Source organism: Abramis brama, assembly GCF_963993115.1.
Source record: "Abramis brama genome assembly, chromosome: 25".
NCBI lineage: Eukaryota > Metazoa > Chordata > Actinopteri > Cypriniformes > Leuciscidae > Abramis > Abramis brama.
The window spans coordinates 11,834,442-11,902,304 of NC_139987.1; the positions used below are offsets into that span (position 1 = coordinate 11,834,442).

At 37.4% G+C, this 67,863-nt stretch overlaps 4 protein-coding genes across 14 annotated transcripts; 3 read left to right on the plus strand and 1 right to left on the minus strand.

Annotated features, from left to right (window-relative positions):
* The first annotated feature begins 6,267 nt into the window (after positions 1–6,267).
* Positions 6,268–38,277, plus strand: kdm6bb (lysine (K)-specific demethylase 6B, b). 11 transcript variants are annotated; one of them, XM_084103670.1, is made up of 23 exons: positions 6,302–6,399; positions 6,531–7,462; positions 8,086–8,259; positions 22,473–22,555; positions 22,659–22,782; positions 22,918–22,998; positions 23,517–23,700; positions 23,807–24,019; positions 24,229–24,363; positions 24,582–24,938; positions 25,243–27,746; positions 28,205–28,331; positions 28,531–28,636; positions 29,800–30,005; positions 30,365–30,471; positions 30,593–30,661; positions 30,809–30,957; positions 31,572–31,686; positions 31,803–31,990; positions 32,102–32,243; positions 32,330–32,456; positions 32,548–32,718; positions 36,609–38,277. In XM_084103670.1, the coding sequence occupies exons 5-23, from the start codon at positions 22,664–22,666 to the stop codon at positions 36,630–36,632; spliced, it is 5,124 nt and encodes a 1,707-aa protein (XP_083959796.1). In that variant the 5' UTR covers positions 6,302–6,399; positions 6,531–7,462; positions 8,086–8,259; positions 22,473–22,555; positions 22,659–22,663; the 3' UTR covers positions 36,633–38,277. The 11 variants fall into 11 exon arrangements, 9 of the variants coding, with proteins under 9 accessions (XP_083959795.1, XP_083959796.1, XP_083959793.1 ...); XM_084103669.1 differs by lacking the exon at positions 6,531–7,462 and having other exon boundaries at positions 6,268–6,399; positions 8,003–8,259; XM_084103667.1 differs by lacking the exon at positions 6,302–6,399 and having other exon boundaries at positions 7,199–7,462; positions 8,003–8,259.
* Positions 38,278–41,974: 3,697 nt separating this feature from the next.
* Positions 41,975–46,911, plus strand: tmem88a (transmembrane protein 88 a). Its single transcript, XM_084105552.1, has 3 exons — positions 41,975–42,390; positions 44,786–45,186; positions 46,163–46,911. Exons 2-3 carry the CDS (start codon positions 44,806–44,808, stop codon positions 46,442–46,444), a joined length of 663 nt encoding a protein of 220 aa, XP_083961678.1. The 5' UTR covers positions 41,975–42,390; positions 44,786–44,805; the 3' UTR covers positions 46,445–46,911.
* Positions 46,912–47,745: 834 nt separating this feature from the next.
* Positions 47,746–50,687, plus strand: LOC311076874 (uncharacterized protein). Its single transcript, XM_084105390.1, has 2 exons — positions 47,746–48,050; positions 49,969–50,687. Exons 1-2 carry the CDS (start codon positions 47,810–47,812, stop codon positions 50,121–50,123), a joined length of 396 nt encoding a protein of 131 aa, XP_083961516.1. The 5' UTR covers positions 47,746–47,809; the 3' UTR covers positions 50,124–50,687.
* A 5,443-nt stretch (positions 50,688–56,130) lies between these two features.
* pcolcea (procollagen C-endopeptidase enhancer a) lies at positions 56,131–65,887 on the minus strand. Its single transcript, XM_084104068.1, has 10 exons — positions 65,841–65,887; positions 63,290–65,615; positions 60,306–60,414; positions 59,950–60,208; positions 59,022–59,146; positions 58,703–58,839; positions 58,253–58,578; positions 58,082–58,162; positions 56,721–56,891; positions 56,131–56,586 (listed from the first exon to the last, which is right to left on the minus strand). Exons 2-10 carry the CDS (start codon positions 63,376–63,378, stop codon positions 56,456–56,458), a joined length of 1,428 nt encoding a protein of 475 aa, XP_083960194.1. The 5' UTR covers positions 63,379–65,615; positions 65,841–65,887; the 3' UTR covers positions 56,131–56,455.
* Between the last annotated feature and the right edge of the window lie 1,976 nt (positions 65,888–67,863).

The window sequence follows — 67,863 nt, forward strand, 5'->3', positions numbered from 1 at the left end:
CTGTTATCGTTCATCCTTTTATTCGGTTAACCAAGATGGATGAAGCACCTGTTGACCTTTTACATCGATCGTTTTATAGACATTGAAGGTCTCTCTGCTTCTAAATATGTCAGTTTTCTTTTTATTTGTACCTGATACATAATCTCTCTCTAGGACTATTTCTTACTCTCTTTTTACTCATTCAACTTTGATTTCTTCTGTAAAAACATACAGTTGTCCAATTTATCTTTAGCATGTTAGAAGAAATAGATGCTAAATGATACAAGAGTCAAGAAACTACCACAACTATGTATTTTATTATATTATGACATTTATATTACATATTTTATTATCAAAGGTGTAAAGAGTACCTGAAAACCATACTTGAGTAAAATAACAGATACCTTACAGCAAAAAATTACTCCACTACAAGTTACAAGTCACCAATTTCAACACGACTTAAGTCTTAGAGTTTAACAGTATAAGTATTTCACTCATACTGAACGCAGGCTCAAAGATGTGCTAGTCCTCAACACTTAAAAAAACATGCCAGTGAAAAACACTCATGAGGAGAGCAATCACGTGTTTATTTTCTAAAATCAAAATAAAACTGAACACCTCAAAATTGCAATAAATCAAGGTCGACACAACAGCATCTTAAACGTCTACAAACACTCAAGTCTCAGTTAAAGGGATAGTTCACCCAAAAATGAAAATTACCCCATGATTTACTCACCCTCAAGCCTCCCTATGTGTATATGTCTTTCTTCATATATTAAAAAAGTTATATTAAAAAAATATCCTGGCTCTTCCCAGCTTTATAATGGCAGTGAATGGAGGATGAGATTTTGAAGCCCAAAAAAGCGCATCCATTCATGAAAAAAGTAATCCTTTCAGCTCCATGGGGTTAATAAAGGCCTTATGAAGCAAAGCGATGTGTTTGTGTAATATAATAGTTGTAGTTGATATCGCCAACTACAAAGTAGCCAAAAAGATACTTAAGTAGAGTAACTAATTACATTTGCTCAAATAATTTACACCACTGTTTATTATAACATTTTATATTATATTATATTATATTATATTATATTATATTATATTATGATATTAATATTACATATTATAAAAACGGTTAGTTCCAGTCCTTGATTCTGGTCAATAGCTGTTTAAGTCATGGTAAAACACGGCTATAACCGCTTCACCCAACGGTTCTATGTATCACTACATAAGTCACGTCTGAAAGGATAACAACGCCCTTCAACCGTGACTTATTCACGATAAAGCGTAGCCTCTCATACCTTATTGCTTACATATTTTACTATAAAATTTAGCTGTCATTATTTATTTAACTTCAGAATTTGAGTTCATTTCAACATCAGAGTTAATTTATTGTAGATATCACATAGCAAACATTAAGTTACTGATAAATCTTTTTATTTTTTACATTATACACTCTTTATCACTCATTATCCTCTCTCCACCTCAATATTTCTATAAAGCCCATTCCCCACAGAATAGTTCTACTTTTAGGCCTACATTATTTAGTACGATTGAAGCTGGCTGGTCCCCACAATGTAGTTGACTCCATGTTTTACTATCCATGTGGTGAAATTTGGTCCCTATAAAACCTAACCCCCACATAGACTTGGACAGATTAGCACAGTCATTTTTCCCTTTCAAGCAGGGTGGGGTGAACAGGTGCTTCGGCTGCCATATCTAAGCAAACAGGGCGAGCAGCAAATCTCTCTAAGAGATCACAGCTCAAGAAGATCTCAGATAACAAGCCACTAGAAATCAACCTCATAAGTCACGTAGTTCAGTATTCGGGCTGTATCATCGCACACTTTAGCGCGATTATACAAAAATGTTCAAATCAACGTCTCAGAATAGTTCTCCTTGCGAAACAAGCACATGTGCTAATGTGACACAGCCGAATGCGGCGAGAACATGACAGGATCTTGCAGCTGTTGGGGAGAGAAAGCTTGTCTCTACGGAATCCTATATGAAGAGTCTGACTCACTCCAAAATTTCCCAGAGTTCCCTAAGATTTTAGTCCTGAGGTGAAAATCAATACCGGTGCTGTCTGTGTGCATATCTCCCACCTCCCCTCTCTTCATCTCTCCGTGTCCATCCTCTCAGTGTTTGTTTGCTACATCTCAGCATGCCTGTCTACGAGATCATTCGAAGACAACCAGCGTCTCAGACAACACTCCTCGTCCCTCTCGTCTTCCTCTTTTCTGCGAGGGGGTTTAAATTTGCTGAGCTTTCAATAATACGGATTTGTCAGACTCCTTGAAGACAGCATTTCAAAGGCAGCGGCCACACACACATACGCTGGGATCTATCAGACATTCCCCGTGTGTAACAGGTCTTCTCTGAAATCATCAGGCCGGTATTTAAGACGGATTAAATCAGTCAGTCAGATTCAAATGGCTCCTCTCTGTGTGGAATGCAGACAAATGAGCACCTCAAATATTTGTAGAAAGAACTTAGCTTACAACCGCAGGGACAACTAGCGCTCAAACTGCTGAGCAAGATGCCAGCCGGAGACAGTAAAAGGGAGATACGGTTTTGGAGGGACAGAGAAATTGGCCGAGGGACAGTGCTGTGCGACATGCTGGGGTTATTTGGCCTCTAATGAGGAGTGATGGTTGACATATCGCTTTCTGCTTCCCTCGAGTGTGCACTTTAAAAACACAGCTCTCAAGGTTGGCGATGACCTGTGTGATGCACAAAGTGTGACATCTAATCTTTTATATACCTGTCAGTTGAATTGCTAGGCATCATTATCAATCTTTGTGCTAGCTGTCGGGCCATCGTTATTATGGGATAAAGACAGCTTTATAAGAGATCACTAGGCCCAGACAGAAACAGAATCTTAGTTTTTAGGCATTTGGCTCAATGACAGATAAGGATAAAAGATAATGAAAAGGAGAAAGAAGATTAAAAATCTAAAGTTTCAAATTCTATAACCTTTGTTTTGTGTTGGTGTTATCCCATTTTAAACAGATTTTTTTAAAGTGATGTAACATTATTAATATTTTCGATTTTTTTAATCACAATTTATTTAAAGATTGAAAAGTCATTATCCTTTATGACGCACATGTTTATTAATGTTTTAAAGCCTGACATTTGAAATAATAGTCAGAAAAATCAAGGTTTTTGAAATGGAACAGTACATTGAACCTTTAGACAAAATATTTCTTTAAAAAAAAGTTTGCATATGTGTTTTGTATCATATTTGATACACCAGGCTTTTATGACTGATATATGTTATATAAAGCTCATTCTCGAAAGAGGAAAAAACAGACCCAAACTGAGCAAAAATATGGAATTCTGATAGCTTGTAATTTTAATATAACAAGGCTTTTTTTATAACAGTACAGCAGACTAATTACATAAATATTATATAAAAATATCAGTTGTCGCTCATATGTCTTAGTAATATGTCATATTTAAATGCTTAGTTTTATGAGCAAAGCTCTGTAGTCTTGATTGCGTGGAGGAAAAATATATAATTGGAGAGCATAATGATTCAGAGATGTACAAATAAAGATTATGTACAACAGGTTTTTCAGCAAAGTGTTGATCATGTTGGTAATTTAGAAACTTTAGAAGATCATGTGTCAAATATTACACACTATATGCTTCAGGGTTAACTTAATAGATCTGAAAGGACTTTCATATCATTGACCCATCATGTGGGAAAATCTTTGGAATGGATTTAAACATGGTAAAATGTCTTAGCTGAGAGTAGGTACTCTTATTGGTAAATCAAAGCTGTATTCATTCAATTCATTTAAAATATGTAATAATCACATGGGAAACATGGAATGTGTAGAATTTTATAACTGACAGGCACTCAAATCCTGTAAGTTCTGTGGGTGCAGATACGTGTGGACCCAGCAATCACTGTCCAGTAATACTGCGGCAGAAACTGTTGGAAACAAGTGATACAGTATTGCCACATCTTGCCACATATTCCCCTCAAACCACGACCCTCGTATGTCAGTATGATGTCTCGTTTGGCTCACATCTCAGGCTCAGAAACTTTCTGTCAGCATGTTGTGGAACAAGGAGAGAGTTTGACCTCAGCCAGCTGTGTCCAGAAAGCTGATGCGAGCCATATGACCAGCAGCAGAAAAAACGCAAAGCTGATGTGCTTTCATAACGGCTTCATAATTAACAAACATATGGTGCGCCTGTCAAACATTTAGAAATAGAGCGTGTTCTGTTTTTTCATGTTCTATCATGCGACTCGGGCTCAGATTTTCAGCCATTCATTCTGACAGCCTTGTTTATTTTTATAGCGGCTAAGTGTGTTTACTGAGGTTTTAATTAGGGTAATATATTATGGTTTTAATAACAAATTGTGACAATGAAGTTCATTAAAAATTAATTAAAAAGTTAAATTCTAAACTATGCATCTATGCAGCACCATAAATATATTGTCACTGTTATATAGCTGTGATATGATATGAAACATCACAATATGGGCTGAATTTGCTTGACGATGGTAGACTTTCTAAAGTGACATACTTGCTAAAAAAAGGAATTTTGAAAAGAACGTATATCAGGTTTTAGTCACATTTCAGACATTAAGCATGATTTTTTTTTTTATTGCTAGTTGGTAATGTCACTGGTATTAGTGGGCAGGACATTCTCATTAGAGAGCATCTGATTGGATAAAAATCTGTGTAGTGTGGGATGAGTCATCAATTTTTTCCCTCAATTTTCCTGGAAGAGAAAGACTGTAAATTTTAAATGCGTATACATGCAAAATGTGACTCAGAAAGTATAAGGACTTTAAATAGCTGTTGTATAATACAGTGGCTCAGATAATCTATAATAAAGGCATTTAAAAATACATCATGCACAGTTATAAATTTCTAACAAAGCCATAATGAAACATTAATGCATGGCTATGGATGATGTCCAGTAATATAACTGTATCCTCACTGGTCTGGGCATATTTTCAGCCTTTAACTGACTTCAAATCTGATTGATGGATGACATTACACCAGGTTTAAGTGAACTATAATGATCGTGTATTTCCTGTTGATGCCGGTAATTGGTGATTTAGGGCTGGGCCGTAAAACACGAAGTGTTCTGTTGCCCTCTCAGTATGCTTTCAAACAATTTACCCCCATTTCTCTTATATTTTTAATGTACATTAATCTGAAGTTGATCATCTTAAAATATATATTTTGATGAGTCTGCATTTTGCTCTTTTGAACATTTTGAAGTAAATAAACCAAAAATAAATAAGCAATTTGCAACCGCAGCAGGGTCAGACTGAACTTGTTCAATCTGCAATTTTATTTGTATAACGGGAATTTAATGCAATTAAATGGAAAATATTGATCGACAGACTCTCACCAGCATAGAGTCGTAGCTCCCCCTAGTGATTGATATGTTAGTATGTTTACTGAGACATTTAAATTTAATTTAGGAATTCTCTGGGTGTAAATATTTCCCTTTTATAGATTTGTCAACAAATTAAAGTGTGTGTGTGTGTGTGTGTGTGTGTGTGTGTGATCGGTCTCATTGGTTCTGAAGGTCAAGAGCTTGCATGTCTTTTGGAGAGGTTCTTTCTCATTTCCTGAAGCGCTTGTACTTCTCTTGTCATGCACTACCATGACAACAACATCTCAACAAGTGAAGAAAACCAGCTACCCTTTCTCTGGTGGCCTAATTGTGGAACCCATAAATGCGGCACTGAATATTATTATTATAATTTTTTTTATAAAATTATAAAAATAGATTTTATTCTTGTAACTTATTTACAGTTGGGATCTCTTTAATTTATATTAAATTCACTGTATCAAAAAAGGTTTTTTATTTAATATAAAACAATAGTTAGCAGTGTACCAGATTTTACGTGCTGCCATGATTTTCCTTCATAACAGATGTTATTTTATTTTATTATATTTTTATTTTACACCCCAGAAGAAACATCATTTTCTATACAGCATGATGGGAAGACATAGGCTATAAATTATCTAAATTCAGTGGTAATCTGGACTTTTATACAATTCAATAAACTATAAGGGAAAGTGAGCTTACAATGTAAATTTCGAGAACAGAACTTGTCATGTCTTAAGTAGGCTACACACAAGTGATTGTATATGTTAACTTTCGCACTTACAAGTGAGCTTTCCTCCACTGCTGACTGCTCTGCCAATGTAATGTTGCCATAGTTACCTAGTGGATGGTCTGCATCCCACTTTTTCTGCTCCCTTTGGCCATAGAATCAACTATATACGTGACCGCTCTAGGCACGTCGGCGCACCCGCCATCTTGGAACGGTCATCGTGTCGTCACTCGCAGTAAGAATCAAGATGCCACAATATTACGCAGCTTCTGGTTGTAAAACCGCAAGGATTTAAGTTCCCAAAGAAATGGGTTAACCTTTCACAGGTGAGAATGTGTTGTTTTGTGTTTTTATAGGCCTTTGTATTAACTCATTATTACAGGTTTTTGACCTATTTTGAGCTATAACTTTTTACTGTCATGTTAGCTGACGCCTTCATCTTGTTGTATTGTGTTAGTTTAGCATCTGCTAAAGTCTAACTACGGCTGCAGACCGATCCAATGTGGAGGACGGCTTACGTATAGCGGTCCATAGAAACAGCTGCTAATGAGGATTCTATGTTTAAAATCTATGCCTTTGGCCGCTACACTGGATTGCACTGTATGGATAACACAAACACAAAGTGTGCATATTCACAAATTCATGTGATATTTTAGGACAAGTGCAGGAATGAATTACTGAGCAACCTCAACAACAGTATAAAACATTATTAATTTAATGTAAAACTTTAACACTGTTTACTTGACTAGAACTTTAGCCTATTCTGGCTGTTTTTTTGCTAACTTATCTTTGTCCAATATATAGAGGACAATAAAATATCCCGAAATTCGAGAAGACTTTCTTTCTCTCATCCAAATCTTTTTTTTTTTTTTTTTCTTTTTTTTTTTATGTAGAAGGCAGGCAAAATTTTAAGACAATAAATTCCAGAGAACAATTACATATCAACTATCTAATGAAAGTTGTATGTATTTTTCTGTTATATTTATTAGCTTTATTAGCTACTAAAACTGCGCTTGCAGTGGTGATAGCTTTTGCAAACTAAAAATAATCTACATTAAAAATATATATATATGTATTTAAACAAAACGTGTGATGTGTATGTAGTGCTGCACGAGCCCAAGTGACACTCCAGCGCGTGGGATGAATTGCGCTGACGTCACTCAGTGACTCAACCACCGCTCATCCTTAGTAAAAGTAACGCAGCTGTGAGTAACAAGTCCTCTAGTCTCGGCTCATCAGTAATTAAGCTCTGATGGAGGGTACATGTACAGATGGCGGCGTTACAGGTGGAGGAAGACTCTATGGGGCATTCTTGAATGAATTTAAACTGCGCAACACTTCACCAGTAGCTCACACACCCGGAAAGATCGGTTTCCAGTCATTCCGCTGGTAAGATGATGAATATATTTAAATATAGCTGGGTTATGAGAACTAGTTAGTTATGTTATTTTTTTTAGATATTATAACGAGTAAGCCAGTCCAGAGTCACACTCATAAGATTGTGTTTTAATGTTCGTCACTTGAGCGTCTCTTTTGTATTTCTAAAACACACCACTAGATGGCACTGTTTGAATATAAATGTCTAAGCTTGCATGGGTTGTTTAATATGCAATCTCCTTTTAACATACTCATTTACACCCATTTTAATAGTGTTTGTTTATTATTTGCTGATTGATGTAGACCGCCTTTCTATTGTATTAAAATTCTCAAATTTATTTTGAGATCTATCTACTATTTTGTGGTTCAGGCAATCTGACATCATGACATCTGGTCACCTTTACTGAAACAAAACATTACGAAAATTCTCATTGGTTGAATCTTTGCTTCCTAGTTTATAGAATAACGGGGGATAAATTAAGTACTATGTACACTGAATGATAATGAATTTGATGTTTAAAAGAAAGCTTTTTTATGTTTTGTGTAATAAAGGTGAACTTAAAATTCAACTCTCTCATCATCATCATCATCATCATCATCATCATCAATCATCATCATCATCATCATATGCACAGCTGTCAAGCAGCTGGGATTTTTCCTTCATCCCTGCAGTGGGATGGAAAATGGTGTCAGTGATGCCGATGCATCTGCAGCCAGTAGAAATGTGCCATTGGTACCAGTTTGTGAGGAGCTTCTTCCTGATTGAACTGAGATGAACAGCACAGAGAGCCAATCATCATGGAGAAGAGGTGGGTCTTTAAACTCTCTCCTGACCAATAATCATCATGGCTTCATCAGGGTTGAAAGATGATGACACTGAGCATCATATTTCATGTGTGTAGCATGTTCAGAGGCTGTTCCCAAGCAGAGAGCTAGTTCTCATAGGTTATGGATTTTCATCTAGTTGTTATCTAATTTTTGATTTATCCTGACACAAATTGTTAGATTGCAACAAATTTCTTATAATTAAAGAAAAAGGTGCATGAAATTGAAATTATTTTTGTAATATTGATTATTTTTGCATTGTCCCACCCAATTAAATATCTTCAATTTGATGTTTTTAGGGATCTCAACAAACCCATAACACATGAAGTTTATTTTGTGCTATAGACATGAATAGCATGACCTTAAATAGTGTAGTATGCTAATGAAAGGTGTGATTGGGCTTATGATTTTCATTTTGTTTTAATAATGCAAGCTAAAAATCTCATAGAAATACATTGTAAAAGGTCTTGAGACCAGAAGGACCTATAACACCCTAAAAATCAGTCAGAATACCATAGCAAACACATAGCAGCATGCTCAGAATGCAACTCCCTATTTTGTGACGTCAACTTTAGCACATGCAAGCTTCTTCAGATCTAGTTGGAATAATAATTCAGAACCACAGATACCACACTGCTACTCAAAACTAGATTAATCTTTTATGGCTCTGTAGCATCAGTGGAATTCCAATAAGCTATTTCATGCACCACTGTCCAGTATGAATCTGTCTTCTGTGTGTCCTTGCACTACCATGAACACATAAACAGTGTTGATTTATGACATCTTCTGGTTTCTCTCTTTGCATGGAGTCAGCGGTCACATATGGTTCATGGATGTCAGAATTCCATGTTTGACTGACTCAAGTGTGTAGTTCTGTAACCATGGTGAACATGGAATCCAGCTCAGCCAGACAGAGCGTCTGATTGGCTGGCGTGCCGACATTGGTATATCATGCAGCCGGCTCCCTCGCCCAATGGAGACTGTGCAGCACTGGAGCTGTTGCTATGGGCAGTCAGACAGGAATCTGTCTTATATCTTATGGTCTGTGTGTTTCTATGATGAACCGTCTCTGTCTGTCCATCAAATAGTGTTTGCACTCACCGTGAACACTGTCTTCTCTCCTTATTTAAAAGGATGGGGACAGGGCAGATGGGGTACGTGGGTGCTATGCACAGAAAGTCACGTAGGCAAGACCCCCTCCTTCTTTCTCCCTCTGCCTCACTGCCTCAGTCTCAGTCAGAGGCTGTGGGTCTACCCAGCTGTAACCAAATATTTTCAGGAATGCTCTGTTCTTCTATCATCTTTTATCCTCTCCTCTACTATGTCATCCCATACTATCCTATTCCTCCAGTCCTATAACTATCATATATCCTATATATATATACACCTATAACTATGTCCAATCCAAATCATCCATCATATATTTTTCTCAGCATCTATTCTCATATATCATCTATTCACCTCTCATGTTCTTCGATAGAATTCTGTCCTATCCTATCGGATCCTATCATCCCATCCCATATTCCTATTCTTTCATTCCTTATCATATCATGTCATATATTATAACATATCCTATTGCTTTTCTATCCTATCCCATTCATATTCCTATTGTTTCCTATTATTTCCTCTCCTATCATATTCTATTCTATTCTATTCTATTCTATTCTATTCTATTCTATTCTATTCTATTCTATTCTATTCTTTCCTGTCCACCCTGCCCTATCCATATTCCTGCTCTTTCCTATCCTGTCCTATTCTATTCTTTCTTATCCTTTAATATCCAGTCCTATCCTATCATATTCACACTCTTTCCTATCCTATCCTATCCTATCCACACTCTTTCCTATCCTGTTCTATCATATCATTTGCATTTCCTGTTCTTATTCCAATTGATGTTCTGTCCTGTCTCCCCTATCCCTGTTCTGGCCCATCCTTTCCTGTCATTCCTGTTCTATCCTATCCTATCCTGTTTTATCCTGTCCTGTCCTATCAAGTCCCTTGCATTTCTAATTCTTATTCATATTGCTGTTCTCATTTTTTCCTGTTCTGTCCTGCCGTATTCTTTGCATTTCATATTCTTTCATATCCTATTCCTGTTCTATCCTGTCCTATCCCTTGCTGCCTTTTGCTCCTCTCACTCATCATCTATTAGTGCCTATCATCTCCTATCACCTAATGCAATAGACTTACATTGAACAAGCAACCAAAGCCTTATTGTTGCATGGGAATAGTATATCGCAGAGGCTTGTGGTGAGCTCTCTTGATTTGGGTTGGTATGCAGTCACATTGCCCTAGCAACCACTTTTACAACCACATAGCAACAACCTGGTGATGTTATATGTATCAGTATTACGTTGATTTCAGAATTGTAAGTAAAGTATCAGTGCAGCCTTTTGGTCTATTTAAAACTCAATAGCAACTGTAGTGAGCCCATCCACCTCTACGTCTAGAAACAGTTACATCAAAATACCATCAGAGACCATTCCACGATTTCATATTTCTTTAATAAAAACAGATTTAATTGAGCATATAGATATTTTCAAGGCTTTGAAATATACCCGATTCTTTCAGAAAATGGAGTCTTTTGCCACCCTACAGTGGGGTTTAAAAATAGCACATAGTGTGTTGGCCTTGTTCCAAAACACACACATACATGGCAGACACACTCTCTCTCCCAGATTTTTTTTCCACAAATTTCCCACCTCCAGGGCTCATATTCGCTGGTATCCCTTGACTGACACAGACTGCCCTCTTCTGATTGGCTGAGATGATATGATTGACAGCTGAGTGCAGGAACAGCAAGCAGTGGCCCCGCCCCCAGGCTGTGCACGTGCATGAGTCTGCTGTGAAAATCTGAGAATCGGAGAGAGGAGAGGAAAGGAAAGGAGAGGGGAAAGAGGGAGGAGAGAAGTGGGGAACAGAGGCAACAGTATTGACTCGAGTAGGAGAGGAAGGGAGAAGAAAGGTTTTGGAATTGCTTTGAAATAAAAAGGAGGAGAAAAGGGGGAGAGAAGCGGAGGTAAGCTGAAGATTTGAAAGAAAAGACCCATTATTCAAAACATCTCATAATAGTTAGGGCTACATGCATGTTTTTTTGGGGGGGGGGGGGGAGGGGGTTTGGTGCAAATTAGTATGTGCATGCAGTTCCATATAGGTAAATGTATTGTATGGTAATGGTTGTATTACACACACATTGATCAGCACTAAAGCAGTCATTCATTATTCTGACAGCAGTGTGTGTGCATGTATGTGTATGTGGTAGCATTACAAATGCATTGCCTCACATCATCGCCGGCAACTGTAGTTACTGGTATCGCTTACATTGGCTCTCTGGTTCCGTGCAATAAAATAAATGCCATCATGATATCACAATCCAAATGGCATGCTAATTTTCATCATATAAGAAAAAAACGTTGTTTCAAAATGCACTGGTGGTTTTTACCAAACGGCATCCCCTGTCATGCATGTCAACTCATTAAGGAAGTATGGCTCTTGAAATTACTGTTTACTTAGAAACAATTCACAGTTTACTGTAAACGTTTCCAGGATAAAAAGCATTGGAAGGCTATTGTATGCACAATCCTGCAGGGGGCTTAATGGCTCACGTGCCATAGTTATCTACACATACTGACCTACATTCACCAGAGCTTTACCACAGGCAGACAACTGTGAGCTGCTGAAATATCCTTCCAAAAATAGAAGCTTAACCCGAGTCATTTGGCAGAGCTGTAATGAATGAAACCGTGATGTCAGTTAAATGAGATCAGTTGTGTCTTGTAACCTTGTACACTGAAATGAACCTAGAAAAGCGTTCAAACACAGAAACAGGAAGTGTGTAATTGCAGAATTAATTGTTTGTGAGGGCAACTTGGATACTTGAGTCAGCTGTGTTTTTGGAGACCAAGTTTGCCTGTTAAAGCACAACCAGATTTGTTTATCCTCACATAGTTACGAAGCGTCTCCTGAAGCCTTTGGAGGATTGTTACTACAAGAAGTCTTGAAGTGCATAGTCTAGTGCTAAATATAAGCAGAAACATTGCAAATATGTAATTATAACACTCTCAAAACATAAACACAAACCATCCTGTTTTAAACTTCTCATGCGCACTGTGCACCTTTTACAGCTCAGCAGTAGATTGAAACATTATGCTTGGTTCTGGTTTGGACCACGGTGGTCCAGCTGTGCGAGTCGCAGTGGTGGTGGTTATTATGGTTTGGGAGTGAAGGAAACTTGGTTTTGGAAACATCTTAAAGTTTTGCCAATCCAAGCACTTCAAGACCTCATATGGGAATCTGTGGTTCTGAGGAAACTGTCATTTCTGGACCACCATCGTTTTGGAGCTCTTCAGCTAGCTGTGTACAGTTGTTCTACCCTGTGTCGTATCTGCTTCAGGACTTCTGACAAAGACAAGAGGTACTTGCTGAGGCAGGAATGGTTTACTGTCAAGCTGCCAAGTAACTCCCAGATTAGACATTAGTCTGATCTCAGCAGCCTGAACACAAATTTACTATCTGAAACTTCTGCTTTTAACAGTCTGATCTGCAAATTTCAATTTCAACAGTCTGATCTCAAAAATCTATCTCCTGTCTAACCGTAACAGTCGGATTTCAGACTTCTGATCTCAAACCTCTGATTTTAACAATCTTATATCAAACATCTGATCTCAAACTTCTAATTTAATTCAATTCAATTCAAATATTGGTAGCTAAGGCAACAAAGTTTATTTGTATAGCGCTCTTCACAATACTTATTGTTTCAAAGCAACTTTACAGAAAATGCTTGTTTCATTGTTACAATTAGTTATGAGTCAGAGATTAATGTGTCAAAGGTCCATATGACAGTAATATGTGGTTACTTAAAGTGATTTTCAACACACTTTGTATTGTTACAATGCCAGTAGTATGTAAATAAACAATGTTTACTTTTTCTTCGTGTTACGTGGGCCGAGAAATTCACGTTTATTTATCAGCAAAAGTCCAGCAATTGACCTTTGACAGTTCCAGGGCTTTCGTGGAAACTACAGATTGTACTTCTGCATTTTTGTATCCCTGCGCAGGAACAGTCCGATTGACAGAGGGTTATTAACAAAACAGTTATTGTAAGGGTAGTTTATCACTCAAAATTGTATCGTACTTTGTCTACTCTTTAAACAGCATTATATGGAACACTATGGCAGCAGTTTTCTTACCTGTACACGACATGTTTTGGAAGGTTGGGTGTAACGGACAGAATGGCAGTTTCTTTCAGCTTTTCAACTCCATTTCACCTAAAACATTGTGTTTGTGGTCATCCAGTTTGAAATGTTGACTACAAACACACAGGTTATTCAGATTTTCCGTTGCGGTGTTCTCTTCATATTTTCGATTCATATTTGCCAATGCCTACAACGCACAGGATCCTTTACCGGAAATAATTCATGTTAGCTAAACGGTTACTCTTTGAATTTTTGCACCCGGGAACAATACAACACCATTATGACTAGACGTTTTTATTAGGAAGCATTTCCTAATAAAGCAAGGCAGTCTTTGACTCTGTGTGTGGCCATAGCAGATTGGTGGGAGGGGCCTTGGACTGCAACATACCCAGTGCATTATGGGTGTTGAAGTTTTTTTTTACCTATATGGCAAAAGGGAAGACAACAAGCATTTTTTCTGTTTTCTCTAGACAAGTAGCACCATTTTCCAAAAAATACTCGCCTTTCTACTGCATAGACAAGTTTTTTGAAGTACCCCTTTAACTTCATATATTGGGTTAAGCTAACACAATGAAAGTGTAAGACAGCAATTACAATTCATAATGATTACAATATAAGGGTGATATTACAATATTAGGATCATTTTTGAAAGTTTTGCCTGTCGTTCCGAAGTTGCCATCATCTGATATCTTTGCAATTGTCGTCATCACCTGAAAACATTGCAAAGGCTGGATCCAAACTTGAGCTGGCCAATCTGTAGCTCCAAGATGGGCCTCTCAAGGCAGAAACAGGGAAACAAAAGGAGAAGAATTAGCGTAGCTGCTGTTCAAAGTTGATCATGTGTATTTGGTAGGCTACTATTTCCTCAGATATAATTGTAGTTTATGAGAAGCTTTTATGCATCTGAAACAGGTAACATGTTCCGTAACTATGTTTCTTAGGTGGAAGAATTTTAGATCAGACTTTTATAGAGTAGGTTTTTTGAAATACAAAATGATAGTGTATTATTTCAAGCAGAACACGTGTTAGGTTCAGTGTTAATAATCCTTTGTTAGCCGTCAGTCTACAGTGATTCCTTCCGATTGGACAGAGATTTATTATTTACTCTGCTGGGTTTGCGTGTGGTACATGCTAGAGCAGGTAAGTCATCTAAACAACATGCCAATCCTCATACAGTATGCCAACATGCCATCCTCAACTGGGCAATGCAAACCAAACAGATTAATCTTATTAGTAGCCATGCAAATGGCTCAAGTGCACATAATCTCCCTTCAGGATCTCCCGTGCTGTCCATGTTTGCATGTGTTTTTTTTTTCTCAGGTGAGATCGTTGTTTTGTGCTCAGAATGTCTCCTATAATGTTAAACTGGTGTGCAATGAGCAGAGTTTATGATTGGTTGCCTTGGAAACACATACTGTACTCTTTAGCTGTAGAGAGAGAGAGAGAGAGAGAGAGAGAGAGAGAGAGAGAGAGAGAGAGAGAGAGAGAGAGAGAGAGAGAGAGAGAGAGAGAGAGAGAGAGGAAATTAGGATGGAGTGAAGGAGAGAGAGGTGATGGAGGGTGGGGGAGGGGTCGTAGAGGGAGAAGCAAAAAAAAGGAAAAGAAATGAATGCAGACTGGCTGGTAGAAGGGGGTTGGGCTATTTTCTCTCAGCACCACTCTCTCTACCTCTTTCACTGTCTCGCCCTCTATTTCTCTCTCTCTCTTTCTGCTTTCTCGTACCATTCCTTTCCTCTCTTTGTCTACTGAAGGAGAAGGCAGGAGAGGAGGGTGCAAATGTAAGAGAAAGCGAGAGAGAGTGTGTTGAGAGAGGAGACGGAATGGATCAGACACACTCGTTTTTTTGACAATAGAAGCTCACTTCCTGTCTGTCACTGGCATTTCGTGAGTAAGTCGTCTAACTCTTTTTGTGTGTGTGTGTGTGTGTGTGTGTGTGTGTGTGTGTGTGTGTGTGTGTGTGTGTGTGTGTGCTTGAGACAGAGCATGTGCACGTTTTGTCAGAAGTGTCATCCGGTGGATTTATTGGTAAAGGTTAAACATTTAAAGGGACATTACGCTCCAGCACTGGGCAAGCAGGAAGCAGTGTCCTTCTCTTCCTCTCTGACCTGCAAGGTAAGAACGCTTGTGTGTCTCAGGCGAGAAACACTCATCTCTCCTCTCCGAGCCACTTAAATACCGGCCCCATCCAGCTCACTTTCTCTGTCGTTGTACTTCATGCGGTTTCTTTTCCTTTTCTTTGTGCAGTAATGTGACTGCCTGTGAATGTTTTGCAGTAACTCCCATGCAAGCCTCTACAACTCAAATTGAATTGTGAAGTAAGCTGCAGAGGAGATCCTTCTGTACATAATGCAATTGTGTGTGTGTGTGTGTGTAATATAATAGCATGCTGGTCTCTATTGAATACTTTTATACAGGAAGTATGGTTATTATAGCCGGCGATCAAGATCTCTGCCATTACAGCTCAGCACAGATCTAATAAAAGACACCGCCTCGGTGTGTTTGTGTCTGCAGTGAACTTTCTCAGACAACCTCCCCACGAGCAGTATCACCGATAACTCTCTTTGTACAAGAGAGATTTCTTCGGTTTGTTATCTGCCAAAGAACACATGCATGCATTACGTTACCCTCCTCCGGGCCCCATGGTCACCTGTCGTCCCTATTGGCCCAATTCATTAGCAGCACCTGCAAATGAAGATGAAATGATAAAAGTGAGAAGAGAAAGAGAAACGGAGGCCGAAAGATTGGCATAAATACAGCTGTTGTATTAGTTGTGAAGGAATTGAGTTGAATGAGTAACTTTAAAGGGTTAGTTCATCCAGAAATTAAATTTCTGCCATTAATTACCCTCATTACATTCCAAACCCATAAGACTTTCGTTCATCTTTGGAACATAAATGAAGATCTTTTTGATGAAATCTGAGAGCTTTCTGTATTCTCCTTTTACACTTCAAAAAGATCTCTTTATGAACAAATGTGCTTTAGTGAGTACATTTAATGGGACAGTTCACCTGTAAAATTCTGTATTAATTCTGTGTAACAAAATTTATTTTGGAAGAATCATGTCGCTCTTTTACAAATACATTATGTTGACATGGGGATGTAAAGCTCAGAAAGTGACAAAAAGGGGTCATAAAAGTACTGTCATAAAGTGTTATGTTTGTCTAGTACATCTTCTAAAGCCATAAAGTAGCTTTGTATAATGAAGTGACTGAAATTTCAGTTAATTTTCAATGAAAATCTCACGCTGCACCAGCTCCCAAATCTCATTTGTGCTTGCACATAGTCTCATGAAGACACGTTGAGCTAGAATTTATGTAAGTGACGCCAAAAACCATTGATATGCCAAGAGTGCATGATATTTGAGAGCTACAACAGTGAATAATGACTTTGATCTGTCTCTTCGAGTTTTTTTAAAACTTATCATGTGGCTTCAAGAGAATTGTAATATAGTGCACAAACCATATGGAGAGCTTTATGATCTCGATCGAATGTCATTTGCGTTTGTATTCAAAATTGGTGCATGAAGATAAATCAAGACATCAGTGGAGCCAAACGCAATTGAATCTCTTTTCAAAACTGTAATTCTTGTTGCGACCAATTTTTGTTTTGAGGTCTGTTATTCCTTTAATAGTCAGGGGTAAAGAGTGCCTATGTGTGAGTGTGTTTCAAAAGAAGACTTCTTGGAGAGTATGTGAGTTTGTATGTCTTTTTTCTCACATGCTTCCTTTTATCAAAGGTATTATCTATCAAATTAGTTTGTTCCTAGCTGTCCTTTGGTTAATGACTTAAATCCACCCCCAAATGTGTCCGGCCTGTTACAACACACATTCCACACACTCTTGATCTGATATAAGCCTCATATGCGAGAGCTAGTCTCTGTCTCTGTTTATTTAGAGTAATACGAGATATGTGTACATGTCAATATCTGCCTCTCAGATTGGATATCAACTCGTAAACCCACCAACTGTGACCCTAACAGCTGCAATAGCACATCGAGTTTTTAAAGACTTGTCAGCATCAATGGCACTTCTACCTAAGCGTGAAAGCTGAGAATGAGAATGTGAGAATGAGACATAGAGACAGAAATCCCTTGAGAATTACTCGCAGAGAAAATGTGGCTGATCATTCGACAGCGTAGTAAAGAATCACGTTTGTGCGGTTACGACTAGGGTCCCACATCAGCGAACATTGTCTGTTTTACAAGATCGTTGTCTCCACAACAAAGTCCCGCTTGATGTGAAATACGAAAATAAAATGTTTCTTAATGTTTGTGATTTCGGTTTCATCTGAAACTGAAACTGATCAACAAAACCTCAAATCTTCTTGCATGATCTGTGCTATTTTAGACAGTTGTCTATTTTTTTGTCTGTAACACCATCTGCGCTTTGCTTTCAAAAAAGAGACACTCGACATATCTAATTCAGTTGTTTAAACAGGAAACCCCTCATAGCTAGGCCTAGCTGCTTTTGTTTACGTCTGCAGTGTGCGTGTTTTTTTCCCGCTGAATATCGAGTCTGAATTTCTCTCATATATCAGTCAGTAACACAATCTCGATGCTCCCGACAGCAGTGGCGCCCCTATCTTTTCCCTTCCCACTCTTCCTCTCTGTTTGATTCCTGCTGTTGTTCCCCTCTGCTCTCATGAGATATCTGTTTCAGATGGACAGTCGCCGTAGACTCTTTGTTTTCAACCAGATTCGTGGCTTTAGTTTTGTGAGGAATTTGAGTCAGTGTAGAGGCTATAATAGATTTCAATGTGGATTCTAGACTGTCATACTTTGTTTTGGGTTTTTTAAAGGGGTCATATCATTAATTTTTTCTTGAACTTTAAAAAAGAAAGGGGTCTGAAATGGGAATTCATTAAAATTAGGCATCCAAAAGTAAAGATTATTCCGAAACAACAGAATAAGAAATGTTAAAGAGTAAAATGTGGGAAAGTCCTTTCCAACATTAGGAAAAAGGGCAGAAGTTTATGTTTAACAAGATCCATAAACATTTCAGATTTTATCGCTAATGTGGTTCATTTCAGTTTCTGTCACCTTGTAATGTAGGCTCTTATTAAGAAATAGGAAGTGCTAACTAAATTAGAAATCATAACATATACCTGATGTTACTCATTTCATGTGCAAAAAGACAGTTTACGTAGTATTCTTAAAGGCACAGTAGCAAAAAATGGACCGTTTAATTCAGACAGAGAGTTGACCATTCACTAAACATACACAAACTGAAATTATGAGAAAATATCATGTGATCCCTGTAGAACTATGATGTAAAATCATAATTACTGTGGCTACCGATATGGACACGATTAAATTAAGGAGAGCAAGATATGGGAGGAAAAGAAACAGTGCTGGGCTGCCTTAGGTCCATTATTTTTCTAATGTAATAATCTCTCCTTAATCTAAGTGCATGTGTGTGAAGCTGGAGAGGCTCATGAAAGCTTATAGTAAGAGGAAGATTCGCGAGGGGAAGCTCTTCTGATGATTCTCCAACTGTCTGCCTGAATCGCCCCTCATTTGAATGTAATGAAAAGAAGCTGTACTCATCCATGTGTGCGATACAATGAGGCCTGATAACAGCCACAATCACAATCCACTTAAAAACATGAAGGGAAAACATTTTCATTCGTAAAAGTGAGATATTTTTCAGCAGTGTGTATATGAGGTCACAACCACAACTGCACAGCAGAGTTACGTTTTTACAGGAAGTCAGAACCACTTCCTTTCCAACGGAACAGTTTGCTGGGTTTCTATGGCTACCTACTTAAGCATTTCATAAAAACGTTGGCATACACAACCCACTCGTGCACGTCAGTCTTGCATCATCGTGTTTTGTATCCTCACTGGTGGAGGTACTGTACACTGTGACAGTTGGACTGAACAGGTGTGATATACCTTGATAGGCTTGTGTAATCTGATACAACTCAACCTGTTTGACAGTGCATTGTTGATCTGCTTTGAAATTTGATTACAATGGAATAGGACGCTTACATGAGCGTTGGCAGAACAAAGGAAATTGCTCTTTCATAGCTCTTCGTTGAAGCATCACCTTTGTCGCTGATTCGTTTCTTCTTAATTTCCTTATGACAAATAAAAATAGTAACAAATGAGACCATAGTCGGCTATAGACCTTATGTAGCCCCACCCCTTTTCAGCACTGCGCTTGTTGTCTTTTGTCTTCCGGTTTGTATTTTCCACAGCGATCTTAGTTATATTTATGAACAAACTTCTCGTTTTAAAATCTTCCTGGTCTACTGACATTTGTTAAGACATGCTTTAAACATTATGATGCTCGTGATAACTTTTGTTAACTCTACAATAAGTAAATCCACTTCAACAGCCAATTACTCTTGGAGAGTGATGCCATAGAAATATACAGAGCGACTGCAAAACCAGAAGTTAAAAGACAATTTTATAAAGATGGCTGCACGCTTATTTCTCTGGAGCATAAGGTCTATATAAAATGAATGAGGATTGAATAGCTGAGTTAATTTGATCCAAGGAGATTGATGAGAAGTTTTTGGGTTTCTATTAAAACATTTTTAATTATCAACGGTTTCCGAATTTTATTTAAAGTTGCGATGAAATGGTGGTAGCGACAGATCTTTTCTTCCATATTTAAGTACATCCAAGTGAAAAAAATTAAGGGGAAGGGACTTGGTTGAATTCATCAGAACAGTTTGCTGGGTTTCTATGGCAACCTAGATTAGCATTAGCATTTCATATTGCTGCAGATGCGAGATTGTACTTGTTCCAGCGTTGCAGGTTTCATCTTAGCATTGTTACTGATTGTACAGAGCCAGATCTGAATGCAATGTCAATTGTCTGTCGTTTCACTGGAATTTTGAGTTATGACATTTAATTAAACAATTAAACCTATGCATGGATGAATCATTCACAAGATCAATATTATGCATTTAAAAAATAAATATAGGGTACATTTTTGTCATGCTGACTTTAAGCAAAAAATCTTGAGTATCGCAAAGACAATTTGTGAATAAAGCATTTGTCATGTGACATTGATGCAGTCACATGACTTTTGATGCACATCTAAGAATTTATTCGGTAAACGTGTTTCCATCGTAGTTTATGCGCACATTTTCTTACCTCAATTGAGCGTGTTTTTATGCACGATTTGGAAATAATATTTTTTATGCAATATTGCAAAATTCGCATAAAATGATGTGGATTGAAATGCCTATTGTTTAGATCTCTTTTGAAATTTCAGAGGAGACACATTCGACATTTCTAGGCAAAATGTCTCCATGTGTTCTCCATTTAATCGGTTTGCTGATTATGGGAAACAAGAGCTCTCAATATAAAAGATGTTGTTTGTGTTTTTATGTGCTACTGCAATGTTGTGTATGTGTGTGAAAGAAACATGCAAATGTTTATATTTGATGATTAGATGATACATCAAGCAAATGTGTCAAAGTTCAAGTGTGTTTTAATTAGGTGTGTTAAATTATGAGTGCAACATCCTTTAGCCAACACAAATAGCCCGCAGTTGCTCTGTTCTGATCTGAACCAGAATGCACAACTGGAGTTATACACTACGAGAGTTGAGCTATTCACATACCAGAAAGAACACAAATGTCCTTCTTTAACCTCTTGTTATGTTCTTTCCTATGATAAAGGACAGTTGGTGTGGGTGGAGTGGAACGTGGGGGGCAGAGATAAAACGAAAACGAGCCTGTGGATTGCTGCAGATGCTTGAGGTTGAACTTGTTCCAGCGTTGCATGTTTGATCTGTTGCCTTGGTCAAATGTAGAGGAAGCGTTAGTCAGGTGCTAAACAATCTTCAGAGATATGTTAGGTGTGGGTGTTGTGAAGATCAGAATTAGATTTTTTTTTCTTTGACAGTTAAGGATGGACATTGTGTTGTGTTGAGTTATGCATGCAGCACATTATGCACGGTAGCCACTAGCATGCTATTGAGTTAGCATGCTTGTGGCTACCAGAGAGCCATGTTGTCTTTTCTCTCAGGAAACCGATATTGACCATCATTTACAAGAGCACATCCTGAAGATTTCCTTTCTACTCTCCCCTCCCTCACTTGCTTTCCGTCTGTCTTTGTTTCTAGCTTCCTGTGTACTGTACTAAGGCAAGCATTACTATTACTATTGCTCACACTAAGGGTCTGTTCATATCCCTAAACCCTAATCGTTATAATTAAACCAGTAACTTGTCCCACATTGTTTGTGCTACAAGTTGTTCTTTCATTTAGGCCAGAGAAGAACTTGCTCCCCCTCCAACTGAGCCTGGTTTCTCCTTTCTTTCTTTTTTTTATCCATTTGTAACCTGATGGAGTTTGGGTTCCTTGCCACTGTCGCCTTTGGCTTGCTGATTTGGGGTTAAAAGACACTTGATATATTTACTATTATGTTCGATTTGACTGTACTGACACCAATGGATGTGAACAAAACTTGAACTTAATTGAGCTGAATAATTACACTGTTGTCTTCTGTAGAGCTTCTTCTTTATAGCGGAATCGAATTTGTTTCAGAATTGATACATTTTGCTACGTTGACACTGTCATTGAAATCTGCATGGAACCCGACTCATATTTAATGAAGTTTGCATCAGTGATTCTGTTATTTATTACTGTTAAACTGTTTTGAAACAATCTGTATTGTATAAAGCGCTGTATAAATAAAGTGACTAGACGAGAGCAATACCTGTTGGACAATAAAACAGGCGAAAAATCAGATAGATTTACATTAAATGACGATCCGAGTCATGGATGATAATATCTACAGAGACTTGAAGGTGACTTGAAGGCTCTTTTGACCAGAGAGCATCCATCTAGCGACCATGAAGAATGCCCTAGCAACTGCTTAGCATGACTCTATGGTGGCGAGTTTTGCATGGAACATGACCACTAATTTTCCTAAAAAAATGTAGAAGATTACAAAAAACAAGGCATTACGTTTATCATGTCAAATTATGAAATGATGCTTTCAGTTTTATTCATCCTTGTTATTTTATTCTCTTTTTCATACAGAAAAGTTTGAATTGAAAGCGAGGGAAAGTGTAGTGATCTCTGTTGAGATCTGCAGTGGAGGCTTTCTCAGACTCATCAGTGTGGTGAGTATTCACAGGACGCTTTCTTCTCTCCGCAACAAGGTACAGCACAAGTGAACAACTACAGTAATTGCTTTTGTATGTGTGTGTGTTTGTCTTGCCTCAGGCTGAATGTATCACATAGCAGACCAGTATTCTGGACGTAACTCGTGGGACTCCTTCCCCTCTTCTGGGCCGAATCGAGCACCATGGGCCCCAGGCAGCAATCGGCACTGGGCTCCTCCATCCAGGTCTTCTATCCTCCACATACATTTAAAAGCATAACATCTGTTAACTGAGCACTGTTTTACTATGTATATCTTACATTTTCTTTTTTACTTATTGAGTATTACATTTTTTTAAATCCTCAGTTCTTCTATTTTCAGGTGCAGTGGAGGGAACTATCAATCCCCATCCCAAAACTACACAGCAGGAAGAAACTACCCAAACAAACCTTATAACAACAGGTCAATCCTTTTTTTCTGCTATAATAATACTGACTTGTAAGCTGAATCCCAATTTGCATAGTACGTATGTTTACCACTGATAATAGTCAACACGGTCAATGCTCTTCTGAAACTGCACCACTTGTACACTTGTTTGATGTATTTTTGCACACACATAGTTTGATGAATTCATATATTATTATTTATATATACTGTATATATATATATATATATATATATATATATATATATATATATATATATATATATAAAATAAGGTAGTAATAATAAGGGAATAATATATATATATATATATATATATATATAATTTTATGTTATATTTGATAATAAAATAATAATAAAACTATTATTTCATAGTTTTAATTTAATATTTGTAATATAAATATTTTGGATTTTCAAAATACCGTGATTTGACACACTAATCTTATATTCTAAATAGTACAGATAATATGCAAATTTTCTATTTGAACACTGCTTTGTGACATTCATGGTTCATATTCCTCTTCATTCATGGACAGACCTCAAGGTTTTAGCAGGGACAGACCCAGAGACAGAGGCATCGGAAAGGAGCAGAGGGTCCCGAGGGGCTGTGGACCAACACAGAACCAGCACCACAACCCAGAACGTTCCACCCTAAATTACAACTCAGGGTGTGGAGGACACCTCTCTAGCAGCAACAATCACGGCAGCCAGCCACACAGGGTGAGGGACTTTCATTTAAATATATAAAGTTTCAGTGCTATTAGAGATGAGCAAAACACAAAAGAACTTAATTTCCTGTCTGACTTGATGATATTTCCTGTCTTAGTATGGGGGTCCGCACCAGCAGCAGCGTTCCACTGGGCGCCCCCCACAGACCCAGGGAGAGAAGTGGACACAGTCAACTCAGTCCAGGACTTTCCATGGGCCCTCTCTCAAACGTCCAGCACCTCCTCACAATATCTCACCAACCCTCCGTGACCCATCCCCTTCACGAGAGGACTGTCCCAGCAAGAGGAGTAGAAGCATTAGCTCGTACCAGGTCAGTCATGTTCTTTTTAATGTTCATAGACAACTATTTTTTACATTTAAAATTTAGAATTTCTTAAGGTTTATGTTAGTTTTTGGTTATAGACCTACGTATATGTCAATAAAAACTTAGTAGTGGGGCAGTAGTCTTTAAGCATCATCTGCTAGTCGGAATGAGAACATCCTTAAGATGTAATGCTTCATTCCTGATAAATTCTGCAGAATTTCCACCCGAGAGATAAATATTTCATCAACCGCCCACCTCCATCACATCCACCTCGGCCCTGGAGCCCAGCATACAAAAGCTCAATGCCCGGGAGCCTGTCTGAGAAGAGGTCTTCCCCCTCTCGCTTTCAGGTAGACCAGTGGTCTCAGCTGTGTTTTTTGTGTAGTTGATTTTCTCTATATACCTGGAAGACAGCAGCTGTTTTAGGAAGGTTTATAACACACATGTGAATTAAGATTCAATTTAACTAATTAACAGCCCTAATCACAGACTCATTACTTTAAATATATAATTTGCAATTATATACTTTGTTCTGCTCATGATCGCCCTTCTTTCTTTTATCTGAAAGGAGTCCAGTCATTCAGTCATGAGAGATCACATCTACAGACCATATTCCCTTCCATCACCACCCAACATTGCCCTAAGCCAGGGGACCCACAGCAAGAAACCCACCAAACAGGGGCCACCCCATCATCCGGTCCAAGATCATCCAGGCCCCCATCCCCGTGGGGCCAAAGGGGGCTGGGATTGCCCATCACCAGCAAACCTCACCAGTGTGCCTTACTATCAGCAGCACCAGCTCCCCCCACCACAGAGGCACACTGGCCCCTCCAGCAGCCCAGTCACCTCAGTACCTCATCCCAGATTCAACACAGCACAGCCTGGCTGGAAAACACAGAGTCGCTCGGGAAAACACGGCAACAGCGTGAGTAAACAAAGGAAGAATTTTTATTTCTGTGACAACTATTCCTTTCAATGTTATGGCCCGTTTACAAAGAACTAGTCTCAGCCTCAGACAACACACCCACAGACTGTCTAAGTGGGCGTTCTTGGCCTGAAAGATTTTCTATCAATAGTCAAAAGTCTAGCAGTGTGAGTCAACCAAGTCCACATAAATTAACAGTAAAAGCAAGAGAAGATTACATTTCAAAAAGCAAATCATGTGTATTAAGGTGCTCTTTCATATAAGTTTAGACTTGTGACATGTTTGGGCATTTGTTTCTCTACAGGAGATGGGGCGTACCACCTCTAGCCTGGAATCCCAAAAGTCTGAGGGTGGGGACAGAAAACGTCCAAGTGCATCCAAACACATAAGCCGCCAACGGAGTCCCATTCAGCCGTACTGCAGTGCTGAGGGTAGAGTCAGAGATTGCACAGAATGGAGGAACCCAGAGACTGGGTTAAGGAAACATGATCAGAGAGACTCAGATTCTCCTTCTGAGCCCACCACTCAAACCTCAGACAGAGGTCTGAGGGCACAGAGGTCAGAAATTAAGAAGAGCAGACACTCTAAACACCAGACTGAATTCAAATCCACCCACAAGAGCTCCCTCAGCAAGCTGGACACTGAACTCTTGAAACACATTCAGGCCAAGAGGAGGCACAAGGAGCGTTTAAAGAGGAAGGAAAGAAAGGAAGAAGGAGAGCTGTTAGACACAAAGGAAAGGATAGAGAAAAAACTGGAGGACAGGAAAAAGAAAAAGATGAGGGAAGGAAGAAAAGGGCATGATAAGAAAAACATACATCAAAATGGGAGGAAGTTGGGACAGATGAAAAGAAGAGCAAAAGAGGAGAGAAAACAAGGAATGCATAAAGACAGGAAGAGTGAGATGCCCACTTCGAAATCAGCATCTCCCAATTTAGGAACATTGTACCCTATTGATTCTGGACCTCTCCTGGATGACCTACTGTCTGAGCCACTTCATCTCAGTCACAGAGAAGAAGAGTTCCCTCAACATACCTCAGGATTTATCCCACCCTGTAAATCTCATGTCAATAATAACCATTGTTCTCCATGCCAGTCAACCCACAAAGCCAATTCTAAAGCCTTAGAGGTTGACAACCAATCAGACTCTTCTGAGCCTGACCATGTAGACACTACCGATGATGACGGTATAGAGACCCAAGATGTTGGTGGGTCCAAACCTACTCTTCCTGATAAGCAGAAGGTTTGCAAAGAAGAACCCATTAGAAACAAGGAGGGTGTCCCAGGGTTGCATAGTGCCCCAGACCTTCTCCCGGCTCATTGCACCTATAGCGAGGAGCTCCTTAGGTTGGACCCACCAACAAGCCCACCTGTTCTGAGCTGGCAGGGCTCTCCAGTGTCGGACTTGAGTGATGATGAAGAAGGGAAAGAGGAAGATATGATTGGAGTTCTGAGAAGGCCAGTGCTACAACCTAGTCCAACACACTCATCTCCACTTAGAGACTCAGTGGAGATCAGCACTGGAGTTGACTATTGCCACAGCGATTTGGCCAAGTTGTATGGCATTTCTGAGTCCTCTAAATCCATGGACACTGAGGAAGAGGATGAAGAAAAGAGAGAAGGAGAGCAGAAAGATAGTAGTCCTAATGCATCAAGCAGCTCTGAGCCCAACAAACCGCACTTGCACCAAATGGACACGTTCAAATCAACAACCTCAGCAATGGGCAGCCATAGATACACTTACAGGGGTGGACCATTTGGTCGGCCTCCCCCAGGTTCTTTAGTTGGGGTGAAATACTCATCATCTCTGTCCTTGGGTCCCGAGATCCACCCTCCAGACCAGCATAGTCCACCTGCCACATCTCCAACAACAGATATCCCAGATCAGGTCATACCACCACAGATCCAGTCCACAGAGAAGGATAAAGAGAGTCAAACAGAGGAAGAGAGAGTGGGAAATGAAGCAAAAGAGGAAGAAATTGCAGGAGAAAAAGAGGAAACTAAGGTGCAGAAGATGTATGAACAAACAGAGACCAAAGTAGCTGAATCAGATAAAGACCCAACCTGCACATCCCTGGAGGAGAAGGAAACTCTGATGTCTCATGCCACCCTGCAGGCAAAACTAGTTCACAGCTGTGAGCTACTACTCACTCAGAACTCAAGGCCTGTGTCAAAGGCCATGAAAGACAGCGGCCCCATTTCTACTGAGAGAGAAAATGAACGAGACAGGGTCAGACACAAAAATCAAGTGAGGTCTCAAAGAAAACTTGTTAAGAGCATGAAAGGAGAAAATCGTGAAAAGAGTGAGGGAGGAGAGACTAAAAAGGAAACGGTGAAGAAAGCGATAGAGATAAAGGATTCCTCCTCTAAAGGTTCATATGAGCAACTAATGGAAATCAGGACCAAACAGGTTGTCCCAGAAAACCAACAAATTGACATGAAAGATGGAGAATCAGAACTCAAAGAAGTCAAGAGAGAAAAAGAGACAGATGTTAAAAAAGGGACTATGAAAAAAGACACAGTAAAGGTTGATACATCCTCCACAGCATCACTTACATCTGCCAGAACCAGCACACAAACCTCTGTTACTGTGAATCTCTCCGACAGACCTCCAATTCTAGACCGGGTCAATCTCCTAAATCTGCAGGAGTTGTCTAAAATACCCTTGAAAGAACTGACGATCCGTTTGGTCAAGGTTGAGAGCGGAAGTCGGCAGACTTTTATCGCCTCGGAGATCGAGCAGAAGAGCATGCCGCTCAATGCCATCAACATCAGTAATAACGCAGCTGAGGTCATTCGAGCCTGCAAGTGAGTTCATGTTTAACCTGTAGACCACAAATGATTCTGATTGACTTAATATTATTAGTGGTGCTTGCTAAGGCTAAATGGCTATAAGGCTAAAAGTCTAAATGCCTTGAACTGACTGATTGAAGGGACCTTAGCATGGATGTCTAAGAACCAGAACATAATCGGCTGTTTTGATTTGGGCCAGTAATCAACCACCTAGCAAAAACTCAAAATACTTTAGCAAAGCATACCAATGTGCTAAAAGCCACTCAGAACACCTTAGCAGCCACACATCGCTACCCTAGCAACATTCACAACATACTACCATCATAACAGCATATTTACCAAACTAATCTAATTATTATTATTATGACTTTGATGGCGAATATGAATCGTGTCTCTTACTTTAGTCTTTCTCTGTTCTTTCTTACTACTTCCTGAATTTACACATACACCTACTCTCTCTATTTCTGTGACAGAGGGGCAAATATCAACAATAAGTTTCGGGAGTCGTACCTGCTCCCAGCGTTTTCAGTGAAGCCTGTCCTGTCCAGCGAGACTCCTATTCCCAGAGAGAAACTGAACCCTCCAACGCCAAGCATTTATGTGAGTTCAGGCCAATCAGTTTTATTGATGTAATTTGTCGATAATATGCTCTGTCAGACATTAGTTTATGTTAGAGCTCTATATGAGGAAAAAAGGCAAGATTGTTGTAACAAAAAACAACAATAACTATTTAAGCTGTCTGTTTGAGTGTGTCACAGTGTGCTATTCTTACTTTGTGTGTATGTTTTTGTATTTTTAGCTGGAGAGTAAAAGGGACGCTTTCTCTCCCGTGCTGCTGCAGTTCTGCACAGACCCTAAAAATGCTGTCACTGTCATCAGAGGACTGGCTGGATCCCTCCGTCTCAGTGAGAAAACACAATCTCTCAAACACACACACTCGTTTACAGACCAAAGACAGAAGAAAACAGGAAGAACTTTAAGAGACAGCAACTTACCAGTAAAGACACTGTCACAGCAAAAAAAAAAAAAAAGTCCTGGAAACTTTAATTAATAAACTAATTAATTACAAAAGTACAAAAAGTTATTTATTTTTTTACATTTATTCATTATATAATAATGAAAACATTTTTGAAAGGCTTTTATAATCACCAAAGCGAATTTATTTTTTGGTGCTTAAGAAACATTTCTTATTGTCAGTGTTGAAACGGATCATAATGCATTTTTTTTTCAGGATTCTTTGATGAATAGAAAGTTTAAAATAAATCTTTTATAACATTATAACTGACTTTAAAGGCACAATATGTAAGATTTTTTTATTAAAATATCCAAAAACTACTAGAACAATGTTTAAATCCAGAAAAATCAGCAATTTTATCTAGTGTAATGGCCCATGTCTTTACTTCGCCAGTCAATGACGTCATACTTGCATTATAGGTGTGCCTGCGTCATACCTGCACAACAATTTTCAGTTTTACTTGCGTAGAAACTATGGAAACACCAAAGACACTATAATATATCATGTTTTATTAGACAGGTGAGCAACTGTTTGGATACATTTATCAACAGAAAACTAATCATTGTTATATAGCTCAACAACATCTCGTTTTCTTGAGGTGAAGATGACAACTGCCATGATTCCACGCTCATTCACGGTGTCATCAAGCTATTTATTTGTTTTGAATAAGCAACCTCTAGTGGCCAAACTTACATACCACGCCTTTAATATTTTCATTTAGCAAGAACGCATTAAATTGATCAAAAAACAACATTAATTTCTTTAAAAAAAACAAAAAAAAACGTATTGACCCCAAACTTTTAAACAGTAGTGGATTTACACTCATCAATAATTGGATATTGTGTAATTTTTATCAGGACCTAATTGTTGTATTGGAATAATCTAGAGATATTTTATCATATTGGAAATCATAATATTATTTAGAATATGAAAGGTCCAGTTTTTGTTTATTGTTAGCATGTTATAACAAAAATGCACATCCAATTCATGATAAAATTCTAATAGGAATCTTTTAGAATTTTTCTGACCATGACTTTCTTTTCTTTCTGGTAGACCTGGGTCTGTTCTCCACTAAATCCCTGGTGGAGGCCAACTCCGAGCATGCAGTGGAGGTGAGGACTCAGGTGCAGCAGCCGGCGGACGAGAACTGGAACCATTCAGGATCCGCTCAGACCTGGCCCTGCGAAAGTAGCAGATCTCACACAACCATTGCTAAATATGCACAGTACCAAGCATCCAGTTTCCAGGAGAGCTTACAGGTAGGCATGGTTACCAAGACCACTTCAGCGATATCAGAAAACAGCGCTATCTCACACTTAACTGGAGTCACATCTCCTAAGTGTGAGAAAGTCTAGACGGGAAAACACCGTGATGACGGCAAAACGGTGTGCCGCACCCCGAAAAGTCATATTCTATGAAATGACTAATGATTACGTGTAGTGTCCCTTCTCCTCCCCCTAGAGGAAGGGTATTGCAGTTTGATGGTGCTGAATGTCCAGGCAATCGCCTGGAGGTGATAGGTACCCACAGCCACAGTCGCTATAATGACACAGGCACACACCCCCCACTCAAAACAAACAAATTTAAGATGAAAGTAACATTCTTTTTTCATTTTTAGGAAGAGAAAGACAGTGAAGATGAGGATGAGGAAGACAAATCGGAGAACAAAAATGTGACAAAATCCAACTTACAAGTCAACATTGGGTCTTCTATCACCACAGCCAGGTAAAAGGTTAAACTATGGTTATCACTCAGCAATGCATAGACTGATATTACCAGGCCCAGATGGAATTGTATTTATTTATTTTTATGATCCACTGTCTCTTAAAATGTTCTTTTTTAATAGCTCGGAGCAGAAGGCCGTTGGAAAAATCATCAAATTTGGGACCAACATTGACTTATCTGACCCGAAACGGTGAGAGAAGTTCACTTTGATATCACTGGTACATTAGTTGACAATCGTCCATTAAATAATGTTGGACAGATTCAGTATTTTTCTTTTTATGAGTGCCATTATGACTTGCACTGGTGTGAGTAAAGGATTGTGGGTACTTGTCTTCAGGTGGAAGCCGCAGCTGCAGGAGCTGTTGAAGTTGCCTGCATTCATGCGAGTGTCGTCCAGCACCAACATGCTGAGTCATGTTGGCCACACTATACTGGGTATGAACACAGTCCAGCTTTATATGAAGGTCCCAGGCAGCCGCACACCAGGTCAGTGTACGCACACATGATGTGTTCATGAGACTTCTCTAACCCTCCCTAACTTGTTTAGAAATAGGACATTATTAAAGGGATAGTTCACCCAAAAAGAACCAAACAGTTGATGGTCCCCATTGACTTGCATAGTATGGGGGAAAAATACAATGGAAGTCAATGGGGACCATCAACTGTTTGGCTACCCATATTCTTCAAAATATCTACTTTTGTGTTCAGCAGAAGAAAGAAATTCATACAGGTTTGGAAAAACTTGGTGAGTAAATGATGACAGAATTTTTGAGTGACCTATCCCTTCAAAAGGTATTTATCAGGTTGTTTTCCTTGTGAAGTTTTACTGTTTTTCAGAAGTTTGGGCTCGTTGAGAATAAAAAAAACCTTCTCACACTCTCCAAAACACACAAAATAGTATCATAGATAAATATTGTAATTAATTTTTTTAAATAGACTTCATGTTCATTATCAGTAGAGTGCAATGATTTTTCATTATTATGCAAAATATGACTTGCAATATTTTGTGAAATGTGACCTGGACTAGTATAGTATAGTATAGTATAAAATAAAACAGCACAACCCTTTTTACAAAATGAAATTCTGATTTCTCTCTATAGGACATCAGGAAAATAATAACTTCTCTTCAGTGAACATCAATATTGGCCCTGGAGACTGTGAGTGGTTTGCTGTTCATGAACACTACTGGAAAGCCATCAGTGACTTCTGTGAAAAGTAAGTTTTGGATCACACACACATTAATTCAGATATTTTATGGCTTAGGCTTAGTATGACATTTTAGATGACAAATATATTGAAATATAAAGCTATGTGTCTCTTCTGTGTGTTAGGCATGGCGTGGACTATCTGACAGGCTCATGGTGGCCGGTTCTGGAGGACCTGTACCGTTCAAACATCCCAGTGTACCGCTTCATTCAGAGACCAGGTGACCTTGTGTGGATCAACGCTGGCACTGTGCATTGGGTCCAGGCCGTGGGGTGGTGCAACAACATCGCCTGGAACGTGGGCCCTTTAAACGGTGAGTCAGTAGGAGGCGCCAAAGACATTTGTTAAGCATTTACTTTAAATATATTTGACACATGCTTCATATCAGGACTTCGTTTTCATTATATGCCCTTTGTCTTCCCAGCCTATCAATACCAGCTGGCTCTTGAGCGCTTTGAGTGGAACGAGATCAAGAAAGTCAAATCGATCGTCCCTATGATTCACGTGTCCTGGAACGTTGCCCGCACAATCAAGGTCACAGACCCAAACACATTCAAGATGATCAAGTGAGTGCGGTGTTGAAATTGTTATATCAGGTAGACCTACTTTAAATGATTTTATAGTTCCACCTCCTTCTTGTCTTCTCTTTTAGACATTGTCTCCTCCAGTCCATCAAAAACATTCAGATTTTGAGGGACCAGCTGGTGTCTGCAGGGAAGAAGATCTCCTATCAGAGCAGAGTGAAGGATGAGCCAGCGTATTACTGCAACGAGTGTGACGTGAGGACCACAAGACACAATGTGACGGCAAATAATATCCTGTCATGACACATTGCATTTTCTTAATGTGTCTGTACGCATGTGTACACAGGTGGAGGTGTTTAACCTGCTGTTTGTGACCAGTGAGAACAGCAGTAGGAAGACGTATGTGGTTCACTGTGAGGACTGCGCCCGGGAGAGGAGCCACAGTCTGACCGGGGTGGTGGTGCTGGAGCAGTATCGCGTCGATGAGCTGATGAACACATATGATAACTTTACCCTGGTAAGACAAACACTCTCAGACACAATAATACCCCAGTCTGACCGGGGTGGTGGTGCTGGAGCAGTACCGCGTCGATGAGCTGATGAACACATATGGTAAATTCACCCTGGTAAGACAAACACTCTCAGACACAATAATACACATGTGTAATATATAATAATATTTTATTTATTTTATATTAAAAAAAAGGCTTTTTCATAATGAATTTCGAATATTTTTGTGAAATAATAAAACAACCAAAAATATGTACACATATATTAATTTATAAAAAATTCTAAAATGTGACTTGGACTTGTTTAAAGTGCCCCTATTATGGATTTTTGAAAATGACCTTTCATGTAGTGTGTAACATAGCTCTAAGTGAATGAAAACATCCTGCAAAGTTTTAAATCTGAAAGTTCACCATATATAAAGTTATTGTCTTTCAAAAGTAAGAGTCAGTGAAATGAATCGTTTTTTTAAACGAGTCATAATCCGTTTCGTTGTGACGTCGAGACGAAACATTAGCATATTGCGCGCGCAGACAAAACTTTCAGGAAAACTTGAACCTCAAACACTGCAGCTGATTCCTGTGGATACTGGATAGCATCATGTCCAGAAGACGCTGTGCTCTACAATGTGAAAGTAAAGCCAGTTTTTTTCACTGCCCAAGGACGAGCATGTGAAGAATCAGTGGTTAAAATTAATCTTTACCACGATACCACAGCAGTATAATCCTAAACTTTTGCTGTGTTCCCTTTATTTTACTGACGACTGCTTGTCAAATCTCGGAGTTCAATGTAGGATTTGCAAAACACTTACCGTATTTTCCGGACTATAAGTCCATCCGGAGTATAAGTCGCATCAGTCAAAAAATGCGTCATGAAGAGGAAAAAAACATATATAAGTCGCACTGGACTATAAGTCGCATTTATTTAGAAATTTATTTCACAAAATCCAAGACCAAGAACAGACATCTGGAAAGGCAAGTTATTCAACTACACAGTAGCACACAGAACAACAGGCTGAGTAGGTGTCCGGTGTGTTAACACAACCCACTAACACAGCTACACAATAGCATAAAGAACATATACCTGGGAGGCTGAATAGGCTAAATTAACATAAGCCAGTGAGTCCAACAAGCAAGTTACCAGTAAACAAGTTCACCAAGCACCCGCGATCTCATTCCACATCACTGAATCCATTGAATTTTCTTCATCCTTGGTGTCGCTTCTGAACAACTCCGCCATAGAGCGCCCTCTCGTGGCTGTAGACGGTAATGTTTTCATCTCAGTCTGAATTAATTTTGATATATAAGTTGCACCTGACTATAAGTCGCAGGACCAGCCAAACTATGAAAAAAAGTGTGACTTATAGTCCGGAAAATACGGTACTCTTGAAAGATGGTATTCAAAATACTTAGTTTTGAGTTTTATATTGTGTAGGTCTCCTGCTAACTGGTTAACTCACATAATTACTTAACTTAACACATAATAACTTATCTGAAATACTCCTGCTGATCAGTTGTGGGCCTCTATTACCTAAAACTGTGTCTATTAATACAGATTGTGTGTCGTTCTCAATACTTTGAGTAAAGATAAAGGATGGAGCAAGATTTGTTTTACCAACCTTTGTTACAGTCATTCACGCTAGAACTCGGCTAATGTATACACTGTGACTGATACAGTTTCCACCACAATAAATTAGAAAAATACTCAGCAAATAAATAAGTATAAGTAAAATAATCAGTTTGTTGATGAACATACACTTGTTAATGCTGATGGTGAGGAATTACAGTTGCAACATCTCATAATGTACCTCAAACTGAGTAGCGCATCACTGAAACGTCCTGCTCGAGTCGTCCTTGCGATGGAGGTTCGGGTTGAATGACTAGTTCTTCCAATGTTTCATCATCGGATTGTGCTCGCATTGATATGGTAAAATCGACGTCATTGTTCGTTACTGTGTTTAGTTTACGGTGTAGGAAGCCTCAGGACAAGCAGAGCTGACGTTCTTATGGCAATGGGCAAGTAGACCAATCACAACAGACTGAGTTGTCTGGCCAATCAGAGCAGAGTAGCTCGCAGAAAGGAGGGATTTAGAGAGATTGATTCATCTGACGAGTCGTTTGAGAATCATTGAAAATGTGGTGATGTGCAAATGTATATTATGAGAAAATGAAACAGTTTTTTGACCTTTGATGCATGTAAACCTGTTGTAGGAGAGACTCCAAAACAACATTAGGAAACTTTAAAATAGCATAATAGGGGCGCTTTAAAATAAAGTATATAATGATAAAAAAACATTTTTTAAAGGGACAATGTGTAGGAATTTCTCCCATCTAGTGGTGAAATTGTATTTCGCATTCAAACGAATTGTGCTCTCCAGCGCCTCGCGTTTTCAAATGCGTGTTGCATCTACGGTAGCATTTATGTACCAAAAAGCTATGACAGGTTGTCTTCTACTTAATCGAGTTTTCCTTCGGGTCAACAGGTTTGTTATTTAAAACAAACTGCAACTTGACACAACAAAAAAAAGAATGTTACAGTATGAATTACTGAAACTAATTAGTAGTAATGCCTTCTTTATTCGTTATATTTTTTGAAGTACGTGCATTGTTAGATATCATCATCATCATCAGAGCCTTCTCTAACGTTACTGTACTCAATAGCTGCTATTCATCAAAGAGCCTGTTTAACTTTTAACTATAAATGTTCTACTGTCTATATAATAAAGTACACAACCAAGCAATGAAAAAAAAGCTTGTAATTAAGACTGTAACATTGACTTACCTGTCGAGAAGAAAGCAGGCAACTTTAGCGTCTCTTTTGAAAGCTTTCTCCTGCATTAGCTATCCCGACATTAACCCTTGTTTTGTAATCTCCGGTCATGTTTCCTTTTACGGTCTATTTTGGACTTTTTCGACGACAAGGACTCCTTATCCTGTGACTCAGCATATGTATGAATGAACGGTGTATGAATAACCGTACAGTGCAGCCGTTTAAACTTGCCGGGGAAGTGACAAGCGCCTCTCTCTGCTCTGCTCCTCTGCTTCTGCTGGTTTCAGTCACGTGACGCTGGCTCTGAACGAAAACGCGTTGGCCTAGTACTTTTTGTCCCTCTCTGCTATTATAGTTTTTCAAGATGGCGGAACTACATGGAAGCCTCCGTGGACCTACCCGTCCCATGTATATAAAGATAATAAATTCTTAGTTTACGAGGATTAGTCTGATCATTGGCAGAGGTATTTGTGCACCATTGAGGACATATTTATTAATAAAAATATTGATTTTAGATAATAAAATGCCTAAAAAGCTACACATTGTCCCTTTAAATGGGCTTCATTTTCATTATTCTAAATAGAATTTATAATTATTTATAATATTTTTGTAACATATGACCTGGACATTTTAAATAAAGTATCAACATATAATGATATTTTTATATTATTTTTAATTAATTAATTATTTATTTTAAAAATAGGCTTCATTTTCAGTACTCAAAATTATATTTACAATGTGTGTTTTTTTTTTATGTTCATAGACATGTTAATAATAAAATAAAAAATCATTATATATTATTTTATTTAAAAATAGGCATCATTTTCATAATGAAAAATATAATTTCGGGTATGACCTGGTCCAAATGTGACCAGGACATGCTTAAATAAAAAATGATAATAATTTTTTTTTAAATGTGTTTTTCAAAGGCTTTATTTTCATTATGCAAAATAAAATGTATAATGTTTGTGAAATGTGAACCTGACATGTTTAAAATAAAATAATCCATCAACGACTGCTCTCTAGATATCAGCATTGTCACTGACCACTATAATACCATGTACATTTTACACCTGTAAATTAAAAATTATTTTCACAAACATTTCTAACGCACGGTTACTCTCTTCCCAGGCTCCAGTTCCGTGCTGTAGGTGAAGTTGATGTCTGAAACTACACAGCCATAACCAAATCTCCCACCTTCCTGCCCCAAATCAGCGGCACAAACCTTTCTTCATTTTTTTTTTCACCAAAACCACTACTGCAGACTTATAGAGCAGCCAATCAAATCGCTGTTTACTTCACATTGTTTACAATACTATCAGCAGATGTCTCTCCAGCTCAGTCGTCTTCCCCTCAGCCAGCTACTGACGGGACATCTGATAGTTCTCATGTTCCTGATTATAGAATGACCAAGGTGGTGCTACATCATTGGACTTAAACAATAATGTGTAACTTGGTAATCAGGTCACCCATCCAAAATGGATAACTGCTGTGATTCCTTTTATAAAAAAAATAAAATTGTCAACTTGCCGAACATGTGCATTAATTCAGGTACTGATGTAGTTTAATTTTTTTATGCAAATGGAAGACGATTTCACTAGTCCAGTTATTCTTATGTCTGGTTTATCTGAGTGGTGCTTTGATACAACGTATATAACAACATGGGATTCATTTCTTTTGGAGCTGATGACCATTGCAGTGGCATTACATTTTTTTCTTTTTTTTTTTCTATTGTTTCGGTCGTGTCATATTTACTACAAGTCTGACCTTTGTAAATGGTATTTGCATATTTAACTGGGTGCTATTTTTTTTTAAGTTGTCAAAGGTTTTCAGAAAGAAAAAAACAACTTTTTTAACAGTCTAGATTAACACCATTTGGGCCTTGTGATATGCATTTAGACAAAAGGTGATTTCATGGTATTTGATTAAGTAAATAATGACATTTTCTTAAAGCATTAAAATAACAGTTTTTCCAAAAAGAAATACGGGTTTAATCTAAAACGTATTTGATTGCATTTGTCTGGAAAACCTTATGTGTGTTAAGTGAATCTTTTCTTGTACAACTCGAAAAAAAAAGAAAAAAAAAATCATTCCTGCAAACTTGTGGCTTTTGATGCATTTCTCAATCCGACTGATTTTATCCTTTTATTTGATTTTCTGAATTAGAATTTTTGAATCATAATTGAATTATTCTGTTTTTTATTTATTTACTTGACTTTTCCTTTTGTATTTATTGATTGTTTGTGATGCTTCATGCGTACTTTGTAATTCTTTCTGTTGTGCTGATGTGGTGAGGCTTACGGGGGAATGTCTGATTCAAAATGGTGCTGATCCCCCTCTCCCTCCCGGGTCTCTCTGTCTGTATAAATGATCTGTAGGTTTGAAAACATGAATTTAATCTCACAAGTTGGTGCTTAGAACAGAGTCAGTACACTTTTATGAACTGAATGTCTTTGTACTGTATATTTAACACATTAAATATGTTTGCTTTACATGAGGTACAGGATATTGTGACACGTGTATGATTCCAGTCATCCTAGCTGTTATATGATTATAATGAGCTTTGATTCGTATCATTATTGATGAATTTCAGATTGTTGAGAGTTTTCAGATTTGCGTTCCATCGATACCTCTCAGAGTTTGTTTTCAGGTTCATTGACATTTTTGTTTGTTTTACTGTATAAAAATAAAAAACATTAAGGATCTGAGCCAAACTTGTCTAAAACATATTGTGATTTTGTGTGTTATACCTGATATAATGATAACTATAAAAAAAAATAAACATTCTGATAAATTCCAATCTGTTTACGTGTCGTTATTTCTGGATTGTGTGTGGAAGTGTATTAGAGGAAGGTTACAGATTCACAGTCTCCTGTCTGTCTGCGGAGTGGAAGTGGAGGCCTGCAGAGGTCATGGGACAGGAGTAATGTTTCTGCGACACCTCAGCGCTCTCTGCGGACTTTACTGCGGAAATCCTGGCTCCAAGGACAGGAAGACAGGTTTTCCTCTTTTATGACTCGCAGGATATATCTCGTTTTCCATCGTCTCTCCACACTTAACTCGCATATTTCACCAGCGCCCCTTTTATCTCTCTCTCCTGATAATCCACTGCTGTGAATAAACAAATACACCACTGTAAATAGTTTATTTACTTACAGATAAAGTCATCATCCTGTTTTCACCCCTGAACTCAATATCTTATCCAATTCACTCTATCACAGGTCATGGGTCGTGACCTGAAAATGTTTTGCTGGTCTGTTCTGATAAAGTCAAACAGCTGGGAACAAAACAATGCTGAATGCGACGAACAATGTAATAGTTTAATATTATATATATTTTATTCTTCTGCTAAACTGAATGCATGTTTGCTAACAACATAATGACATTTAAATAATTAGTGAATACATTATCAATCCTTCTTCCAAAACTTGTTTTTTTCTTACCCTGATTCACTATGGTAAGCCTATTATAAGTGTTTATATTATATTTTAGACCTACGTTAGCAGAGATTGTTTTTCACGGGAAATTGCGTACATACATGTGCGTGTCTCGTCATATCCGCAAATAGAGAAGAGTTGCTCCGGCATAGGTTATTTTTTTCACAACGAGCTTGAAGCTTGACATGGAGTACGCTGACGGCCAGATTTACTAAAGAGGGTGAATTAGCGTGCGAGCGCAATAACAATAAAGTGCCGATGGGAGTGGAAAGTTCAGCACGTAATCTACTGACGACACGAAATTAGAGAACTCAGACATAGCCGGATCATTTCCAAAATGACCAATTTAATCTACCAAGAGCAGGCAAATTAGCATCTGGTTACACTAAAGAGCTTTTCCTTTTCGGTCGCCCTACAGGTTGGAAGCGGAATTGTCTATTACCGCTGTCGTAAATAATTTCGCCGCCCGCAGCCTACAGTCGCACGCATACTCGCTGTTTATCCAGCACCGGCTTTGGAAATAACGATGTCCAGAGACAAGGTAGAGTATGTTGCATGGTTTTAGGAAAGTATGTATTGCGACATCAGAAACGAAGAAGAACAAAATAATGACTATTGTAACACTTGCCGTAAAGCAAGTCAAATTTGTATTTTCGTATGTCTCATTCGAACTACAGAAACGCTATCCGATCTGGCAAACTTGTATAGTGCAGTTATAGCAGATATAGGGCCGCAAAGCGAATGTTTAAGTGCCTTTCACCCTTCTACGACTTGATGAACCACTGAAACGATTTTGGAAACATTATTTTAAGGTAAAAAATAATCTTTAATGTTGCTTTAAGACATGCTTTTTGGGCGGTAAATAACGGCGCAAATACCAGTAAATTGACTAGTGCAAACCTTAGTAAATCACCTTGCATGATTCATTTAAATACTCTCCTCCCATAAATTTTGCGTCTGAAAGGGAAACTGCTACAAATGCATATGCAATAAGATCAGCCGCAAAAAGAGAGTCTGCTGGCAAGAAGAGAATGAAACACAGCTCATAATAAAACGAGAATCAACATTGGCTTGGCTTTTCGGAAATGGTGAGAGCTGAGGATTTTGAAATTTTGTAAAAGTGACGTGCAGATGCAGTGAGTACGATTTTTTTATTGAACAGATTGCCATAAGTAGATCTCTAACAGAGTTGATTGTAAAGTATTATTGTGAAGGGTCATTTCATTATGGTTGTTGTAGCACTGTGCTGGAATTTATTTTCAAGGAAGTACTATGTCTATACAGTTTACGTTTTCAGCTACACTCAAAAAAAATATTTTTTGATGTTGTTCACTTTGTTTAAACCATTCATTTTGATTTAACACCATTGTATCAGGTTTTAATGTTCAAACACTATTGCATCATGTTAAACTGACTTGAAAGGTTACTCTTTGGCTTAACTTTATGTTTTCCTTTTGAAAGAACGTTTCAATCAAGTAACTCAGAAAATAATTTAATCTAGTAGCTTATGTCTATGCCTGACCACAAAATATTTAAAAGAAATTTGATACCAGGCAATCAGTACCATATTTTTGACTGCCAACATCTAACATCATATGTATTAAAAGAAAAGCTTTGTTTAGGTTAATAGTATGCTATTTTAACTCTGTGTGTCCATTAAATAGACACACAAAAAATAACTCTTTGGCTGAAAATGATTTAATCATGGACAGTGGTTCCATATGACGGAACCATGTTATCTCAACTCAAATACTTCATGTTGGATGAACTTAAGCGAAGTGAGTAAACTTAATTAAAATTAGGCACGTCCAAATAACTTGAATCAATCGTGTCCAAATAACTTAATTCAATCACATGGAACCACTGTCCATGACTGAATCATGTTCAACCAAAGAGCCGGTTATATCTCTTAAGCCTAGTAGTGTTTTATGAGCAGTAGAATTATCATATTCATCCACACAGTCACGCAGAACCAAAGAACAACCAAAACAACGTTCTTCCGCAAAATGCATGCAGTTCTTTTTAACCACTGGAGGGCCATAGTGTACCTTTAAGTATTATCTTACCTATCTTATTTTCTTACTTTAGTTTAGTTTTATCTGATTTTATATTAGTCATATATGAATTATTGTGATAACAGAATACTTCCTGATTATAACATTGAAACATTTTCTGCAAAGCTGCATTTACAATATGTAAAACATTTTGTTATTTTTGTACTCTAAACTAATTTGATTAGCATTTGAATTGGGCCCTGAAGAAAAAAACTCCAATATCTCTCTCAAAAACAAAGCCAATCTACATGCCCTCCGCTGAAATCTCCAGAAAACATCCTCCTGGAGCCCTGTGTCCTGACAGCTCTGACACGTCCTGAGAGATATTGAACAGACATGAACTCCCCTCGCTGGAGCTGCAGCTGAACTCAAGGTGAAGTGGGAAACATCATACAAAGGGCCAACTGTTTTAGAGAGCCCTCGGTGGTATAGACATAAGTGTAAGCCTTTACTAACTTTTATTTCATATTTGTTTTAGACTTTAACTCATCAGGGGAAATAGCTTTCTTAATCTCTTTGTGTGCCACTGGAGTTTCCTCGATCTCTTTAATATTTCACAGTTTTTTTTATATGCCCCTTAATCGTGTCAAATATTTTCTTCAGGACATCAGGAGTCCTTTTATTGTGCTTGAGATGCTTGAGTGTCTGATTCTTTTCTAAGAGTGTGATGAAAATACAAAGTTCGTGATGTGTTCTTTAGGTAACTGTTAAATAATAAAATAGTTGTAGGATGACATGCTTCTAAAGATCTTTCCAGTGGTCTTCAAAGCACAAATAAAAATGCAATTGCATCAGAAAAAAAAACACAGACTGTCATGGCATGCGCTGTAAAAAAAAAACAGATTTTTTTATTGGAGAACATTTTGCAAGAAAATACTATTTGAATCTTTCTATTTCAAATAAAAAATAGCTAACAATTTCTGAGAGAAATTTGTTTTAAAGTAAACACTCTTTTGTGGAGTGTGTAACATAAGTCCAGGTCATATATCTTCTCATTGGGCAAAAAAAAAAAAAAATCTACTCCTGGATAAGACTACGCCCCCCACCCATCACCCCAAAATGCCCCAGCCAGAGCAGTGTGGGGCCAAAAAGAGAAGTGGGAGTGGAGAGATATAACTGAGTTACCAAGGCAGGACATCTTCCTCAAAGGAAGGAAAGAGCAGTGCAGGAAAGGACGAAGAGAAAAGGCTGAAATAGAGGCGTGACCGTTTCACAGAGGTCAGTTTCACACAGAGCCAGTGGAGATACTACCGACGGACATGAAAACTAGATAAATATAACGTATAATAAACATTATATACTTATCTTTGAAGGATTTGTCTGTTTCGTTGAGGAAAGAAAATTATAAGTAAAGGGAAAAGTTTTTCTGCAGGAGGAAAGGTGGTTTTTGAGGGAACGAACAACCTACTCTATTACACTAATGTAAGTATAGAAGATTTTGGACTTTTTTAACTTGTTTCATGATTTTTAAGCATATTTTTAAATGTACATGATTTAAAAAAAAAAAAAAAAAAAAAGGATGCATAGATTTTGGGCTTTGTATTGTTTTTTAACTTAAGCAAATAGCACTGTTTCATGACTTTTTTTATGCACATATTTTAATATAGGCTATATGATTTACATGTTTATTTCTGATTGCATATTTAAATATGCAAATACATAATGTGAATTTTTTCATCATACAGGCTTTGGATAAATAGAGCACACGGGTATTTCAGTATTATGCATTAAGACCTGGTATCTTGGAGCCATGTTAAATATTTACATTTAATCATTTAGCAGCCGCTTTTATACAAAGTTGGAGGAAAAAACTATAAAAATATAGTCTCAATCTAAAAAGTGTTTTCAATACACCAATGATAAACAATGTAATTCATAGATTAGCTCAGTTTATGCTGTTCTTTTTTCCTGACATATCTATTGACTTTAATTCCCTAAAGACGGTCTATGTCCTGTCAAAATCCCCTTGATATATTTTGTGGAATTTCCTGATATTCGGAACCCTGAATCAGAATGTAAGAATAGTCGTGGTGGTGATTTAATCTTGGCAAATTCTTGCACTAAAATCACTTCTAAAAATAAAATACATCAATAAAATAAATAAAATATTAAAATAACTTTCCACCATCACACCGTTTGCAGAATTCATAAATATAAAGAATATAAATGTAGAGTCTTTTAGAGTCTTAAGTTATTGTCACTTAATAAAAACACAACTGATGTAAAGGTGATTGTGTGGGAAAGGTTTTTGAAATCAAGGTCTCGATAACATCTGAACTATTAATGGCAGAGTGATATCATACTTGTATTCACTAAAAATTGGGCCCACTCCAAATAAACAACATCTGTCTCTAACATCTGTCATCAATGCTACTACTACTCATGCGTATTTTTGATCAAAAGGACTAAACGGCATAAATCAAGGGAACATTTATATTTTCCTGACATTCACTTGCTTAAGTGATCGTTGTAAACCTGTAACAAGCTGTTAAGGGCTCTTTGACTGTTTCTTTTTAGGATGTTGCTCTTTTGGCGTTCCGCTGTTTTGTAGGATTTGTGATCTATAGACAGCATTCAGGGTTTCCTGATGAGCCTGTTCCAAGGTTATTGTTTTGTATTTTTTGGTATCCTGGAGATTAGGGTGGGGTCAGCGGCTTAATTTCCTGATCTTCAGTATTAGTTATCACCATTTACTTTCTATACATTTCACCATAACTTTTTTGAGAAATACAATCCACACTTTTTAAATGGTTTCCACCAACAAAATCACCTTTAAAGGAATATTTTTTGATTGACAGCACTTTTGGTAAAATGCTGATAACCACAAAAAATCATTTTCACTTGTCCCTCCCTTCTTTTTTATAAAATAGAGCAAAAAAATTTCAATAGTTTAGCCACAGGACATAAACATTATCCCCCGGTTTCACAGACAAGGCTTAAGCCTAGTCCCAGACTAAAATGCATGTTTGAGCTGTTTTAACGGAAAGCAGCTTGCACTGACTTAAAATATCTCCAGATGCCCACCGGTAATGGTTTTTTCTTGGGCACATTTATAAAAGCTACTTAAATGTCCTAATTGAACTAAGGCCTAATCCTGGCTTAATCTAAGCCCATTCTGTGAAACCAGTGTGTTAACATGATTGATTTGAGCATTAAAAAATTCACATACTAACCATTTCTGTGTAAAGTTATAACCAGTTTCACAACTTCTCTGGCACCGCACCGCCGTGACAAGGCAACACAATAAACCCTAAAATGATTGTAAAAATTATTTAAACAGCTTTATAGCTCAAATAATACGTTTTAACAGAATAATTAAATTGCTTTCATAAAATTACCGGCTTTACGTTACTGCTTTTAAATCGCTCAAAAACTGGCCCCATTTACTTTCATTGTGTAAGTCTCACTATAATCTTGATTTTTGCTTTTTATAATAATGATTTTGTGTGTGTGTGTGTGTGTGTGTTAATCAACATTCCCTCAGTTTCACAGACAAGGCTTAAGCCTAGTCCCAGACTAAAAATGCTTGTTTGAGCTGTTTTAACTGAAAGCAAGCCATTGTTTTGTCTCAACAATCACACTAGAAATGTTTTTTTGGGCTAGTAATGTTTTTTTTATAAAATTTTATAAAAGCTATTTATTTAAATGCCCTAATTGAACTAAGGCATAATCCTGGCTTAATCTAAACCCTGTCTGTGAAACCAGGCCTAGATGTTACAAAAATATAATTTGATATTGATTCATTTCATTGTTTGTGGCCATTTTAGCCATTACTGTACCATTATTAACCAATAGCCCTTTATATCTAACTATCTAGACAAAAACTACCTGACAGGAATGATGAACGGCAAGATGAGTCTTTCCCGTAATGGTTCCTTGGAGAAACCCATCTCTCTTCAGTCCCCCACGGATCGGGGGGAGCTCGAATCCCCTCACCCGCGTCTCCATCACACCGGTTCCATCTCCTCCAGTACTCCAGCGAACCTGTCCAGCTCAGGTGTAGTGGTTCCTCCTCCGTACTCAATAGAAGGCAGTGCAGTGAACGAATCGCCTCTGGAGCTGAGGGGCTCTTTGGACTGTTGGGCCTGCTCTGTTCTGGTTACAGCACAGAATCTGGTCATCGCCGTGCTCAACGTAGGTTTGGCTGCGTTTATCTTCGGCCTCATCCTCTTGCCAACGCTCATCATGGTCGTTTTTGGCTTCCTCTGCCATTCAACGGTAATTTTTTTACGTTGTTACGTTTGTATAAGTAATGTTATCTTAAAGTCTTCCAATCAAAATGCACCCTATTTGCTTTTATAATGTACATTTGTAGTCTAACTGAATCATGTAGATTCAACAAGGCATGTTAGTACAAATAAAATAAAATAAAGAGTAAGATTTGAGCAAAAGAAACTAGACAATTCAAAAGTTTGAGTTAAGATTATTTCATGTTTTTGAAAGAAGTCTCTTCTGCTCACAAAGGCTGCTTTTATTTGGTAAAAAAAATACAGTAGAACAGTCATATTGTGAAATATTGTTACAATTTAAAATGTGTTTTTAATATTTTTAAAATACAATTTATTCCTGTGATGACAAAGCTGAATTTTCAGGATCATTACTCCAGTCTTCAGTGTCACATGATCCTTCAGAAATCATTGCTGCTCAAGAAAGAGTAATGTCAGTGTTGAAATTGGTTGTGCTGGTTGTGTTGAAATATTTTGTGACATTATAAATGTCTTCACTGTATTTTGATCCTTGATGAAGTGTTCATTCCTTTGAAAAATAAAAAGGTATTGTATGTATAATTATATTTTAATCTTTTTTTCTGTACTTGTCCTCACATACTGCAGTTCCACCCCAAATGGGTTGCCAAATCACAACTCTCTTCCCTCGAAGGACATTAAAACTCTGTCATCCAAGCACTGATGACTAAACTTCCTATATTTCAGTGCAACTAACACAAAACATCTGGGTAATAAAACTCTCACACATAATCCTCTCTTATCATTTCACTGAATCAGTGATAAGTTAACTATCTCCATCTGAGCTGTCAGTCGACTCCCACTGCCTCACCAGATGCTTTTTTATTAATTATCGCAAGTCAATGTATTCATGCTCTTATCAGATCAGACAATATATTACAGGCACAATTTGTACAGTACTTTTCCCTACCTCTTTTCTTGCTAACTGACTCTCCCCATTTGTTCCAAAGGTTCAACGCCACGGTACTTCCGTCTACTGTTCAGATCTCTTGGACGATGGAGGTTGTGTGGCTTTGCTGGTGGTGGGGTTCCTGTTGCTGGCTCCGCTCCTGGTTCTGGCTCTGGCCGCTTATTGCAGGATGGCCCGCCACCTCCAGCTGGGCCTGTGCTTCATCCCCTACAGCCGGGCCGTCTACAAGAACCTGCCTGCATCGGGTCATCGAGGCCTGGGGTGCTGCTGTGGCCAGCAGGGGGCAGGAGAGAGCGAGGGAAAGGGAAGCGTGTGGGTTTGATCAGCCTGAAAAACATAAAGAAGAGCCTGGTGAATTTAATGTGAATAGCCATTGCAATAGGTCACACACAGAGCCCAAATAATACCAAACAGATGACGATACAAGCAGCACCACGTTCTCAGCTGATTTGTCAAAATGATTTTTTTATTTTTTTTATTTTGTACAAATTGTGCATTTATTCAGTGTCATTCTCTTTTCTTTAATTTTTAGCTCTTTTTAAGTGATTTTTTTTAACTGGCTCAACCTATACAATGGTGAAAAGAGGTGGGACTATTTTTGACAAATGTTTAATGGTGTTTCTTTGTAACATGTTTTTGCATTTTTGTAGGCCTATTTTAGTGAATTTTTGTACATTTAACATGAATAAGAAACTATGAAGTCTTTGTAAAAATGTTTTTTATTACTGTACAAACACCTCTTACTAATAAAATGAACAAAACATTCCAACGATGAATGTATGAATTCAATTCAATCAATTCATTTTCACTTTATTGTTGGAATCTCTTCCAAAAAATGGTCTCGCATCAGCGTTTACTGTCTCACATCAATACACATCCACATCAAATAATAAAACACAATACAATAAACACCACTTGTTACAAAAACACATATACGTATGTAAATACACAACCAGCTACAGCATTGACTTTCTATTTCTATTTTACAGGATCCTAAGGCCTATACTTAAACCTGATTTATTCATTTTACCGACTGATGAACAAGATTTTTGTAATCTGTTCATTCTAGCATATTCTACTCTAAATCTTCTGTTTGAAGGCAAAAGTTGATATTCTTTATACAAAATATGTCAAAATGGTCAATGTGTGGCAAGCTATTCAGCAATTTTGAGTGTTGATATGCCAGTCTTACATTACACAATCACACACACACATTTTTTTACGCAGTTGCAATGAATTGTATTTAATAGGTAACGCAGCTGTAAATTATTTCTGAGGCACCAAACAAAATTACAAAAATAATTATGTTTTTTATATTTTCTAGAAAGAAAAAACATGGTGCCGTCTCCAAATTTTCTGATTGGCTAAAAGGCGCGGGCCGCGATTAACAGCAGTTTTGCACTAATAATTACAATAATATAGCTCCCTAAAAATAGAGTTCTCACTTACAATTTCCGTGATAGGCTATCTTGTCAGACACAAGGGCAAAAAAAAAAAAAATCCCTAACATCTGGTTTAATGTCATTAAAGTGTTTTATGCGTTTATTGCATGCACTTTATGAAGGTTTGTTATGGCAGCTTCCTGAGAAAAAAAAAAAGTAGCCTACTCAGTCACTTCTGAGCTCAGACGCTTTTGTTGTTGCTTTCAGGATTAGTTATTTAAAGCCTCGGCCGGTGGAAATTTCCCATGTCGTTCCGCGCACGCTCATTCAAAGCTTTAATACGCAACCGAGGTAACAAAACAGAGGGGCAGATAAGAGTCAGGACAACATCATCAGACATTATCCGTCGGGAATGCTTGCTGCTCGCTGTCCTAACACGATCTCTGCAGGGACCAGCACGAGCACAATCTCATGGAGCCAGAGTTTCAAACGAAGCAAATCAGTCAGATCATTGGATGAGACGCGCGCCACTTTGTTTCTCTACAGGTACGTTTGGAACAAGTGCTGTTTAAAGTGTCTTTAATTGGAATTTGTGACGTGGGCAAAGTGTTTTGAAAAAAACAACAACTTTTTAACTTGTATGCAGAAATGTTTAAGTGCTTGGCATAATAATAGGCTTATTTGAACTAAAATACGGTTATATCCTACTTTAACGTGCACATTTTAAGAGTTTATTATTATTTAGAAGTCTACTATATTTTACTAATTTGTATGTTATAAACAATGTGTTTCTCTCAATGATGGGCTCATGTTTATCTGGATTTGCACTCATTTGATCTGTGATGGCACAGTCGCTCTAGTTTGATTTTCTTAAATGAGGGATTAGCCTGTCCTCGGTGGAGTCTTATGTAAGATACCTTTCACAGAACGACAAAGCATCTTTCTCGTGCATCTCTAGGCTGTCCGGTGCTTAAGGGATCATCGACCACTGGAATGTAATGGGTCTTGGCTAGCTTGGCTGATGTCAGGGATGTCATATATATATACATCTGACATCAGCAGTTAGAAACTATATATATATTATATAGTGCTATATATATAGTGGCATGCAGTCGTGATCTGAAAGATGAGGCACATTTTTTTTTAACTTTTTTTTTTTTTTATATCATGTTTTTAAGCATTTTTTTTTACATTTATTAAAAAATAATAAGGCAGTAACAATTTTAAAAATATATTTTTATTTGTGAACGGATGTTCAGGTGTTCTTTTTAATAGAACAAATAATTTTCAGATCATCAGTCATGCTTGGTGAACACAGTCTGTCACAGACACGTAAATGTATCTTTAATTTCTCCAAGCTGATTGCTCATTAAAAAACCCACAGTCATCATGTTTTCATGCCATTTCAAGTTTGATTTTGATGTGACATAAAGCAGTGGTATCTAAGTGGGTTAGTTGTTTACTTACTTTTTGATTAGTTTTCCCATTAACACCATCATTTTGTTCATTCAGGCCAATTCAAGAACGCACACGAAAACAAGAGGCAGGATTTATCGCACAAACCAATCGTATTCAATCATATCCAATCATTGCGTGATGGAGGCATTGCCTCCTCTCACGTGACTTTCTCCCATTAATTCTCAATTACCCCCCATCAAACCCACCACACGCTTTTAGGGGGTCTGTTGAAAGTCAATGGGCTCAGAGGAGGCAAGAGATACACAGACTATATGCGCAGCACAATTTATTTTACTGATGACATTCCTTTGTAAATACAATACATTTGTCACATCTTGAACATTTTAATGATTTACAGATGACAAAATAAATCATAGTCCCATTCTGCTAAATAAACGGGTGGAGCTGCTCATTAGTTACGTAACAGAAGTGTTCTGTTATTATATAGCGGTTCTCTTCCTGTAGTTAAGATTTATGTGTTGGACTGACATTGTGGCTAATTGTGGAGTCAGAGCTGGTCGTTCTTGGTAGGTTGTTCCAGCCTTTCAAAGTGGGCCAGGGAACACAACTCTGTGCCCCGCTCAAGTGATATACCGTAAAGTGCAAGTCTCAGACACGACTGAGGATTAATCCTCTCAGGATGAATGAGTTCTTTGTTTCTTTGAGCCATTATTAGCAATCTCCTGCTTTCACCTCTCGGCTAATGTTCCGGTCGGAGAAGCGAGATAAGCTTGAAGAAACAAACACAATGGCATTGAAACTCCATGTTCTTCTGTCAGTAGATCTTATACATTATGTTCTCTTTCCAGATCTCTAGATTGGGTAAACCATGGGTAAAAAAGTCTTGCAGTGTTTTCCCTGGTACAAGCGCTGTAAAGACCGGGGTAAAGGCAGGCTGTGCCCTCCTCCAACTGGTAAGTTGCATTGTTGACCAAACTTAATGAAGGTATAAGTCAAACCATCTTTCAACACTCGATATTCATTTTCTCTCTCTCTGCATTCACAGTGCCATCTGTTGAGGTGCAACCTGGCTTCTCTCCAACAGTCTCCTGGGGTTATGACGGAGAGGAAAGCGCCACACATCCCGTCTATTTTTCCCACAAAGCACGAGTAGTTTATCGCCACCAGATGGATGGCAATATTATCGATGCCACCTGCTGACCTCTGGGCTCCTTTCCCAGAATCCCTTGCCTTGTACTTGTAGAACTCCAGAACTGTGTAGAGGAGCGTCTACTAGACCCTTTCGTCGTGTGTAATTTAACTAAATCTTTTATATTTAGTAAAGATGACACAATGTTTCCTCTGGTTCCTCCATCCTCTTGCCCTCCATCCTCTTGCCAGACCTGGCATTCACCTGTCTTGTACTTACTGTGTTGAAATGAAATGAAATGTTTCAAGGGAGACAGAGTGATGCAGGCCACGTGGAACTGAAAAACAAGGACTGAGCTGGATGTTGTAAATGAATACAATGTATGTGCATTTTGTCATGATATCTGGTCCTGAATGTATGATTTCCTGTTGTTTTTTTAGATGACAAAATGGTGTTTTCAGAGGTTCATGATTGCATTCAGGAAAAAGATAACATTTTGTACTAATCACTGGAATTCTATAAAATGTATGTAGGCTATATATGTTTAGTAATTATTATTATATATTTTGTTGTATTGTTCTCTGATTCTGTTAAAAGAGATTGAGTCTTGAATAAAATAGTTTATAGTGAATATATATACATTTATTGTTGATTTTTGTCATTTTCATTAAAATGCAGTTTCTGTGGTACAAAAATGCTTTATTCTCTTTACGCAAAATATAATGTCCTGGATATGAAGAGTTCAGATGCAAAAGCCTCTTAAGTGCCATCTGAAAATCTAGAATGATCATTTTTATCAAGCTTGTATATTTAAGTTCAATAATTTCACTTAAATGGCAATGCAAATTACCTATTAATTGTAATTTAAGTGAAATTACTTAACTTAAATATACAAGCTTTATAAAAATGATCATTCTAGAAGAAAATTTCAGATGGCACTTAAAGGCTTTTGCATCTGAACTCTTCATATGTTCTTGACAGGCTTTGTGAGATTTCAAATGATAATTTCAAGTTTTAACTTAAGACTACATCAAATGTAAAGGTAGCGATGTATTTTGATGAATAAATAGGCCTACCAATCAATGCATGAGAAAAGAAGCAAATTTGATATTCTAAGATGACAATGTTACCAAATTAAATAATCTGCTTTTAGACTGTACTAAATGAAATTATCTGTAAAATGTTTACTTTGTATAACATATCTTTTTCCAACCACTATGAGAGTAATGTTAGATGTATAAACCTGAAAAATAATAGCCTCTAAAATAAATATTGAAAATAAAATAACTTATATAAATATTCTAATAATAATAAATAATTTTAAAAGTACTCTATGTATCTTTTGGCCCCAAGCGGTTAAATAAACTGCATGTTTATTCTCTTTTCATTACGAGCTCTGTTGACATATTTTTAGAAGACTCCCCTCCTCTTATTAAACGGGTGATTCAAGGTTCGAGATTTATAAACCTTTCTCTCGCTTGAGCCCCTTTCACACAGAGATTCCGGAAAATACACGGATAAAGTGACCCGGGATTTGACCCGGGTTCGTTTGATTTTGGTGTTCATTCACACTGCCAGTGATTTTCCGGAATCAGAGAGTGCGTTTACACACAACCCGTAAAAATCCCGTAAAGACATCGATGTGACTTGTAATGTCTCAGCAGCGTCTTAAAGGTAGGGTATGGGATTTGCAAAACGGCCGGCATATTTTGAAAATACACAACTCAAATGGTCCTACCTTCTTTCCTCCAACGCTGGCCCTGACTACACCCATTACTCTCTCTCTGTCTCTCGCGGTCACGCGAGGGGGATGGGGGGAGGGGGGTATGGTACGACCATTTGATTGACGAATTTACTGTCCAATGATTCTAGGGGGTCTTGGAAATGATTGGCTGGAGTTTTTCGAGTCCTGCCCGTTCCACAGATGATTAAATTGCTTAATTTTCATTTCAGTGCTTCTAACCCAGGGGCTGTAAGTGGGTTAGGAATAGGATTTCAAGTGATTTTGAAAAAATAGACAAAAAAGAGAATCACATACCCCACCTTTAAGTTTGCTTATGAGCTGCGATTTGAAACCACGCTTGTGCATTTTTTTTCTCTGATTCGATCATAAACTTGCGCATTACGTAGGCTACCGTTTCACATGGCGAACGAACCCGGTTTCAGCGTTATCACTACGACACGGCATTATTACGGCTTTTGTTCACACAGCGCGCGTTCTGGGACTGAACACGGCAATGTTATAGGTCCCCAACCCGGCATCGATGCCGGCATCAATCCCAGGTCGTGTTTGCGTTCACACAGAAGGCGTTCTGGTAATTTCCCGGCAATTTGCCGGGATCATCGCGCTGTGTGAAAGGGGCTTTGTTGTGACAACCTATGCCACTCCCACACCATGCACGCGTCAAAGTAGAAGGAGCAACTTTTCTCTTTTTACAATTATGAGACACGTACGAACGAGTGAAATTTGTTGTACGTAATTTCCCGTCAAAACCACCCCAACACCACACTCATAATAGGCTTAGCAGAGTGAACCAAGATAAGACACAACACATTTTAGATGATTGATGATGTATTGACTCATTATTTAAATTTAGTTAATTTTGAACACAAATATTTACATTGTGTACCATTAACTGTACAGTTTAGCGAGACCAAACAAACTCAAAACATTTAAAAAAAGAAAGATTGTGCAAACAAACATTTAAAATAACTTTAAAATTTTACGTTTAAAACATGACCTTGACATTCTCTTGACAGATTTTGTGAGATTCACCCATTTCATTTTCAAGTCTGAGGGTATTTTGCTACATACATATTCAAAGGACTAAATCAGCCAGTGACTGGTGTGTATTGACTTTTAACTTACAGTAAGACATTATTTGTTTAACCTGTCAGGTCAATGCTTCAAAATAAAAGCCCTCACACAAAAAACAACAACAACAACAGGTTACATTATTATAGTCTGTGTATGTGTTTTTAAATTATAATAATTTGAACTTTACTCTTTAATTGTTTGTTTGTATTGCATCCTATCATTTATGAAAACACAATATATGAACTTATATATTCTTTGCTGGTTTCATCCTCTCCTTTAATCTGCAATGTATTGACTCAAGACTAAAGATACCTTGGATGTTTTGGCGCTTCTAAAATGTTCTCTTCATAATCCTAAATCCCGGGATAAACATTAAACTTATTTGGCTGGGTATTTACTGTCATGCAATATCCAATATTTAATTTCACAGTGTAAACACAAAACCATTACCCAGAGTTCCGATAAGAGTTGGCAGAGTGGCCCTTTGTCGTCAGGGAGGACGCAGAGAGGGCAGACAGGATATAAATTCCCTGGTTGCCAGACGTAGGACGAGAATTAGCTTCATTGTGCCTTTGCAAGTCATTATCCGCTTTAAGTAGGTCTAAGTGACGTTGATGGATGTCTCTAAAGCGTCTGATGTCTGTGATTATAGGCCTATAATAACCTCTCTTAAGATTGTATGATGCACATATGAAGCTGACATGTTATTTTTATGCAGAGCTGCAGTTATAAATTGCTCTCTTTTCAGAGTTTTTGAGTCCAAATTTCAGACACTAGATGACGCTACAAACCCATGATTTTAACTTGAGAGAGAGAAACAGAAAGGCTATTTAATACTGGGGTACTGCTTTTTGCACAGTAGGCTACATTATGTAACCAGGTACATCTGCTGTTGGGTTTGTAGAATGATGGGAATCCTTCACTGCCCACAAAGCCTGCATGCATTTTGTTTTGGTTCTGCTTCGGCTCTGTGTGACTGACTGTGCGGGTGAATATGACCTTTAATGAACTCTGTTAAAGAGCTACTGATGGCAATTAATCTGTTATAAAATAGCCTACTTTACTCTCCTGTTGAGTAATAAAAATGGTATCAAACGTCGCTTACAAATCCCTCAGTTCTCGTCATCTCCGGAAAAAGCCAAGCCAATGTTGATTCTTTTGCTATTACAAGCTCTGCCGCGTTCTCCCAGACTCTCCTTTGTTCGACTATTTTCTAAAAACGGACATTCGAGATTTTGGGTACTCCACGTCAACCTTTCTCGCTAACAAACCCATGCCACTCCCACACCATACACACGTCAAAGTAGCCAGACCAACTTTTCTCTATTTGAGAAACTATTTGAGATTACATAATACGGAAACAGCACTATTAAAGGTAACAAATGATCTGATATTAAATACAGATAAAGGTAATTTATCAGTTTAAATCCTCTTGGATCTAAGTGCAGCATTCAACACAGTTGATCATTGTATTCTTTTAAACAGACTGGAAAAGCTCATAGGTCTCTCTGGTAATGTTTTAAATTGGTTCAAAACATATATTACAGAAAGGAACTTTTTAGTTAATATAGGTGACTGTATCTCAAAGACATATATTAAATGGTGTTCCACAAGGATCAGTTCTTGGGCCAGTTTTATTTTCATTATACATGCTCCCTTTGGGCATGCATAATTCAGAAATATGACATGAATTATCATCTTTATACTGATGATATACAATTATACATTTCAGTTGAGTTCAGAGACTGTTGTATTAGAGAGGTTGTCTGACTGTCTGTCCAGCGTTGTAAAGTGGATGAACACAATTTTTTGGAAATTGAATGAAGAAAAAATTCTTATTGTGGGCCCAAAACATGAGCGGGAGAGGATAGAAGCTGGGTTGGGCTCCTTATCGCTACAATCTAAAAAAGAAGTTAAGAACCTGGGCGTCATTATGGACTGTGACCTTAGTTTTAAGTCTAATATTAATCAAGTGACAAAAATATGTTTTTATCATTTGAGAAATATTGCCAAGATATGTCCTTTTTTATCATTGGATGATGCTAGGAAACTCATTCATGCTTTTATCTTCACTGTAATGCTATAAACACTGGCTTATAGCGAAGTTGCAATTGATAAAAAATGCAGCAGCCAGAGTACTAATGAAATTAAAAAGGAGAGAGCATATTACACTGGTTTTAATGGAGCTGCATTGGTTACCAGTTCATCAAAGAATTGATTTTAAGGTTCTTTTATTAGTTTATGAAAACACTGCACAATCTGGCACCTCTATACATTTCAGACTGTCTGTTGAGATATGTCCCGAATCGTAGTAGTGCTAGCCTTCTTGCACATTATACAGCAAAGCATAAACGATCTGGTGGTACTTCTTTCAGCCACTATGCTCCAAAAATTTGGAATTTTCTACCAGATGAAGTAAAAGAGGCTACTAGCATTCATATTCTTAAAAAGCGGGTTAAGACATTTAAAGCTGCTTATCAATATAACAATATGGTGTTGTAATATAACAAAGCTGTGTGTAAGTCAGTTTTATGTTCTATTTTGCCTTCTATTTTTTTACTCGTTGTTTTATTTTTTATTTTATATTGATATTGAGGTCAAACTTTATTGCCAATTTACTTTATTTTATATGCTGAACCTTTATAGTTGTTTTCGAATATTTTTATATTTACATTGTGTGATTGTTGTATTATTTGATTTTATGCTTGTGAAGCACTTTGAGAAGCATTTTATGTATGAAAAGTACTATACAAATAAATGTTTATTATTATTATTATTATTATTTACGGATATGTCGAGACACGCACTGGTACGTACACAATTTCCAGAGAAAACTATCCAGACTTTATCCCAACAGGCTAAAATACTTATAATAGGCTTACCATAACCAGGGTAAGACAAAACACGGTTTAGAAGTAGGATTGATGATGTATTGACTCTTTTAAATTTTGTTAATTTTGAACAAGTTACAGTACCAACACTGAAGCACATTTGGCTAATATAGTAGGTAATTTGGGTGTTCTATGCATAAAATAAATGAGCAAAATGACCATGCTACAAAATGTATGGTAGTAAGCTATTCTGAACATAGAAGCAGAGAAGGGCGAGCAATAGAAAGAGATAAATGTTATTTTTACCACATCATCAGATTAGTATGAGCTCATAGTTTAAGTCAGTGTCAGTGTATTCTGGACCAAAATCAGCTTTCAGTGAAAGGAAAAAGCCCATCCCAATAAAACAACACAGTCTCAATGCGTTAATGTGTTATATAAATCCTGTATTAGAAGACATCATAAATTAGAAATATAATTTGTGACATCTCTGTGTATATAATGAATTGTACGAAAAATATCCTTGCTTTATATAATTCAGTTCTGAGCTGAAGTTTGAATTGTGCCATAGTTTAATGAAAACAGTCCAGAAATTTTGTGTGTAACTTCCTGAGCATTATTTTACAATGACAAAAAAATACCTCTTAATATCCAAACTAGTTTTGGGCCGTTGTCTAATCACTGTCCTTATGCATTGCATTACATTGAGTGTCTTTGCTTCGAAGGCTGCTTGTGCAAACATGGGTCTGAGCGATCAGCATGGCTGGTTGTTGATGCTGGCCAACATCTTGTGGTGTGGAGTTTTGTACAGGGCAGTGAAACTACCAGGATTGAGAACACCACGGCCTTCCTCGTCCACCTGACCCATCAGGATGTAGTTTTGACCTAGTGAAGAGACAGTTTTTTGTCAATAAATAGATCATTTGCAGATTTGTAAGAAATTAATGACTAATGAGCAGTAAAGACCAAAGAATGCATATTGGCAGTGTGTATTTATCTGTGCATATGTGGTCATATACCTCTGCGCAGCAAGGGACATTTCTTACAGGGCATCACAATTTTGACAGACATAGTTTCTCCAGCTTGGGTGATTGTAAGACTACCAGTCTTATAGGCCTTAATTAAGGACACTGTGGCTTGCACACTTCCTCTAGGTCCAGAAGCCAATGCTGTCAGCGTACCGGTGATCACTGAGAAATAGAGAGAAATAAAAGGTTGCTCTTATAGAATGATAGATAGTTCAGCCCTTTACAAACCCTACATATTATATTATATTATATTATATTATATTATATTATATTATATTATATTATAGATCAAAATGAGGAATTAAAAAAGAGTGAGTAAATGATGGCAGAATTTTCTTTCTTTTTTTGGTGAACTGTCCCTTTAAAGGAGAACTCCGGTCAATTTTAACATTGAGCTCATTTTTTTTAAAATTTGGAGTGCTGTCAATACAGAGAACAACGACAAAAATCGGTGTTGCCTACACCGTGTTATCCTCTTTTTAAAATTTGCACCCTATTGACTTCAATGGGGCATATTTTAAACCTGCTTTTACCCTCTTAACATCCTTGATGTGTCATTACAAGTGCACAGGTCATGTGAGTGATTCCTTCAGAGTGAACACGGGTGAATCTGACTGCAGTAGATGTGAAAGATATGAATAAAAATGAAGTTAATTCGACCAGCGCTCATACCTGTATTTACATCCTGTTTTCGGTTGAAGTCCAAAGTAGTCGATTGTCGAGTTCACGCGCATATGTTTAGTTACCTATGATCACGCGCGTGAACTCGACAATCTGTACTGACAGCACTCCAAATTTACAAAAAAATGAGCTCAATGTTAAAATTGACCGGAGTTCTCCTTTAAGACATATACAGTAGGCCTGTACCATTCAGATCTTTATTTAAAAAAAAAAAGAAATTAATACTTTTATTGCATTAAATTGATCAAATGTGACCATAAAGACATTTAAATTGTTGACAATTCTGTATTTCTGATGATAACAGTTTTAAAATGTTGATATTATGATAAAAATAAAAATAATAAAAGTTTCTTGAGCAGCAAATCAGCATATTAGAAAGATTTCTGTAGGGTCATGTGACACCCGAATACTGGAGTAATGATGCTGAAAATTCAGCTTTGCCATCACAGGAATAACATATATATTTTAAATAGAAAACAAACAGTTATTTTAATTTGCAATCATATTTCACAATATTACTATTTTTACTGTATTTGTAATCAAATAAATGCAGCCTTTGTGAGGATAAGAGACTTTTTTTCAAAAACATTATCGACCCCAAACTTTTGAATGGTAGTGTAAAAGTTCCCTCTGTTATGTTTTTTTAATGGTTGTTGTATGAAATGACTTACCAAATTCACTAGCACAGAAACTGGTCTTGATGGTTCCATCTCTTTTACACCCCTTTGCGCACAGTGGGTTTGTGTTTGTGGCTGAAAAAAAAAAAAAAAATCAACATTGTCTAACAAGTTATGATCAACTGTAACCATCATAATTTGTTACTGTTATCTTTTCCGGCTTACAGGGTCTGGATCTATCTGGCTCTGGTTTACGGACTGGAGGCCTCACAGGTTTGGGTCGAGGCTTTTGCTGTTCAGGAGCTTTTGTAGTAGTGGTTGTAGTTGTTGCTTCTGTTGTCAACACGACAGGTTTCTCCTGTCTGACTGGAGTGAGACGGGGTTTTGTGGGTGTGGAAGACACTCTAGGTCCTGTCGCAACATCGCCACCTACAGTCGGAGTACGGAGGCCACGTGGGATGCTGTTGTATGACGCCATGAATCCGTCTGAAGTAACACTAAGGTCAGATACGAACTGCACCAATAACACATTGCTATTAGTAACAATGTTCCTGTAGGTGGGACACACACACACACACACAAAAAAACAGGGATGAATGAATGTGTGTGGTAGTTTTTTTTCATAGAAATGATATCAATAATAAAATGACAGTGAAAGAGAATGAGATAACTGACTGAGGCGAAGTGTCTCCGCAGAATTTTCCGATGCGCCTCGAATCGTCCTTCTCTCCTCCGTTAAAGAACGCCACATAGTCGAAGCGGCAGTACGTGTCAGACTCCAAATCAAACTTATCGAACTTCACCTCAATCACCTGAAACACAAAACCACAACACTTTACAATAGGGTCCCATTAGATAGCCTAAGTCAATATTTCCCGACAGACCTATTTCTTATTTAACAGGATGCAAAAAAATGTCTGGCGTGCCGCCACCAATTCAACATTGAAATATTAACTGAAAACGATCACTGCATGTTTATGTTTTTTTCCCTGACCATTTCCGGCTCCACTGTTATAAGCCAGGAACAGCTGATGCCCGGTGGATAATTTTTCTCCGGCCAGTTGGGAGTTTTGATTGTGCCCTGAGACTTTGTGAGCTTCCCGCCACAAAACTGATGCTCTGACATAAAGAAAAAGAAAAGAAAGACCAATGAGGCTGCAAACATTCACCTTCTAATATGCAAAACCTCAAGTCAAAACAACACATTTCCGGCATCAAGTTATTCGTCTGAAAATGAAAAACCTGAACGAACGGCACAGTCAATCGCAAGCAGTGTTGTGGAGAGTTACTTTTAATGCATCACAATATTGTGTTACTCCCTTAAAAGTAACGAATTACGTTACTTAGTTACTTTTTATGGGAAGTAATGCATTACATTACTATTGAGTATATTGAGTATATCAAACTCTGTAAGGAAGCCATTGAAAATGAAAGCCATTCTAGTAGATCTATGAGGTTAAAGTCGTTTTAATCTTTGGAGAGAAGCTATCCACGCTGCTCTGGTTGTCAGGTTTTAAGTGTGAGCTGCATAAACGAAGCCTATATTAATTTTTCATCTTCAAACACATTTAGAATATTATTATATTCTGACCACTTAGATATTTCCTGACTGCTAGAGCTATGTATGCCATACAAAAGATCTCATAACATTACAACTTTTATTGAAAAGTAATGTGTTTTGTTACTTTTATACATTTTGTCAGTTCCAGCGCATGTATGAGTGTACATTTTTAATTGATTATATTATGGAGAAGAGAGAGAATTTTAACTGAAATATGAATGTGTAAATGTATAAAGTAATGCGTTACTTTTTAATGCGTTTACTTTTAATCTGACTACGTAATGCGCATTACTTGTAATCCGTTACCCCAACACTGATCGCAACACATTTGATGTTTAATATTTAACATGTTTTATTTCACCATCCACATGTGGCTTTCCTCCATTGAAGTAACCCAGGAACCCTCTCCCTCCTGTTCCTGAATCTGATACCATCTCTACCATCATGGTGTTGGACGTGGAGATGAGAGCCCCGGGCCGGAACGTTCCGCAGAAACGCCCGAGCTTCTGCACCATGTTAGAGTGTCCGTTGTACACATCCACATAGTCGTAGCGGCAGAGAGGGTCAGCCTCCAGGTCAAAAATCCTGAAGGAGAGCATGACCACATTGTCTTCTGGAACCTAGTACAAAGAGACAGAGATACTTAAAGGGCTTTTACTCTGTGATACAGCCCCAGGACGACGAAGAATCTCGAGTGTGAACTCAAAGTGAACTCACTGTGATGTACCAGGTACATTTGCTGTTGGGTTTGTAGAATGATGGGAATCCTTCACTGCCCACAAAGCCTGAGTCTCCAGCCAGATCACCGCCACAGTTAAACACAGGCCTGAGAGAGTGAGGAAGAGTGAAAAAGAGGGATTTCTGGTGAGTATAATAAAATGCTGATGTGAATGTGTTTATATTGCACAATAAATTGCACAGTGTTTATATCATGAAGGCGAGTCAAAAGCTTGACTAAGGCACTGATTGCAAAATACATATCTCAAAAAGTACAAACAGATGCACATAGATGAATTGTACAACAACTCAAAAACTTGAGTTATGGCAAACATCCAGGATGAAAATATTATGCTAACAAAAAGCTATTAAGATACCAGTTTTACGATATTATTATTATTCACTACATAGGCTAAATAAAATGTCAATGTTTATAGCTTTCATTTTTATCTTGAGAAGCATTAGTTAAACTAGATAAATGACAGAAACATTTACAAAATCAATTTAAAAAGTGCTTGTCCCGTAACAAAAATAGTAAATCTGACTGGTTGATGCAATTAGCCATCAAACTAATGTAGAAAACAGGTTTTAAAAGGAGGCTTTTAATAATAATAATAATAATAATGAATTGTTTATGTACAGTATTTCTGCATTTTTAAGAGCAACATATTACTTTTTCAACTCGGTTATTTAAATTAGAATTAGCATTCAGTGTAGATTGATCTGTTCAGGTTGTGGAAGAAATTTTATCTTTAAGATGTGTGTGACCATCATATGACAGTAAAAGAGCACACACAAACCTTATTGTAATATGGAATTGTATTGGAAGGGTAAAGCGTGTTGGGACGTGACAGGAGGGCCTCCACTCAAGGATAAAATATGATGAAGAATGTCAATGTAAAAAGTCTAAGAATGTTCCACATATTGTTGAAAATACCATCATTGGCCTAGAAAGATAACATTCTGGGAGTCAAAACTATGAAAGAGGAAGGATGCCCTCCCCTCACTGTCACACTCTGCAGTCACTGTGACTGTGTGACTGCTGGAATTTTCTTGCAAGAAAATAAACCTCATCAAAGACTATTGGAAATGTTTGCCTCTTATTCAGTGATAGAATTTTGTTTGCCACCACAAGGTTTAATAATCACCCTAATTATTCATTTAAAAAACTCCTTTGTGCCAGAAAAATGCACAAGTGATATAAATTACATCATAATAGTTGTATTAAATAGATATTGTCTCCAGTCCGTAGCTTCCAGTTAGTGTTGCTAACAACTTTTTTTCAAAAGAACAGTTTGACTGTAGTTTAAATATTTAAAATGATGAGCTTTGCTGGCAGAGAGGCAGACATTTTTATTCAATGTTTACAACATCACATGCAGGCAGTATTTCCAAGCTCACTGACAACTTAAAATCCCTTTTGAATGTTGAGAAATGTTTCAGACGTCTACAGCAACATGTTTATAGACTTAAACTCTATGACACTGCAAAATAAAACACAGCTCTTTTGTATGTAATGGTGCAGAGCCAGAACTAACAAGCAGACCAAAAAACTGTCATTATGCAGTTACTCCCACAGACCCTGTCTGAGACAGATTCTCTTCACTCAGCAATGGGGATGTTTATGGCATGCTATCGTTTCAGTGACCTTTTCAAATATTTACTGTTGATAAAAAATAGCAAGAAAATAAAAAATAGGGCTAATATAAATGAGACAACCAATTAGATGGATTATTTTTCTTAAAAATAAATGCATTTGGTTAAAATCACACACATTTAATCCTGTCGCCTCATGATCGAGCACACAAACAATTTGTCATGATTGTGAAGCAACAGTGTCTTTTACTTTTTGTCCTTTTCCTGTCTTTTTACATATTATAGGACTTTGCATAATTAAAGACTGGATTGGATGCATCTCTAGTTTTATTTGCAAAATATTCATCAGTGCATTGTCAACTAGGATATATAAATTAAAATACTTTTTTTAATTAGTATTTAGTGTAAACTTGCCTGTTCAAGTTTAAAAAAAGGTTTCCATACTAAAGCAACATAAAACATAAATGTGTTCCATTTGATTAAAATTATTTAATCACACCCCTTAAAAAAAAAATAAGTATACCCAAGTAAAGTTGAAGTATATTTTTAACTGTACTTTTTCAATACTACTTGAGACTAAATTGGCCCACTTTTTAGTGTATAAAAGTATACTTTTAAGTGTAACAGTGGTAAACTTTAACTTTTAAAGTAGTTTATAACTACATTTTTCATTTAAAATAGACTGAAAGAATACTTTCTCATTTTTTGTTTAAAAGAAGCACACTTGAAAAAAATTATTTTTAGCAAGGGATGTCATGATTGGACAAAATTAGATGTTGTTTTACATCGTGATTGTGAAGCACATGTTTGTTTTTTTGTACTTTTTTTACCTTTTTTTTCTATTTAATTTCATTGTATGGAAAAGAGCAGCATAAACATTCTACTCAATTTCTCCAATGAAGACAGAAAGTCATATGGGTTGACTAGAAAGTTCATTCTTGGCTGAACTATTTCAAATTATACTATTATACCAAAGTTTTCCAGAATTCCAGACCATATAAGGATGTCATAATACTCAGTCTAGTCATTATTTAGTCAATTATCCATCTGTTTTCTTCAGAAAAAGCAATTGCGCTCCCAGCAAAGGAAAGCTGGACCTGATGCAGGGTAAAGCGACCTGATTCACCATAAAAAACACACTAACTCAAAGAACTTCCATCTGCAACCCTCATCACTCTTTAATCAATACATTCCATACAATTCATACACACACGCATGCATTTAAATAGTATAAAAATGACACTTACTACCAGACATAAACACTTAAAAGCTAGAAAGTTTAAACAGCTCCTGCAGTAAAAGGTTTGTAAAGAGTTATTCATAGCAGCAAAGAGCTGTCTTGACATGCACACTTAGTTCGTTCTCAGCCAAAGCCCTATACCGCTCACCTAGTATAGTTGGTGGTCTGACACAAGGCCCCTCCAAAACTCAGACATAGAAGAATCCCCAGATTCCACACAGCAGCCAAACGCTCCATATTCCTCAGCACTGAGATCCACACATGCAAACGCGGCCACAGGACACATGACACAGAGAGGAGGAGGTATGGAGGGAGGGATGCTGAGGAAAGAGTAGAGGGAGTGGGAAAGTGACGCTATATTAGGGGGGGGAGGTTTTAATTAGAGCCAGATGTTCAGAGCCAGAGTTAGAGTTAGAGCCAGTATCAGCCTCATTCACTTTGGCCAAAGGGAAGAATGCTGCATCAACAAAATCAGGATAGAAAAGAAATGCAATGCAAACTCTGTAAGGAAGCCATTGAAAATGAAAGCCATTCTAGATCTATGAGTTTAAAGTCGTTTTAATCTTTGGAGAGAAGCTATCCATGCTGCTCTGGTTGTCAGGTTTTAAGTGTGACCTTCAGGCTGCTCCATGTGCTATCATGAAGCGCCAGAGGCTCTTCTGTAGAGATCAAGAGGTTGTGTTTACAAACCTTAACAATTGTACTCCAATTACACCTCCTTAGGATATTAGCATATTTGATTATCTTAACTACTAAAAAAAGTTCAAATATTATTAGTCGGTTGTAGGTGGTATTGGTGGGAGTAACTAGCATTCTCATTCGAGAATGGACATACAGAAAAATCTGTATAAAATGGTCTGTTTGTTCATCAGCCTTCCAGTTTTTAAGGAAAAAATAAAAGCAAGAAGGTAATTGCGACTTAAATGTAAAATGGCGTTAATGTCAATCTGGCGTTGGATTCTGAAATCAACCTGATTTTCATTTTCAACGTTGGGTTTTGGTCTTTATTCTAAATGCAAATTTTGTCATTGTTTTGGAGCACACTAGCTTATAGATAACAGTAAGGCTAACATATTCATATTAAAAGCCAAAAAACTTTAAATATGGCACTATTTGAGGGAACAGCCATTTGGGTGTCCGAAACCATAGTGGACGTTATTGAGTGCACTTATTCAATCTCACATTCAATCCCACTACTGGAAATGTGTTCTAGAAATAAATTTGATATTGATATGAGGGTGGGCAGGCAGGCATAGATTCAGAGGCATAAGGTACTGTAAGTATTACATACAACAATGCAACAATAATAAAACAATGCATTGGCATTTACTTTTTACTTTTGATACTTCTACTAAACTAAACAAGTACTTATTTTACTTAAGTAAAAATCAGTCTTCACAACTTTTACTTGAGTAATATTTGACCAGTAATATCTGTACTTTCACTCAAATAAGGAAGTTGTGTACTTTGTCCACCTCTGAACAAAACACATATGGGCTATTCAAACGTTTCAGCAATCAGACCTCACCAGTGCATCATACAATGAAAAAATATTTAAAAGAGTGTGAGTTCAATGATCACCAGGTGTGTTTCTCATAACAAGTGTTATCCAAACCAAGTCAACACCAAAAAACAAAAAAGCTTAAACAAAATAAACAACATACATCAAATCAACAAACCACAAAATATTCAACACATCAATTACAACACATACAAATCATTAATTTATAAAATAACATCTAAAGTACAAAAATTACAAAAACCTTCAAAAAAATTGTGTACACTGTAAAAATTTTCATGATTTGTTTTCACAACGTTGTATTTTTTGTCAAATCAACTTAGATAATGAATGTGGTTCAGATAACATAATATTTTGAGTTTCTATTTATTAAACCAGTCTCCATTGTATTAACTCAAATTTTGTATTTCAATGAACTCAAAATTTTAAGGCAACCAGGTAACTTACCCTTTTAAGTTAAACCAACAAATAGTATTTTGCAGTGTTTCTTTTGTTTCTGTTTTAGTCATTTTAGTACTTATTCAGTAACTTATTATTTAGTAACTTCAATTAGTTTTCCATGACAACATTTCTTTAAAGTTTTTCATTTAAGTTTTACATTTTATGTGATCTAATTCAGCCAATGATTCAGTTAACAAAAACTATATTGTTAATAGTTAGTTAACAATAACAACATGGAATCCATGTTCTTTGAGTCTTGAAACAGTATCAGAAACTGATGGATGACTGATATCATTTTCTTCAACAGATAAAAGATCCAATAATCTTTACTTAAACCCAGACTTTACTTACATTCCTTTAAAATTAAAAGGCACTTCTGGTTGTAATTAGGATAAGTGACCTCAGTGTTGTGAACACATCAATCTTTGTCTGAGAATGAGTCACATTGTTTGAAGAATTCCCCCCTTATGATGTTCTGTTGCAGCTCTGGCCTTTCGATCGACATTACAGGGGCCTGTACAGGGGAACATTCGCATAAAACCTTCAGAAGAAATATAAATCTCATAAAAGATCACAGCAGATCATCAGTTCTCAAAGCAGGACAGCATAAAGATATCTAGTCACCACCATTTAATAACGAACAACAAAAACGATCTAAAGCAAAGCATTGTTAGCAAATCCAAAAATATGTGAACATATTCAAACTGTATCATGTGAATCTGTTGTAGATGCTACTAACTCTGTGTTGTGCTTGGCATCTGGTTGCGTTTGTTCTCTCTGGGATGTGATTGGAGTTGTGATGACAGGCAACAGCACAAGAATGCGGTGACGTGGGACTTTGCTGGGGGGTGGAGGAGTGTGAGGTCTGGCTTGAAGACCTGGAGGAAGGTCAAGGGTATCAAAGCAAAAACAATCCTTCAAAATGTATTGTTGTCAAAGGGACAGGACAGAATTAGAAACTGTATGAGGAATCATTTGAGTTGGTTGTTCAGATATTTCACAATTACATTTGGCAGTAGAACATGGATTTAGAAAAATGGCTCTTTATATGCTCTTATTATGCTCTGACTTGTTAAACAAGGCTATATCAAGACTTATTAAACAATTAGTAATAATTTATTTACAAATAATGTCATTCCAAACCTGTGACTTACTTTCTTCTGTGAAAGACAAAATGAGATATTTTAAAGAATGTTCAAGCTGCCCTTTTCCACATAATAAAAGTGAATAGAGATGGATGCAGCTGAGCTCCAAAATGGACAACAAATCACAATAAAAGTATGTGCTATATTCTGGAGTTTTCTTTTAAGTGGGGAAAAAAAGGGAAAAAGGGTTAAAAGGGAAATCTATGGGGAGCTGTGGTTGCCAGAACTTTACCGTAAAAAAATACAATAGCAACTTACGTTTTACAGATTGAACTTAAATTTGCAGTTAAACACACAAATACACACATGACACTAAAATAATGCAATAAACATTAAAGGTAGGGTAGGCAATTTCGGAGAGACTAGCAATAACAAGCTAGCTTTGAAAGCATAAGTTCCCACCCAGAGTCTGCAATGCGCCATTCAATTACCTCATGTCTAAAAGCACATAACATTACAATAATAATGACCGTAAAACACGTACAGACCTCTTACTTATACTGACAGTACCTGACTGCTGCAGATCAATCTCGGCATTGTGTTGACATAGAAATGCATAAATCCGAGTCTGAGGACGTGAACAGATCCGGAAAGAATGTCCTGAGACTTCCACAGAAGATATACGTACATGTTTTGTATAGTTTCAGTATAACAAAAAGTGTTTATAAACAATTGCCTACCCTAAATTTAACAATATGAGATATAACATAAAACCCTAATGTACATTATTAATAACAAAAAAGGTAGCATTTTACAATAACTGGGTAATAGGTACTATCCCTGAACCTACTCCTAAACCTAACCATAACCCCTGTAGTTACCTTATATAACCCAGTACTTTCTTAGTACACACACTGCAACCCAAAAAACTAAGAAGAAACATAATTTAAAGGTCCCGTATTATGCCCCTTTTCACAAGATGTAAAATAAGTCTCTGATGTCCCCAGAGTGTGTATGTGAAGTTTCAGCTCAAAATACCCAACAGATCATTTTTTACAGCATGTTTAAATTGTCATTTTTTGGGGCTCAGAAAAACGTGCTGTTTTAGTGTGTGCCCTTTAAATGCAAATAAGCTACTGCTGGACGACACAGGGGGCGGAGCTTCATGAGCTCGCGCTCAGTCTCTCAAGACAATTTCATCTCACGGAATGATGATAATATCAGATACTCTCAGTAAAGATGTTCATTTCGAGTCGGACAACTTCAGAAAATCTCCGTAAGAGCTGAGTAAACACAGTAAGTTATAAGAAGTGTGCAAGTACATAAACGAATTTCGGTAGAGTTGAGGGAGCATTCCTGTGGGCGGAGGTTAGTCAAAAAACGGTTCTACTGACGTCATTAAAGAAGGAAGTAGAGGGATGTAGTCCAAACGGGCCGTTCGATGTAGGCGACTTCTGTTAAATAAAATATCTCGCTTGGCATTGAACTTTGAGCTTTATAATTTTACAGATATTATTTATGCTCTAACAGCAACATTACACACTAACTAAAGTTTGAAACATGGGATCACGAAGAACGGGACCTTTAAATGCAAATAAGCTGCTGCTGGACAACACAGGGGGCGGAGCTTCATGAGCTCGCGCTCAGTCTCTCAAGACAATTTCATCTCACGGAATG

Bases quoted from the DNA above. Each gene is read 5' to 3' on its own strand.
- kdm6bb (XM_084103669.1), top strand. From the start codon at position 22,664: ATGTATCACATAGCAGACCAGTATTCTGGACGTAACTCGTGGGACTCC. The intron at 27,747-28,204 runs GTGAGTTCATGT...TTTCTGTGACAG, and splicing joins GAGGTCATTCGAGCCTGCAA to AGGGGCAAATATCAACAATA. The intron at 32,457-32,547 runs GTGAGGACCACA...ATGTGTACACAG, and splicing joins ATTACTGCAACGAGTGTGAC to GTGGAGGTGTTTAACCTGCT.
- tmem88a (XM_084105552.1), top strand. From the start codon at position 44,806: ATGATGAACGGCAAGATGAGTCTTTCCCGTAATGGTTCCTTGGAGAAA. The intron at 45,187-46,162 runs GTAATTTTTTTA...TTTGTTCCAAAG, and splicing joins GCTTCCTCTGCCATTCAACG to GTTCAACGCCACGGTACTTC.
- LOC311076874 (XM_084105390.1), top strand. From the start codon at position 47,810: ATGTCGTTCCGCGCACGCTCATTCAAAGCTTTAATACGCAACCGAGGT. The intron at 48,051-49,968 runs GTACGTTTGGAA...CTGCATTCACAG, and splicing joins GCCACTTTGTTTCTCTACAG to TGCCATCTGTTGAGGTGCAA.
- pcolcea (XM_084104068.1), bottom strand. From the start codon at position 63,378: ATGGAGCGTTTGGCTGCTGTGTGGAATCTGGGGATTCTTCTATGTCTG. The intron at 59,147-59,949 runs GTGAAATAAAAC...TCTTTATGTCAG, and splicing joins AGGAAAGCCACATGTGGATG to AGCATCAGTTTTGTGGCGGG. The intron at 58,163-58,252 runs GTAAGCCGGAAA...TTTTTTTTTCAG, and splicing joins GCCAGATAGATCCAGACCCT to CCACAAACACAAACCCACTG.